Genomic DNA, 60948 nt, shown 5'->3' on the forward strand with positions numbered 1-60948 from the left:
ATGGAAGTTCATTATTACTAAAAGTCAAGACGTAAAAAATGTAATAATAGAACTAATGTTGTAATATCTTGAATTAGTAATCAAAGTTACTTTTATCTAAATATCTTATTCAATATATATATATATATAGAGTGAGAGAGGGGCAGTGGCGGACCCATGAATTTTTTCATGGGGGTGTGAAAATTTTTTTAAAATTTTAGGCGTCTAGATATATACATAAAAAAACCGGTTCGGGTCGGGTCATGTAAAAAAAGAACATCAAACTTAAATTTATATAATCATCAAAAAACACGTCAAATATTGTTACAAACATATTTAAAAAGTCACCCTACGGGTTTTCATTTTTTGAAATTTATCCAAAACATCATCTAGAGGTACTTTCTTAAGCAAGTCTTTCTCTATATAACATATACAACTATCACTTAAATTCTCGTCGCCAATCCGATTACGCAAGTCGGTCTTCACATTCTTCATTGCCGAAAAACATCTTTCAACGGTTGCGGTTGCGACGGGTAATACGAAAACAAGCTTCAATAAACGATATACCAATGTAAAAGTTACGTGAATATTTGTTGAAACCATTAACCTTACAAGACTTGACAAACCATCCAAGTTGGCAAATTGTTTATCTTTTTTCACAAAATCAATGTAGTTTCCGAGTTGAACCGGAAGCCTTCGTTTTTCGGCTTCATCGAAATCATATGGATACTTTTCGGCTAACTTTAGTATATTTGGAATGTCAAACGCACTAAAATTATCACACGGACTCAAACAACTGATACAAAGAAGTAGTTCCGATGTTACCTCGTTAAAACGGTTCCCAAATTCTTGAATTTGCAAATCTAGAACCGCATTGAAGCAATCATACTCGTAATAGTGCCGATTTGAGATGTTCGTTTTTCTTCTTGGCCATCTTGGGTTAATATATTCATCGTCTAAATTTTTCACCTCAAGTTCATACATGTCACAAAAAGAGTTAACCTTCTCCAAGAACTCATTAAATCCTTCCAACCTAAACTTTTCAAGTTGGTTTTTTGTGGAAGAAACCAATTTAACTGCATTCATCAAATCTTGTTCTTTTCTTTGTAGACATTGGGACAATGTGTGTGTGATGTTTAGAATATGCTCCATCAAGTGTATGTAAAATACAAAGTCGTATTTTTTCATATCCTCTAGAAGTCTGTCCGCTTGTCTACTACAAGGAAGAGTTTGACCCGTTTCTACTATACATCCAAGAACTTCCATAATGTTTGGATATAAAGTAATCAAACGCGAAAGCGTTTTATAGTGGGAATTCCAACGTGTATCTCCGGGTCTTGAAAGTGTCATTTCTTGATTCAACCCACTTCCGGTACAAAGCACGTCTTCCATTTTTTCCAATTGTCTTCTTTGGCTTTCACGAAGCATGTCTTGTCGCTTAGAAGATGCACAAACGGCATTTGTTTAAGTACCTCTTGAGCATAACAATGTTTAATGTCCGCTTGAATTTTAGGACTAGTCATTTGGTTATCCGTCGGTGCATTCTCTAAGATAACCTTACCAAGCTCTTCATTCATTTCACCCATTAGTTCTAAAAGCTCTAAGAAATTTCCTTTATTTAATGAATCTTTTGACTCATCATGACCACGAAACGCCAAACCGCCATTCAACAACCTTTTTCCAAGCAAAGTAGAAGCACTTAATCACGTTTCTCCTTAGGGGTCCTTTTGTCCCATTGTGTGTTTACCGCTTGCTTTTCGTTAAGTAAATCGGCACACTTTTGGAAACATTTGTTGTGGGCACTATTAACTAACCCAACATGTTTTGTAAGTACCTCATGTACTTTTTTCCAATTGTTATACCCGTTCAAAACAAATGTGTCTCTATGATCACCAAATTCGGACCTAAACAAGTAACAACATAAGCAAAACACACGATCCGATTTTATACTATACTCTAACCATCCCTTGTATTCCTTTCGGTCATACCATTCTTGTTTGAATTTTCTCAACTCTTTACCTTGAAACGTTGATGTTGGATAATTAATACCCGTTGGTTGACATGGTCCTCTTAGTATGTATGCTCTTCTAACATCATCTCGTTGATTCACGTTATATGATGCTATCGCCTTGCGATCATGAGGATCCGAGGGAAGATCATTCACATCAACAAAATCGGAAGATGATCCAATTTCATCCGCTTTCCTCTTGTTGAGAAATTGCGCCATAACATCTTTACTCATTGTGCCTATTAATCACATACAAAATAAACAATTTAATATTTTATCAACAATCGGATCGTGTGTTTTGATATTCATTGTTTATCAACAGCAATTTAATATTTTATCAACAGCAAAATAAACAATTTACTCATTGTGCCAATAGAAACATTTTATTATTAAATACTAAATTTAACATTTAATAATGAAATCAATGAAAAGTTGTGGCTATAAATCAACAGCAAGTAACTTTACAACAGAAACATTTAATAAACCATTTGCTGGTTGCCGACTTGCCGTAACTTTACAACAACAACTTTAATACTTTATCAATTATCAACATTCAACAACACAACAACCCTATCATTCTATCAAAAACCTTATCAAAATTCAAAACTATTGAAGAATAAAATCGAGTGTACCTGGTCGATCGAAGCCTGTGTTGATCGGATCAACTTGATCCTTCTTCTTTCTTGGTCGCTGCAGCAGAGAGGGGAGGGCGGGAGAGATGAAAGGTCGCCGATTGGGTTTATTTGGGTAATTGGGTTATGTTTTGTTAATTGATTTTGTTATTTGGGTTGGGTTTTACCATAAACTTATTCCATTGGGCTTGATGTTGGGCTATAGGAATACAAATTTTATTTAAAGAGATTTGTTTACATAACTGGATCGGGTTTAAATCCGTGTTCACAAATTTTTTTTATATAAATTTCTAACACTTTTTTTCTAAGGGGTGCGGTCAGAATTTTCCAAGGGGTGCGGTCGAAATTTTCCAAGGGGTGCGGTCGGGATTTTTCGCGGAAAATAACACTAAAATTTTTTTTTTCAAGGGGTGCGGCCGCCCACCCACGGGCCTTAGTAGGTCCGCCCCTGGAGAGAGGACAAAGATCATTTAGGAACCACCTTTTATTGCGAGAACTAATGTGAACATAACCAAAAATGCCTAAAATAGCTGAAAACACACAAAAAAATAATATTTTTTATAAAAAAATCGCTACTATTAGTAGCAAAAAAAAAATTAATTCATTTTTAAAAAAAAAATTTTGCTACTAAAAGTAGCGATTTTAACATAAAAAATATTAAAAAAAATTAGATTTTTTTTAGATTTTTTTTAGGTTTTTTGGGGGTTTAGTTTTTAGCATTTTAGCTTGGGGGGTGGGTTAGGTTTTTTGGTGGTTTTAGTTTTTAGCTTGGGGGGGGGGTGGGGTTAGGTTTTTTTAGGGTTTTTTTTAGGTTTTTTTAGCTATTTTAGGTTGTGTTCAAATTGGTTCTCGCAGTTCTCGCAATAAAGGTGGTTCTCGCATGAACCTTACCCTATATATATATATATATAGGGTAGGGTTCCAGAGTGAACAATGCTTAACTTGTGAACAAAGAGAACAGATCTTGACCCTCCATCTCTTAGATGATGATATTTAATGGTAATGGAATGATGGTAATTTTTTGATTAGTTATGACTTTTAATTTGATGAATAAGGGTATTTGGGTAAATACACAATTTATTAAATTAATAACTAGAAACTGAATAGTTTCCATATCTTCTCGATTCCTTCAATCCCTGTTCTCTAGCAGATTTAGTTGCAAAAAAAACCTTAACATCCAACTTATATTTAAAACACACATTCTTAATCTTTGAACACAAGTTGCCATCATTGTTTATATACACACGACGCACGTCAAATTGAGAAGTAGCAGGTCGATTGATACGATTTTCTGGGCAAAGGTAAACAATCGCCGACTTCAAATGTTAAAATGATTCGTCACATCGTTGTACATTGTGTGTGTTTTATACTTCTCCTCGTAAATGCAAATCGGAAGTTAGGGTTTGTTTAATCTGGTAAAGTCGTTATATAATGAAGTTTTTGAGCCGATTGTTTGTTCTGATCAGTGATTGTTATAGTACATCAGTAATTTTCATGAAAAAGTTGGGTTAATTGTAGAGGAAAGTTGATTGTACTCTGTTTTTTAGGCATTATTTGTGACATTTTGCTGTTAAGCTTTTGAGTTGTGTTAGATGATTTATGTTGTTCTGAAGTACACATGCATATGTCGTTCATTATAGTTTCGAGTTTAGTATTGTACAGATAGTTTGTGTGGTTGTTTTTGGGATACTGATGAAACGTGTCTTTTCCGTTTATGTTACTTTTTTTAGTATACACTTTGTGAATAGCGTTCAAATGATTATACAGTTGTGTATTATGCTTCGAAAGATGATTTGTGTAAAACTTATCCGCCCCGTGTTTATTTGATTTGTAAAACTTATGCTTCGAAAGATGATTTGTCTTCATGAAGCAAAGAGAAGAAGGTCTGGTGGATGTCGTCTCCGAATACAAGACAAAAAAATGAAGTATAACAAAACAAAGAGATGCGCAAGGCTGTCACACCCAACCCGTGACGGATTATCGATCGGGGTATGATGATTGTCCAAAGCTTATAGCACTATTAAATATTTCATAACTAAACATGTCATTTAATTTTAATTGTCACGCCATACAAATAAGTTCAAATGATCCAACAATATTCAAAAGAAAATGATACTGGAAAACTTCTTTATTAAACTTCTAAGGCAAGTCCCTACTTGATCCAAACATTCTTCAGTTCTCATTTCCTGTGTTGTGTGTAAAAGTATTTTGGGTCAATTACAAAGAGCTGGTGAGTAAATCTAAGTTACATAAAAATTAGTTTATTTTTAAAAGTAAACATGCAATTCATGTGTTAATCAAATATACCAAAAAATGAACATCCAACAACAAATAAAATAAGGGGTATTGGATTTTAATAATCCCAAGTTTCACTAATTGGCCGGTAATAATTCCAACTTCAAAAATTGCCTACAACAGTCCCAACTTGTAAGATTTTGGCCACCAATGATCCTTGTCTAACTGGGTTATAACCCAGTTAGTTTTTTGAAGTTTTGAGCGGAGGAAAAGGTCACTAGAGGTTGGAGATGACAAGTGGTGGTCTCCTTTGGTGGTTTCAGGGGTAAAATAAACAATTAATCCAAATAACATATAAACTACACAATGATATTGCATGCTTGATAATTGAATAAAAATGAATATGTAATTGAGTGACACGATGATACACCCAAAAAATGTTTAATGTAAAAAGGGAGAAAATATCTACTCACTGTTTGCGAAACGTTCCACGAATGATAATGATACCACACGAGAATGAATAACTCAAACGACCAAAATCACCCTAAAATATATATAATAAAATATCCTAAATAAACGAAACAGTGTATATAACAAAAACTAATGATTTTGGTTCTTGATTTGGGGACTTTGGTGTAAAAGCAATATTATATATAACATTTCATAATCCAAAAATGTGTGTATGTATGTGTATATATATATATATATAGGGGACCGCTAAAATGAAAACCACCTCCAGTTGTAAGAAACATGAGAACTACACCGTATGGGGCGAGTTGGACCAAAAAATTTTTTCATAAACGTAGATGCGTGTATTATAAACACATTTGTAAAAAAATTCAAAAAAAATGTCGTGTGTATAGTTTTAAGCCCCACAAGTTTGTGTTTACGGGTACCGTAAATTTTATTTAAAATTTACGGTTACGGTACCCGTAAACACAAACTTGTGGTGCTCAAAACTACACACACGACCTTTTTTTATTTTTTTTTTTAAAATGTGTTTATAATACACGCATCTACGTTTATAAAAACAATTTTTGGTCCAACTCGCCCCGGATCAAAAAGTTCTCATGGTTCTTACAACTGGAGGTGGTTTTCATTTTAGCGGTCCCCTATATATATATATATATATATATATATATATAGGGTAGGGATCCTAAGAGAAGTCCACCCTATTTGAGAAACTTGAGAAGCAATCTGGACCATACATTTTCTTTAAGCAAAAAATGCAAAAAAAGGTGAAAAAATGCAATTTTTTTTTTGAACAATCGTAGCTTTTTCTTTAAGGATTAAATTTTTTTTTTTTTGGGATTTATACACATGTGTATATTGTTAATCTTTTAACTATACATATATGTATATTAACTATACATATATGTTCTGATCAGTGATTGTTATAGTACATCAGTAATTTTCATGAAAAAGTTGGGTTAATTGTAGAGGAAAGTTGATTGTACTCTGTTTTTTAGGCATTATTTGTGACATTTTGCTGTTAAGCTTTTGAGTTGTGTTAGATGATTTATGTTGTTCTGAAGTACACATGTGTATGTCGTTCATTATAGTTTCGAGTTCAGTAGTGTACAAATAGTTTGTGTGGTTGTTTTTGGGATACTGATGAAACGTGTCTTTTCCGTTTCTGTTACTTTTTTTAGTATACACTTTGTGAATAGCGTTCAATTGATTATACAGTTGTGTATTATGCTTCGAAAGATGATTTGTGTAAAACTTATCCGCCCCGTGTTTATTTGATTTGTTGCCGTCGTTGTTGGATTCGTCAATATAGGGATTGACTCAAAATTCGTATTTTTTTTGTTTTCCTGATCTACTCTGTTTTTAGGCGATGTTATGATGTTTGTTTGGTTGATTTGTTGTAAAATCGTTGATATATGATGTTTGGTGTGCAATTTTGTTGTAAAATCGTTGATGTATAATGTTCGGTTGGTTGATTTTTTGTAGACATTTGTACAGGGGTTTTTACTCTGTTTTTAGGCGATGGTATACTGCGATGTACACATGTGTATATTGTCTGCAACCTGGGTTGTACACTATGTACACATGTGTATAAGCAGTCGATACACAAGTGTACAAAAGGTTGGTTATATGTCTGCAACCTGGAATAGTGTAGACTTATGTAATGCACAGTTGTTCACATGTATACAGACTGTCGTACACAGGTGAACATACCAGTGTACACCGAAGAACAAACTGTATTATCCATAAGGATTATTGTGAAAATACAAGTGTCTAATTTTATGGAGCATGTGCAGGCAAATGGTATTTGAAACCAAAGGTGGAATAGGGCTAATGCATTTTCAAATGGTACAGTTATTGGCAACGAAACAGGAAAATGGAGTAATCTCTACAGCCCTAAATTCTAGAAAGAGAAAAACAAATGCAGATCTTCAAGCTCCCCAAATGGATTCATCAGACAAGACTATTCGTAGATGTGGTCGTGTTCGGGCTAAACAATCGTGACATTTTTCCTAATATTTGTTAAACAATTTGTCAAGTTGTGATCTTTCATGGAGGGTTTAATGACCAGACTCACCAAAAAGAAGCATTTCAAATATTCATATGGCGGTGACATTCGAAGGATGGAGTCCGTTGGTAGATGTCATCTAATCGGTTGATTTTAGGCCTAAAGTTCCGTTTTTGCCAGTGTTGTAGCAGTTTTAGTTGCTTGTCACAACCATGTGCTACATTTGTTTAATTCTACGTTAGTTTTCCTTAGAACTTATTTTTGTTGTCACAAAGTAGACATTTTACTCGAGATATGTTTCTAGAACAATGAGTTTTCTCAATGTGCCTTCTATCAATTTCAAAATGATTTTACTAAAAGTTTGTAAGACCATGTGTTGTTGCTTACGTTGGTAGGTTTTGTGAACCATATATAGTTTGAGCGAAATCATGTTACATATATACCTGTTACAAAAACTTGATCTATACTACTACCCAGGTTTGTAAGACCATGTGTTAATGTGTATCGACTGCGTATACACATGTGTACATAGTGTACAACCCAGGTTGCAGACAATATACACATGTATACATTGCAGTATACACATGTGTACACAGTGTATTAGTAAATCTTCATAACCCAGTGTATTTAATAAAGAAACCTCTTTACAAATGTCTACAATAAATCAACCAAGCAAAAATCATACCATCGCCTAAAAACAAAGTAAAAACCCCTGTATGTTACATAATGAAAAAACCAAACAAACATTAATCTGTACAATGCAAACCATAATAGTTTTAGTTTTTCTTGTTTGACCCGTTAGATATAATACATAACTTGACACATTGTATAAGTATATGGGTCAAAACAGACACCTCTAAGACAAGTAATTTGCGAGAATCTGTAACGAATTGAACCATAACACCGCGATGTGAACAACCCTGATAACACTCGCAGTACTTTTTCTGGCACATTGACTTTTTATAGTTGCAGCCCTTTCTGTGCTTTCCAGCAACTGTACAAAACCCTGCTAGTTGTGCGTAACTCTCATACATTGCAATAGCGGCTTCCATTGAACTAAATCTCGCCTTTAGAACCGGTTTGCAACCGGGCGGAACAACTGGCGTCCAATACCTACTGCCATTAGGTGTCTTGTATACGTTACTAGCTACCGACTCTGAACATTAAGAGAACAAACGACTATAATTAGAGTACATTGATGTACACATAATTTGTCTAGCCTTGACTTGGGATACCGCAAAAACTTGTGTGTTACTTATGATCTATTCATATTTGTACATGCAACTGTTATATTAACATAAAACATTCATTAACCTATGTGTATGTTTGAAAAAAAAACTTCTGGCACTAAACTAAATAAGATACAAAAAACCTTGCAAACTGTGTGTTGCTTATGATATTTACGTATGTGTAAAAAAATAGAACACACTGGGAATACATAAACAAGGCATGATTCTATAGAACCAACACAAAATACAACGTTTTGTGGACCTATAATCAAAATCATCAACAAAAATATATGCTTCAAAACTGAAAAAAAATAGTTGATATGCACATGAATACACGTTACCCATCCAAACATAAATCAACCGCCGGATTGAAATAAAAAATGTAATGAACTTAAAACTGATCACATAAACTGATCAAATAAAACCTGGACGATTCGTTAACCTAGCTAAACAAAACATTTAAAAATACTAAACCTGGGCCATGGTATTATACGAAACAATATCTAGATTCACACCCATCTTCCCAGTCAACTCTCTGAAAATCCCATCAACCTTATCAAGCTTCTTGGCACTAACACAAGCACCAAGAAACGCATTAAAAAAAACTTAACAGTCTGGCCACATTTTCTCTCAGGTATTTCGTCGAACACCTTGGATGCATGATGAAACATGGCAACTTTCCCATACAAATAAGCTCAAAGATCCATTGTTGTAACGAAAACAATAACAATAACATTTGGATAACACAATAACATGAAAAAACCTGCAGCAAAAAACGACAGGAATAGAATAGATACAACATTCGTATACGTATACGTATATTCATCTTAAAGATCATAAAAAACACACCTGGGCGATCCATTGTTGTAACGAAAACATTATCGGATACGAACACACTAGATACTCGTACCTTTGCTTGGATTCCTGTTAATAAAATCACCGATATTGACGAACATCTGATGTGAATCATGTCGTTATGTGAATCGAAATAACAGGGAAGAAATCAAAAGAATAAAGAACAAGACGATTAATCGTTGTAAAGAACACGCTATTGATTTCTGGACTACGTATTGTCTCTTGGATATCTGTGACTAGATGATCAAATACAAAAGAAGATGACTGGAACTTTGATGAACAAGATGATCAGATTCAAAAAGAAGATAAAGGTCAATGAAATTGAATCTGGAAAAAAGGTTAACTTGTGGATCTTATTTTTGGAGGAATTTTGAAATCGAAATTTTAATTAAACGTTGATTCAATTGAATCACAAGAAAATAGGGATAAGTTATATAATATTGTAACTGATATTGATGAATCAATATTAACAAGTTTATAATTAAATAAAAAATCAAGTTTAAATTGCTAATGACAATCCTACCCTTATTATCTTAAAAATAAATCAAGGGCCAAGATGAGTTCACACAATCACAAATGAGGGGGGTGTTCACTCTTGAACCTAACCCTATATATATATATATATATATATATATATATATATATATATATATATATAGGGTAGGGTTCCAGCGTGAACAACCTCCCAAGAGTGAACTGCGTGAACATATAGGGACCCTTGATTTCCTTTTTAGTTGTTAAGGGTAGGATTGTAATTATATAAAAAATTAGATTTAAATCATTATTTTAATAACTGAATTAAGTTACATCTTTCCTAATTTAAATTCATTATCCACATTATGTTTATTTATTAATAAGATATTATCAAAACAAACAACAAATCACCATATTTCAATTTTAATTTTTATTTCAGATTTGATCACTAGAATTCAAATTTTGATTTTTAAAATCCATGTAACCTTCATATTTCAACGGTATACACATGTGTACTTGGATATAAATAGAACAGTACACATGTGTACTCAGCATCGTACATATGTGTACAGTAATTCACAGGTGTACATCAACATCCACTACAAAAAAAAAATTTCTGAGATATCACAAAAACAGACGATATACACATGTGTACATCACATTAAAAAGAGGGCAAAATCAGAATACACATGTGTACATCGTATTTAAAAAATAATTATTTTAATAATTGAATTAAGTTACATCTTTCCTAATCCTTGATTTGATTTGTGAGAGATTTATGCAATCAATTTAAGATGATAATTGATTACTTGATTTGTGAGAGATTTATGCAATCAATTTAAGATTAAAATTACACATATACCCTTTTTGTATTTAATTAAATGGAAAAAATTCACCAAATAATTACCATCATGCCACTCACTTTAATCTCAAGATTATAAAAATCAAGGGCCCAGATCAGTTCACGCAGTTCACTCTTGGGATTTTGTTCACGTTTGAACCTAATCCTATATATATATATATATATATATATATATATATATATATATATATAGGATAAGGATCATGTGAGAAGTAGTAGGCTATTTGAGAAACTTGAGAAGCATTCTGGACCACACATTTTCCTTAAGCAAAAAAATGCAAAAAAAAATGTAAAAAAAATGCAATTTTTTTTTTTGGAAAAATCGCAGCTTTTTCTTTGAGGATTAAATTTTTTATTTTTTTTTTAAATTTAGGATTTATACACATGTGTATATTGTTAATCTTTTAACTATACATATATGTATATTGACAATTATACATATATGTATATACATGTTTAAAATTGAAAAAATATGTGTTATAAATCCTAAACCTTATACCATAAACACTAAAGCTAAACCTTAATGCTAAACCCTAAACCTTAAAGCTAAACCCTAATTCTAAACCCTAATGCTAAACCCTAAAGCTAAAACTAAACCCTAAAGCTAAACCCTTAATGCTAAACCCTAAAAATAAATCTAAACCCAAAAAGTTAAAGCTAAACCCTAATGCGAAACCCAAAAGCTAAACCCTAATGCTAAACCCTAAATACTATTACTAAACCCTAATGCTAAACCATAATGCTAAACCCTAAACCATAAAGCTAAACCCTAAACCCTAATGCTAAACCCTAAATAGTAATGCTAAACCCTAAATAACACTTATTTTTCAATTTTAAATATGTATATACATATATGTATAATTGACAATATACATATATGTATAGTTAAAAAGATTAACAATATACACATGTGTATAAATCCCAAAAAAAAAATTAAATAAAAAATTAAATTATTAAAGAAAAACCTGTGATTTTTCCAAAAAAAAAAATTTGCATTTTTTTACTTTTTTTTTTTTTTTTTGCATTTTTTTGCATTTTTTTGCTTAAGGAAAATGTGTGGTCCAGAATACTTCTCAAGTTTCTCAAATAGCCTACTACTTCTCACATGATCCTTATCATATATATATATATATATATATAGGGTTAGGTTCAAGAGTGAACACCCCCCCCCCCCTCATTTGTGAATTGTGTGAACTCATCTTGGCCTTTGATTTATTTTTAAGATAATAAAGGTAGGATTGTCATTAGCAATTTAAACTTGATTTTTTATTTAATTATAAACTTGTTAATATTGATTCATCAATATCAGTTACTATATTATACAACTTATCCCTATTTTCTTGTGATTCAATTGAATCAACGTTTAATTAAAATTTCGATTTCAAAATTCCTCCAAAAATAAGATCCACAAGTTAACCTTTTTTCCAGATTCAATTTCATTGACCTTCATCTTCTTTTTGAATCTGATCATCTTGTTCATCAAAGTTCCAGTCATCTTCTTTTGTATTTGATCATCTAGTCACAGATATCCAAGAGACAATACGTAGCCCAGAAATCAATAGCGTGTTCTTTACAACGATTAATCGTCTTGTTCTTTATTCTTTTGATTTCTTCCCTGTTATTTCGATTCACATAACGACATGATTCACATCAGATGTTCGTCAATATCGGTGATTCTATTAACAGGAATCCAAGCAAAGGTATGAGTATCTAGTGTGTTCGTATCCGATAATGTTTTCATTACAACAATGGATCGCCCAGGTGTGTTTTTTATGATCTTTAAGATGAATATACGTATACGAATGTTGTATCTATTCTATTCCTATCGTTTTTTGCTGCAAGTTTTTTCATGTTATTGTGTTATCCAAATGTTATTGTTATTGTTTTCGTTACAACAATGGATCTTTGAGCTTATTTGTATGGGAAAGTTGCCATGTTTCATCATGCATCCAAGGTGTTTGACGAAATGCCTGAGAGAAAATGTGGCCAGACTGTTAAGTTTTTTTTAATGCGTTTCTTGGTGCTTGTGTTAGTGCCAAGAAGCTTGATAAAGTTGATGGGATTTTTAGAGAGTTGACTGGGAAGATGGGTGTGAATCCAGATATTGTTTCGTATAATACCATGGCCCAGGTTTAGTATTTTTAAATGTTTTGTTTAGCTAGGTTAACGAATCGTCCAGGTTTTATTTGATCAGTTTATGTGATCAGTTTTTAGTTAATTACATTTTTTATTTCAATCCGGCGGTTGATTTATGTTTGGATGGGTAACGTGTATTCATGTGCATATCAACTATTTTTTTCAGTTTTGAAGCATATATTTTTGCTGATGATTTTGATTATAGGTCCACAAAACGTTGTGTTTTGTGTTGGTTCTATAGAATCATGCCTTGTTTATGTATTCCCAGTGTGTTCTATTTTTTTACACATACGTAAATATCATAAGCAACACACAGTTTGCAAGGTTTTTTGTATCTTATTTAGTTTAGTGCCAAAAGTTTTTTTTTCAAACATACACATAGGTTAATAAATGTTTTACGTTAGTAACACACAAGTTTTTGCGGTATCCCAAGTCAAGGCTAGACAAATTATGTGTACATCAATGTACTCTAATTATAGTCGTTTGTTCTCTTAATGTTCAGAGTCAGTAGCTAGTAACGTATACGAGACACCTAATGGCAGTAGGTATTGGACGCCAGTTGTTCCGCCCGGTTGCAAACCGGTTCTAAAGGCGAGATTTAATTCAATGGAAGCCGCTATTGCAATGTATGAGAGTTACGCACAACTAGCAGGGTTTTGTACAGTTGCTGGAAAGCACAGAAAGGGCTGCAACTGTAAAAAGTTAATGTGCCAGAAAAAGTACTACGAGTGTTATCAGGGTTGTTCACATCGCGGTGTTATGGTTCAATTCGTTTCAGATTCTCGCAAATTACTTGTCTTAGAGGTGTCTGTTTTGACTCGTATACTTATACCCGTAAACACAAACTTGTGGGGCTCAAAACTACACACACGACATTTTTTTTTTTTGAATTTTTTTTTACAAATGTGTTTATAATACACGCATCTACGTTTATGAAAAAAAATGGTCCAACTCGCCCCATACGGTGTAGTTCTCATGTTTCTTACAACTGGAGGTGGTTTTCATTTTAGCGGTCCCCTATATATATATATATATACACACACACACATTTTTGGATTATGAATTGTTATATATAATATTGCTTTTACACCAAAGTCCCCAAATCAAGAACCAAAATCATTAGTTTTTGTTATATACATTGTTTCGTTTATTTAGGATATTTTATTATATATACTTTAGGGTGATTTTGGTCGTTTGAGTTATTCATTCTCGTGTGGTATCATTATCTTTAGTGGAACGTTTCGCAAACAGTGAGTAGATATTTTCTTCCTTTTTACATTAAACTTTTTGGGGTGTATCATCGTGTCACTCAATTACATATTCATTTTTATTCAATTATCAAGCATGCAATATCATTGTGTAGTTTATATGTTATTTGGATTAATTGTTTATTTTACTGATGTGCAATGGTTATTCAATTCAAGTATGCAAGAAATCACTTTGTGGAAGGCTAACCTTTCATCATGACTATGGGATGTGGGTATCGCCTTATTCATAGATTGGCCCTTTCTTCATGATAATGGGATGTTGGTATCGCCATCATTTAGTCATGCCCTTTGGGGTTCGAGATTCAAGTATTGGTTATTTTATTTGTTGTTGGATGTTCATTTTTTGGTATATTTGATTAACACATGAATTGCATGTTTACTTTTAAAAATAAACTAATTTTTATGTAACTTAGATTTACTCACCAGCTCTTTGTAGTTGACTAAAAATACTTTTAAACACAACACAGGAAATGAGAACTGAAGAATGTTTGGATCAAGTAGGATGTTCATTTTTTGGTATATTTGATTAACACATGAATTGCATGTTTACTTTTAAAAATAAACTAATTTTTATGTAACTTAGATTTACTCACTAGCTCTTTGTAGTTGACCAAAAATACTTTTACACACAACACAGGAAATGAGAACTGAAGAATGTTTGGATCAAGTAGGGACTTGCCTTAGAAGTTTAATAAAGAAGTTTTCCAGTATCATTTTCTTTTGAATATTGTTGGATCATTTGAACTTATTTGTATGGCGTGACAATTAAAATTAAATGACATGTTTAGTTATGAAATATTTAATAGTGCTATAAGCTTTGGACAATCATCATACCCTGATCGATAATCCGTCACGGGTTGGGTGTGACAGCCTTGCGCATCTCTTTATTTTGTTATACTTCGTTTTTTTGTCTTGTATTCGGGGACGGCATCCACCAAACCTTCTTCTCTTTGCTTCATGAAGACTTGACACTTTTACCCTGTTGCAGCTTTGTGGGTGTAGTATCCTCATTGGGCTGTCATTTAAATTGATGTAGGGAATGTTGCTTGATAAGCCATCCGTTGAGCTTGTGTGATTTCTCAACTCGGATGCGTTTGCTCGTTTTTTTGGCACTACCACCTGTTGCGCCTTGAAGATCCATCAACAGAATTGGCACCCATTTGAAATAGGATCTCACAATTTCCCATGTCGGTAAGTGGAGGAAAGTTTTCCTCTCGTACGCTTTTGTATAATCTTTTAAGGCGACCCTCATGAGGAAATCCCCATCTATTCCCTTGGCCAATTGCAGGTTTATATAATTTAAATTAAATAATTACTAGTTTGCATTTTGATAAAAATATAACGACTTAAATTAAAAATAAAAAATACCTTTTGAATGTAACATGTGTTTAACTAGCTCATTTTTCTATTTAAATCATTCCACTTCGAAGTGAGTTGTTCAATGTTTCGGTTAGTTCCACACTTCCACCAAGTAGCTTTCCAAAATGGTCGAAAATCCACTGCCAAAATGCAATTTTACTTTTTTGATTTCCAACCCTACGGTTTTAGACATATATATAAGTAAGACTTGCTTAAGTATACCTCCTCTTCCTCCAACCAACTTGATGACCCGCTCTGTTTGAGAATTTTTTAGGCCGTTTTCCACGAGCTTTTTTTTTCTTCAAACTCTTCTTTCTTCTTTGAGCTCTTCTTCTTCTTCCGAGTCGGGAGGTAAATCACGCGTTGGGTTACGGTATGGTCGTTTTTGGTAGGGGTTTGGATCACAATACGCAAAACACTCAATCGATTGTTTGTCCAGTGTAAAAGTGAAATGACTAGGTGCAACTTGAGTTGGCATGTTGGATTGGGTGTAGTATTGAGGATATTGCTTTGGAAACGGTTGGGTTGGTAACGGTTCGTATTGTAAACGAAAACTATTTGGTTTGTCTTGGCTAGACTGAATCTTCAGCTTATACAACTTTGTTTTTGAAGCCGACCCTTTTTTGCTTGAAACCTCAATTTGTGTTTTTTTAAGAAAGAATGTTGTATAGTAGGAGAAGAGTTGTGTGTGAAAAAAAATTAAGGTTTGGTTTATTTATAGGAAAGAGTTGTGTGTGAAAAAGGAATAATAAAGATTTGGTTTATTTATATCATAAGAAATGAAAATGATGTGTGCAAAATGCAACATATAAATTACATTAAATGAGGCATAAAACTAACCCTTTTTTAGTACTAATGTTGGAAAAAGCACGTTTCTTTCTTCCTTTTGAATTTACAGGGCTAAACGAGCTTAAAAGAAAAAAAAAAGGAAGAAATAAGCAGCCAAAACCAACATAAATACAAGAAGAAGGAATAATGTCACATGACCAACCCCTCGGCAGCATCCCCAAAGCAACAACAAGAAGAACAGAACCTGACCACGGGGTCGTGCCCAGCCAGGCATGGGGCATGGTCAGGCCCTGCACAACAAGACAAACCTGGAGAAGCTTCTATGCCTACCACGGGGTCGTGCCCAGCTCACCATGGGGCGTGGTCAACTCTTAGATTTGCAGAATCTTGATAGTACAGCGAAGAGTTGACCACGGGGTCGTGTGGGGCCCTCAAATTAAATGAAGGAAGAGAAAAAGGATAGCCACGGGCCGTGCCCAGTGGACATAGGGTCGTGGCCAGGACTCTGTTCTGGCTATAAATAGGAGTGCTTGGTTCACTTCAAAGGCATCCCTTGGCAAACCACTTCTCTCCCACTTTGCCACCATTCCACCACCACTACAACACCAACACCCACAACCATCATCCATCTATCATCTTTAGAGTGTGTAGTAGCCTCGGGATCCAAAATTGATCGTAAGAGTTCTTGTCAATCAAAGGCCATGTTTGGCTAATCTCTCACGTCACTTGGTGAAGACAAGTCTTTAATGTATTTGATGTGTGTCGTGTGTTATAGGTTTTTATATATATTTTAAGCCCTTTTACACTTTTTAGCCAAGTTTTAAATTTATAAAACACGATATTTACTAACACTAAACACACATATGGGCAAGTGCACCCATCGTGGACGTAGTATAGCGTTGGTAAGATACCGAGGTCATCCAAGGACACAAGAGCTTTTAGTACCGGTTTATCTTCAACGTCTAATCAAATCAAAAGTTAGAAAAAAGGTTTTTAAACTAGAAAAATAAAACTAACTAAAAAGCTGAAAAATAAAATAAAAGTAAAAACAGATAGACAAGATGAATCACTTGGATCCGACTCGTATGTAGTGTAACCTTTGATTATTTCCGCACTTTTGCACTTTTTAAGAGATTATCTTAGTTATTGTAGTAGGCCCCTCTTTTGAAGGTGACGTTACCCTCAACCCAGTAGTTTGAGTCAGCAAGGATACAATCCTAAAGGGTCGGATTATTGAAAGATAATTAATTAAGTTATTAATACATAATGTGGTAGGCCCCTCTTTTGAAGGTGACGTTACCCTCGGCTAAGTAGTTTGAGTCAGCAGGGATACAGTCCTAAGTAGCCGGGTTAAAGTTTTAATAGTAGCTTACTTATGAGGGGATCAAAGAGTTTGGAACCTCGCCATCCAATACCGGTGGGTATTGAAGAAGGTCCTACTAAATTTGACCCAGGTCCTTTGCAGGATCTATACACTGAACAATGGCAAGACTCTTACCAAACTGTTCCCTTAACCCCCGACCAGGTAGCCAACATATCTCCATATAGACCGTGGAGATATGAATGGTGAAATCTTTTATTTTATATAGACAGGAAAATAATGCCAAGACACCACAGACAAACGATAAGGAAGAATCACCTTCAACATAAGAAACTAGTTATTAAAGTCATTAATACATAACCAAATTAAAAGTGCGAAAAGATTAAAAATAAAAAGTATTACACTAAACACTTGCCTTCACCAAGTGATGTAAGAGACTTAGGCAAACATGGCCTTTGATTGTCAAGAACTCTTACGATCAATCTTGGATCCCGAGACGACTCACACACTCTATGATGGATGATGGATGATGGATGATGGATGATGGTGGTGGATGATGGTGTTGTGATGGTGGTGGTGGGTGGGTGAAGTGTGAGAGAGGTGGTGTGCCAAGGGATGGTTTGCAAATGAACCAAGCACCCCTATTTATAGCCTGAACAGCAGCTCGGGCACAGCCCCGTGTCCATTAGGCACGGCTCCGTGTCCATCCTCCTTCTCTTTCTTCATTAATTGCAGTTTGTCTTCATTATTTGACCACGCCCCCGTGTCCGCTGAGCACGACCCCGTGTGCAGAAGCGTATCTGTACTATCAAGATTTCCCTAGATTCTGCGAATCTTATAGTTGACCACGGCCCCGTGTCCAGTGGGCACGACCCCGTGGTGGGCGATAGAAGCTTCTACAACTTTGTCTTTTCTGCTGACACTTGGGCACGCCCCCGTGCTCATTGAGCACGGGGCGTGTTCAGTCTTCTGTTCTCTTGTTTTTGCTTGGGAAGATGTTGTCGGGGGGTCGGGAATGCCACGTTTGTTCCTTTTCTTGTATTTATGTTAGATTCAGCCGCCTTTTTGCTTCTTTTGTTAAGTGAGCTCGTTTAATCCTGAAAATACAAAAGGAAGACAAAAACACACTTTTTTCAACATTAGTACTAAAAAAGGGTTAGTTTTATGCCACAATTAGTGTAATTATATGTTGCATTTTGTGCACATCAGTATTGCTTTTGATTTTTAATCTTTCGGCACTTTTTATTTGGGTTTGTATTAATGACTTTAATAACTAGTTTCTTATGTTGAAAGTGAATTTTCTTTGCCATTTCTTCATGATGTTATTGATTTGCTCAATCGTGTTTTTACGGTCTATATAAAGCGCATTAACTACCTGTAAGGGGGTTAGGAGGGTGGTTTGCTAAAGTTCTTGTCTCGTTTAGTGTATAGATCCTGCGAGGACTTGGTTCAAGCTTACTAGGGCCTCCTTCAATTCCCAACGGTATTGGATGGCGGGGGTGCGAATAGCTTGAACCCCTTATATGTAAACTACTATTAATACTTTAAAGCGGCTTCTTGGGATTGTATCGTTGCTGACTCAAACCACTTAGCCGAGGGTAATGTCACCTTCAAAAGAGGGGCCTACCACTTTTCACATTAATAACTTACTTAATTGTCTTTCAATATTCCAACCCTTTGGGATTGTATCCCTGCTGACTCAAACCACTGGGTTGAGGGTAACGTCACCTTCAAAAGAGGGCCTACTACTATAACTAAGATAATCTCTTAAAAAGTCCGAAAGTGCGAAAATCATCAAAGGATACATTAAAGATGAGTTGGATCCAAGTGATTCTATCTTGTCTATTTGTTTTTCATTTTATTTATCTTTTCATTTTTAGTTTTATTTTCATGATTTAAAAACTCTTTTCTCAAAAATGTAAATTGATTAGACGTTGACGATAAACCGGTATTAAAAGCTCTTGTGTCCTTGGACGACCTCGGTATCTTACCAACATTATACTACGCTCACGATGGGTGCACTTGCCAAAGTGTGTGTTTAGTGTTAGTATAATATTGTGTTTTATAAATTTAAAACTTGACTAATGCGTAAAATGGGCTCAAAATATTAATAAAATCATATCACGCTTAACGCACACCAGAAAACTGTTATATTTTTAAACCCCCAACGGTCAAAAGACTGTTTGACAAATGGTCACCAAATGCCACATCTCACTGTGATCGTGAACCAGTAAAACCACCATCACGTCGTGATCACCGTAATTACGAGGGGTGGATCATGCCTTCACTTGAACCTGGGTACTTATTTTGAAAACTATTATATTTTTAAAGGTTTGGTTTATTTATACCCTGAGAAATGAAAACGATTATTATTTTTTTAAAACACCAACGGTTAAAAGACCGTTTGACAAATGATCATCAAATGCCACATCTCACTATGGTCGTGAACCAGTAAAACCTCCAGCACGTCGTGATCACCACAGTTACGAGGGGTGGATCATGCCTTCACTTTAACCTCGGTACTTATTATAAGAGTGTCTCGGGTGCCCTTACAAGGTGTAGATATAGAACTATTTAAGTGTGGGTTAGTTTTTATTGGAAAAAAATTCAAATATCTGTTTATTTGTCTATTAATTTATTAGAAAAGGACAATGTTGCTTTTCTCTTTCGGGTAGAATTAAAATTTAAAAGACATAATGAATGTAGAAGTCAAATCATGAATGAATTATACAGCAAAAGCCAAAAGGATGTGGCAACAGTAAAAGTAGCAGAGATTTTGTAGGTCTGTTTTGACGTGTTTTAGAAGCAAAGGGGGTGCAGTTGTAAATTGCCAGGCTTTGTTCTTTTGGCTTTAACTTTCTTTTTACACTGGAGCCCACCCAAATAATGCGTTTTGCTCTTTTAGTCCCTATTTCTTAACTTCTTCTTATTCAGTCCCTCAAGTCCAGCCCACACTCAAAATAAGGTAGATTTTGTATTGTGAGTCATCATCGTACGTACTTGTTTAGGATAATTCTAAGATACAAGATTTGAAACTTATCAATGGTCTAAGAAAATATATTAACCCGTTGCCTTCTTTCGTGAGGTTTCTCAAGTATTTTAAGAACACTTAAGAGTAAATTACTATTTTAGTCTCTGAGTTTTTTTCAAATTGCCATTTTAGTTTAAAAAGTTTTTTTTCTTCTCTGGTCCCTGACTTTTCCTTTTTCTTGCCATTTTGATCACATTGCCTAACTTAGTCTAAAAACCAGGTTATAATCAGGGGTATTTTTGGCATTAAATTATTATGAGGTTTATAAATTGTGTTGTAAACTACCCATGGTTATCACTACACAACAGTTATGCCAAAAATACCCTTGGTTATAACCAGATTTTTAGACTGAGTTAGGCAATGTGATCAAAATGGCAAGAAAATGGAAAAGTCAGGGACCCAGAGCAGAAAAAAAAAACTATTTGGACTAAAATGACAATTTGAACCAAACCTCAGGAACTAAAATGGCAATTTACTCAACATTTAATTTCTAATAATGTTATATATGGTAACATATGGTGGAACTTTAACGAAAAATTGGATGAGGGAGGAGTCTCAAAATCCAAATCAGAGGAGCGAAGCTTTTAAAATCCAATATTCTACACTAAAAAAATAATCAAAAATCTTCGGTCAAATTAACACTACGAGACAAAAAAAAAGTAGAAAAGGTAGTAGTTACTAAATCCTTAAAAAAATTACAAAGTTCGATAGATATTAAAGTGGGGAACCCACTTAAATTCCGAATGAATGCGTCCACTCGACCTTCGCGATCTCCACTCGATCGTTGTGGGTCAAGTCACCTGCATGGATACGGTCGAAACAAACTTTAAACCAATCCAACTTCGGTTTGAGTTCACGCCACTTGTGTTGGCACGCGTTTAAATTGTGACGCACGTTCCCAACGTGTTGTTGGTATTGCTGGAACGTCCATCCCCAATACGCGGTTTGATCGCGTTGTGGCGTACGTTGTGCATCGACAATCGATGTCTCAAGTGCGATCTCCTCCTCTGTCCAATGCACCATGTTCGGTTTTTTGGTGTGAGTTTGGTTGAAGAAGATTTGTTATTTGGTGTGGGTTTGGTTGAAGAAGATTTGTAAATAGTTGTAGAAAAATAAAGTTTGTGATGGGTATTTATAGGTGAAAAATTGTAATTTTTTTTAAAAAATTTTATTTTGTACTTCAAAACCAAATTTTATTTTGTACTTCAAAACCATCATCCCCGACGGCTAGAACAAACGGCTACCCCAAACGGTCATCTTCCACCAGCCAAGCCAGCCACCTCAGACCTCCATCCCCCCCCCCCCCCCCCGCGCCCAATGCAAGACTTCAAAGCCACACCAGCGAGGCAACGTCGTGGCCAACGCTGGCTCGGTGTGGGTTAGCCAGCGTTGTCTGGCATCCCCAGCCCCAACCAACACCCCACACCCACTAGTCTAACTGTATATATATATATATAATAACAACATTTTTTTACTTCTAAATATTACCTAATTAACTATACTAGTTTTTTTATATCGCGCGTTGCGGCGAAACCGAGCAAATGATAATGTAAAACAAACGTGATTTGAAAATAAAGCATGTTGTTTAGCAAGTCAAACCATCAGAACGATTTAGTTTATCATCGTACCGTTTTATGATACCAAATAAATACTTTATTTTGAGTACAACCTCGTTTTAACAAAACTTTTTACGGAATGTCAGGGAAAGAAATCAAGCACTACTACGCACTTAAGTTTTTAGAAAAAAATATAAACGTAACTTATTAAAGAAGTATCAAATTAATCGATAAATTAATTTACGTTAAAAACACAATTATTAAGAAAAAGATAAAGGAAATAGATGTTTAAAAAAAGAAAAATATGTTATTAAAAGTAAATATAATATTAAACTATTATAATATATTAAATAATAAAATAATGAAAAACTATATATTATTATAAAAATAAAGTTATTATATATCGCCCCTTGAAATCAATATATATAATATATATAGGGGGCTACTAAATGTACCCCCTCTTGTTACTTTTTATACCCTCTTTTCATAAAATAGCATTTAAACTTGTCATATTTACCCCTAAACGAGTCATATTTTTTTAAAAGTATTCTTTTTTGTTACAAGACAACTTCAAAAGTGTAAAAATATATTATAGAAGTTTTTTTTAAATTGTTTGTTTTTTATGTTTATTTAAAAAACTATATTTTTTAAAAAAGTTTCCAAGTATTGTTTACACTTTCTCAAATAGTATTTTGATTATGTTTTCTTTTATTGAACATATTTACAAATTACTAATAACGTTTTTCATATAACAACAATAATAAAAAAAAAATTTGAATTTTATTTTTGAAAAAAGTCTACATTATATTTTTTTCTCGTCTAGTTTGTATTTTAAATGCCTTATATTTATTATTTTTAATATTTTAAAATGTTTTTTTTTTAATTTTGGAACGACTTGAAGTGGGTATCTAATGCGTGGTCGAAAATCGATGATTATTCGTAATTAAGTTTATGCTTTTATGTTACTTTTGGTTTCGAATGACCTACTTTTGATTAGAATTGTGTTTTACAAGTCTAACGAAGTTTAAGGAGCTATTCGGAAGCTTTACGGAGCATCGGGGAGCGAATGAGATCAAACGGGAACACGAAACGATGAGATCAGAAAAACAGGTTTTAGAGAACTAGTCGTTGACGCCCTAGTTGGCCGTCGGTGACGCCCTCCAGAAAGCCTCATCAGAAGAAAATGCTCGTAGACAGTTGTTTAGTGTGTCGGGACTAATTTGAATAACCGCAGGCCGTCGCTGACGCCCTCCACTGATGCAAAGCGCTGAAACTTGAATTTGAATGTTTGGGACGGGTTATATCACTAGTTTTTGGGCATTTGCAAGGAGTTATGCAATTTTGAATATTATCCTTCAGTTTTGAAGCCATAATCATCCTCTACCTTACCACTAATCCGGTTTTGAACACCCCTAATGCTAACAATTCGAAATAGAATGCATCAAAACTAATGATATATCGAAATAGATTCCATTGTTTTAGTTTTCATGTATCGAAATAGGCTTTAGTAATAGCCTATTTCGATGTATTGAATATGTATTTCGATGTCCATGTCTTTTTCGTTGTATAGGTCATGTTTCGATGGCAGTTGTCACTATGTTTAGTGAGCGTGAATGAGCTAGAGCGAGAGTGTAGAGAGAGAGAGAGTTCCGATGTGCATTGTATTTGTCTAGTATTGTACCGAAACTATGTCGAATTGAATACACGGAATCCTTAAACGGTGAATCTAATTGTGTATTACATTCTCTCACTTGGTTTGTGTCATAGCTTGGATTCCGCACTCGCTACAACATCTGAAACAAGAAATCATGTTCGTCCAATGATCCGTATAGGGACCTACACAATCATCCACCATCATCACCTTCGATCACAACCCTTACTACCACTAACACATTGTTAAGGGTAATTTCGATATATAAATTTTATATTTGATCGGGAGGTGACACTCTGATCAGTATCTCATTGAGTCTGTATAAACAATAGTACAAATAATCCACATACATTTTTTAAATCAACCAGTTTAATATATTTTTAAATGAAGAAGAGAAAAATATTTGTGAATCAACCCTATCCATTTGTTTTGCTTTAGAAAAGTGTTCCCTTCGATCGAAGTCTTAAACTGGTTTTACTTGTTTATAACATACTCTTTACACTAATTAAATTCAAATTTATATGGGTTGTTAATTTATAGTTTGATAAAATAATTTTAGTACCTATTGTTTATTTGTTCACTTACATAGATGGTTTGAATGATTAATATGTACTAGGGCTGTAAACGCTATTTTAAAAGAAAAACTATTTACTTTTTTGATAAATAAAAATTGTTAACTATTTTATAAACACATCTAAAGTATTAAAAATTATAAAAGTAAGACCTTTAAAATACAAACTAGACGAGAAAAAAAAACATAATATAGACTTTTCAAAAAGAAAGTTCAAAACTTTTTTTTTATTTTTATAAGAATAATGTTATTATTTATTTGTAAAGATGTTCAATAAAAAAACATAATCAAAATACTATTTGAGAAGGTGTCTTTAGAAACAATATATGAAAACTTTTTTAAAAAAAATATGATTTAAATAAAAATTAAAAAATAAATATTAAAAAAACGTCTGTAATCTTTTTTTACACTTTTGAATTTGTTTTGTAACAAAAAGAATATTTTTTAAAATGATGATTTGTATAGGGGTAAATATTACAAGTTTTAATGTGATTGTATGGAAATGGGGTATAAAAAGTAATAAGAGAGGGTACATTTAGACTACCTCTATATATATATATATATATATATATATATATATATATATATATATATATATATATATATATATATATATATATATATAATTTGTAAAAGTTTAAACTTTGTGAATGTACAATCATCAATCCAACTTAGGCCATTGACATTTTAAGTAAAAAAATATATAACCATAAATAGTGTAATAGATATCAACTTTTTACTTATCATTTAAAATTTAAAAGATTTTGAACTTATAAACTTTTCTTACTCAACATATTGATAGGTTTTTCTTAACTATAATAATAGTAATAAATATATACATTTAGCAAAGATGTCACCTAAGACTACACGGTGTTCTGATCAAAGGCTGGACTGTCACGTAGGCACCACATAGACTTTAGAGCTTTACCCTCTAAAACACAAAATGGAAGGAGTGATGAAAGGCAATAAAGGACAAGAGCAAGGGAATACAAGTCAAGGATGGAAGAGGGGCAACACCAAACGAACGTTATCGACTGCCTCCCGCCGCGTAGCGCGAGAGAATTATACTAGTTGTATAGTAATAATATGACTCATGGCTCAGTTATGTTGGTAATAAGAAGCTCTCTATTATTATTTAGTAATACTAACAAAAAGCTACTCTAATTGTTATGATTTTACTTGTAGGAACAAAAAGAAACAGTTTTTCTTTTTTCTTTTCCTATATCCAACCTCCTTAAGTTTTTCTTTTTTATAATATTGAAGAAAAATTTGGTTAGAAGAGAAATTTTTAAAACAAACCAAGAAGACGCACCTAAAAACAACTATCCACACGTCAGAAGTAAATTTATAATCACATTTTTCATTTGTTTCTCTTCCATAATTTTACAATTAACAATTATATTTTTTACGCACAATGTGCTTGTTCTTGTAGATTTGAATATCAAAATCCTGGTCAAATGAAATTTAATAAAATTTATTCTTTATGTGAAACTAGTTGATGTCCCGCCTGTGTTGCGGGGCGATGGCCGAATAACGATCCAGTGTTAGTCAGCTCATTGACACGAAAAACAATTAAATCGAGTCAACCAACTAAAACAAAACACTTTTACAGTTTTGATTAAAAAAAAAAAAACTAAAACAATGGCAATATTGTAATTTTTAACTAAGGAAAAGTTGTATTTTTGGACTGGGGTAAAATTGTAATTTGACAAAAGCTAAAGTAACGGCAGTACTGTAAATTTAAACCTGTGGCAAAATTGTAAATTTTTACAGGGGCAAATTCGTAATTTTTAACTTGGGGTAACAACGTAATATAAATTTGAACTAAGGGCACAATCATAATTTTAAGCTTGAGACAAGCACAATTTTATTTTGAACCGAGGGCAAAATCGTAATTTTGAGTTGGGGGCAAAAACATAATTTTATTTTGAACAGGGGGAAAACGTAATTTTGAATTGAGGGCGAAATCACAATTTTTAAACGGGGAAAATCACATTTTTGAACAGAGGGCAAAATCGTAATTTTTAAATGGGGGCAAAAAAAATTTTATTTTGAACTGGGGGCGAAAAGGTAACTCTAAGCTGAGGGCAAAACCACAATTTTATTTTGAATGGAGGGAAAAATCGTAATTTTTATCTGGGGACAAAAGCGTAATTTTATTTTGAGCTGGGGGAAAACCGTAATTTTAAAGAGGGACAAAAACGTGATTTTAGAATGGATATAAAATAATAAACTTGTTAGTCGAATGTGAGAGTGCCAGGCAAAGTCGTAATTTTGAAGTGAGGGCAAGATCGTAATTTTGAGATGGGGACAAAAAGCGTAATTGTATTTTGAGCTAGGGGTAAAAACGTAATTTTAAAATGGATGTAAAACAGTAAACGTGTTGGTCAAATGGGGGAGTGTCAGGCAGCACTATTCCCCCATTTGGGCTGCCTGGCACTATTCCCCCATTTGGGTTTTGTATATGTAGGAAATGCAAAAACACATAGTAACTTGATACTAGTGCAAAAACATATAGCAGCGAACATTTTAATCGAAATTAAGCTATTATTTGTCGAAATTTAACTTGCAATCTATGTACATGCTCTTAACTTATTGTTCGAGTTATATAAATTGATTGCAAGTTGCCTGTTTATGGCTGTTTATGGTTGTTTTCAGCTTCAATCCGAATTGTACATTTTGTACATCTTAATCTGCAGCGGTACATATTGCACTGTACATACATCTCTTACTTGTTAACTGAAAAGGTGAATCATCGACTCTGTCAAATAAAAGATAAAAGACATAACTCATCGAGTCGCATTTAAGCTCAGATGAGAGATTACGAGCCTGAGCCGGCCGGACCGCTGGCTCGCTGAACAAGCTACTTTTTGACCGACAGTTTTATAAAGTGAAGTGATTACATTAGAACATCAGATTTATTTAACCATAAGGATGCTAAATAGAAACAAGCCAGTACAAATATACATTCTAGAAGGATCTTTTATTATGGAAAAAAAATCTGCAACATCTATTGACCCTGTGCATGCAGTTCATATTCACCTATATGTTCTTATATGAAAAATATTGAAGACAGAGCAGCACAGTATAAAAACAACATACATAATTTAAGTTGAGAGATAAAACACTAGCCTTTGTCTACACGGAGATCGGCTCCGGCAATGCCTCTGGCGGGGCACCGCTGCTACCATTGAGGACGGTCACATTGCCATCGGAATCAACATCAACAATTACGGAATCGCCCTCCTTGATGTCGCGTGCGAGCATCTTTTCCGCCATGCTGTCTTCCAACAGCCTCATGATTGCGCGTCTTAAAGGCCTTGCACCGTAGCTAGGGTTGTAACCTTCCTCCACCACGCGGTCCCTAAACCTCTCGGTCACTTGAAGTTCAATTTCTTTACCCTTTAGCCTCTCGAAAACTTCCTTCAACATTATGTCAGCAATCTCTTTGACTTCCAGTTTGGTCAACTGTCGGAACACGATCATCTCGTCTAATCTGTTCAAGAATTCGGGCCGGAAATATTGTTTTAGTTCTTCGGTCACCAGGCTCTTGATTCTGTTGTAGCTGCTGTCTTTCTCGTCGTAGTCGAGGTCAAACCCGATTCTCCGGCCACCTTTTTCGATTACACTGCTACCCACGTTCGAAGTCATGATTAGAAGCGTGTTCTTGAAGTCAACAGTCCGTCCTTTGCTGTCAGTCAACCTTCCATCTTCAAGGATTTGAAGCATCATGTTGAACACATCGGGGTGAGCTTTTTCAATTTCGTCAAATAGGACGACGGTGTAAGGGCGGCGGCGAACAGCCTCGGTCAGCTGACCGCCTTCTGTGTAGCCGACGTAACCAGGAGGTGAACCAATGAGCTTCGAAACGGTGTGTCGCTCCATAAATTCACTCATGTCCAGCCGGATCATGGCTTCTTCCGAGCCGAAGTAGTAAGCGGCTAAAGCTTTCGCGAGTTCGGATTTACCAACACCAGTGGGTCCCGAAAAGATGAAACTGGCGATGGGGCGGTTTGGGTTTTTGAGTCCTACACGAGCACGGCGGATGGCACGGCTAATGGCTTTAACTGCTTCGTCTTGACCGATGATACGTGTGTGGAGTGTTTCTTCCATTTTGAGAAGACGGTCCGATTCGTCTGTTGAGACTTTTTCGACCGGTATGCCAGTCCATGATGAGACAATGTGCTGAATGTCCGCTTCAGTTACGGTGGGGCCCTCTTCTCCCGCCTCGGTCTCGGCTTTGCTCATCTCTTTGTTCTTGTCCACAAGAGCGGATATTTGAGTTTTAAGATCCATTTCCCGATCACGCAACTCCCCAGCCTGTCAAGAGCATAATATTAGCATCTCATGTGTATAGAAAAAAATACATGTGACACCATGTGTGGATTGGCTAACGGGCCAAAACAAGTTTTGAGTTAAAACTTGGTTGACCCGTCCACATTTTTTGGCATTTGAGCCGTTCCATTTTAAGTTAATATTTTTTAAAGTTTACCTAACCTGTTATAAATAAAACATAAACCCTAAATCAACTCATTCAAAAGTAAATGGGTCAAGTTGTCCCACCATAAAATTCACAAGAACAAGCACAGTACCTTTTCGAAATCTTGGCCACGAACAGCTTCGTTCTTTTCTTTTGTTATCTGCCTGAGTTCTTTCTCGAGCTCTCTAGCTTCTTCTGGGAGCTGAAGGGCATAGATTGTAAATTAATAGCTGATCAAAGTAAAGCAAACAAAATATACACAGAAATATACGTACTTGTGCATGACGAAGTCTAACACGAGAACCGGCTTCATCGATTAAATCAATAGCCTTATCAGGCAGAAAACGGTCACTGTGGGCATAGATTAATCATCAGATGCGTAACAGAAAACAAAAAAAAAAGACGTACTTTTACCACCATTATAAAAATATAACCCAGCATAATCTGCAAGAAATTAAAGATAATTAGGCATTGTATTCTAATACCTTATGTACTGATATGACAGCTGGGCAGCAGCTACCAGAGCATCATCGGTGTAACGGAGTTTATGGTGAATTTCATATCGTTCTCGAAGCCCCTTTAAAATCTGTATGGTTTCATCAACTGTGGGCTCGGGAACCTTTACGGGCTGGAAACGTCTCTCCAGTGCTGGGTCCTTCTCAATATGCTTCCGGTACTCATCAAGTGTTGTGGCCCCAATACACTGCACCAATAAATAATTGACACATAATGAGTTCAGCATTTTTACTCATGATTAATTGATGATGACAACCAACTATATGCACGCATCTCCAAGTATTAAGATTTCACTTACCTGTAATTCACCTCGAGCAAGGGCGGGTTTCAAGATGTTAGCAGCATCAATAGCTCCCTCGGCTGCACCTGCTCCAATTAACGTATGGACCTCATCAATAAACAGAATAATTTCATCACTTTGCTTGATTTCCTCCATCAGCTTCTTTAGTCTCTCTTCAAACTCCCCACGGTACTTTGTGCCAGCAACAAGCAGACCCATATCCAGAGTTATCACCTGTACATCAACAGCATACATCACAAACAACCTTCTATTTAAAACAAAATACAGCGAAAAACCAAACATATGTGTTTGCAACCCACTTTCTTCCCCTCAATTGTTTCCGGAACATCGCCATTAGCAATTCTTTGTGCAAGACCTTCTGCAATAGCAGTTTTTCCGACACCGGGTTCTCCGATCAAACAAGGATTGTTTTTGGTACGGCGTCCAAGAATTTGAGTAACTCTTTCGATTTGCGGCTGCCTTCCAACAACTGGATCCAGCTTACCCTACATAATGGAAGAAACTAATTGTAAAAAAAACAAAAAAAAATGCTTAACGAAGATACACAACACTATAACAGGACAATAACTACCTCTTCTGCTAGCTTTGTTAAGTTGGTACCGTATTCCTCCAGTGTTGGCATCTTGTTACCGGAGGTCCCACCACCAACTCCAGCACCCACAGCTTCTGCACTCTCGCCAACCATTCGAATCACCTACTCAAAGATTGGAAAAACATAAAGCACGAATTTTGATAAATGAAGTTAAAATCTATGCAGTTAATATCGCCGAGATATCGTCGCAAAATATAGGTCAGAATACCGGTACCGACATTATTGGCGATATTGACCGACATATCACCGAATTTCCCGATATCAGTACCTTTCTTCTTAGTTTTACCATTCGTCTGTCTTCTTATTGCTGCTATTAGTGTTTAAGTCTTAATTGTTAATTGTCAGTGTTAAATGTTAGTGTTTTAAGTCTTAATCAGTTCATACTTGCTACAATTGTTAGTGTTTGCAAGTGCAAAAGGTTAATTTGTTAACGGTAGGAGAGTATACTGAACTGTTAGTGTTAAATTGCTATATATATAAATTCCGCGTGGTATTAAAATTACCGATATCCCACCGCGATTACCGATATCTCAAATATCGGTCCTTGACCGATATCCGATTTTTTATTAAAGTAGAGATGAATATATAATGAAGATAGCTTGCCTGTGTGCGAATGTTATTTGGGTCTGCACCCAAATTTTCAAGAACACGGGCCGCTACACCTTCACCCTCTCTAAGCAAACCAAGAAGCAAATGCTCGGATCCAATATAATTATGACCTGAAACATTAATCAATGGTGGAAATATGTTATCACATTTTTAAATTTATGATGATTCAACAGCATATCAGCATATGTATTGTTTGGATGCGGAGATTACCGAGTTGTCGGGCCTCCTCTAGCGAGAGTTCCAGTACACGTTTGGCACGGGGAGTAAATGGAATCTCGACAGCAACAAATCCACTACCCCTACCAATAATTTTCTCCACCTCAACACGTGCATCTTTCAAATTAATTCCCATTGACTTCAGGACCTTTGCAGCAATGCCGGTTCCCTCACCAATAAGACCTAATAAAATTTGCTCTGTGCCCACAAAATTGTGGCCAAGTCTTCTCGCTTCCTCTTGTGCAAGCATAATTACTTTAATAGCCTTCTCGGTGAAGCGTTCAAACATGGCCTTTGGTACAATTCTAGAAGGCTTTGCTTTTCGAACTGAGGTGGCAGCTGCAACTTTTGAGTGGAAATCCTGGCCTCTTTGGACCAAGTTGTCTAACGCATTAGCGCCCCGCAAACCAGAGAAAGTCCTCACCCTCATTGGAGGAGCTTGTAAGCCACACATCATCTTCACTGCTCGTTTTGTATTGCCAGATCGCTTTGAACGGACTTTGCTTTCACTTGAAACTGCAGAAGGAAAGCTGGTAGATTGCACTAAAGCCCCTGCCATGATTGCAACCAGATAATTCTGCAAAAAAAACAGATTTTATCTGGAGTTAAAACACCATATTTTCTATAATATTCGAACCGATCGATATTAGGGCTAAACATACGTAAAGAAAAAGTCTAGTTTCTGTAGCATGAAAAGGCTTGCAACAGTACTAATTTTGCACAAAACTCTGACAATGCGTAGCGCACAAGCATCAAAACTATAAATTTCCTTTAGTAACTTAAACAAGCTTCCAACTATAGCAATATATTTCCCTTCATATAAAGTATTCAATAACGCATAAGATAGCGCACGTTAGCACATATTATCACCTTCCAATCACAAACAACTTTAAACAAGCTTCCAACTATAGCAATATATTTCCCTTCATATAAAGTATTCAATAACGCATAAGATAGCGCACGTTAGCACATATTATCACCTTCCAATCACAAACAACTTTAAACAAGCTTCCAACTATAGCAATATATTTCCCTTCATATAAAGTATTCAATAACGCACCGATGCACACGTTAGCACATATTATCACCTTCCAATCACAAACCAGAAGACCATAGCAAATCTCACCAAAACTTGAGCCATAAAAAAACAAACAAAATCCAAAACTAAATGTTCCTTTAACACAAACCTTTCTTCTTTCAAAAAGCTTTCAAACACCTAGTTTCAAAGGCCTGCATTAACACCTTACAAATTTACCTCTAATATCCTCATCTAAAGCAACAACTTCAGCTAACCAAAACAACTCATCACTTCACTATAACATCAACATAATCCTTCAGCCTCATCAACAAAATCACACACAACTTGTAAACACTAAAATTTTACATCAAACATCGAGATTATCAACGATACATCTTCTTCTTCTTCTAACAGAACAATCAGATTCATACACACACCGCTCAAAATTCACCAAAACAAACAACGTCAACACAAACTTCATACAGACCGTAATCGAAACCCTAACATATGAGCGAACATACATAATCATACACATAAATCACAATTAACAAACAAATTAGGTATAATTCGGTACCTAACACAATCAACAAGACGATAGAAGAACCGTTAAGACCGTACGGAAGCGAATATTCCGGTGAATCGGCAGGATTGAAGAGATGTGGATGATGATGATGATAATGATAAATGAATCTATATCTTGTTTAAAGTAACACACGCATTGAATATTATTTGTACACGCAATTTCATCCGGTTCAGGGAGGATAAAATGGCTCGGATTGCTAAGGTGACGTGGGTGTTGTGGATGTGGTGCATCACGGACCGTTGGATTGGTTAGGATTAGATGCTTGGGCCAAAAATATCAAAGATATTCAATGGTGTGGTTAAAATGAGATGAAGGAAATTAGAAAAAGAGAAAAAAAAGATGTGGTTTTTGTATTCGTGGTGTTGGATTTCATTTTGACTTTTGGTTTTTAGGATTGCAAAATTAAAATGGATCATCAAGAAATTTATCTTGTTAGTTAACTAAAAAAGTATACCAACTTTTCTAGTACCTTTAACATTAATAAAAGTATAAAGTTGTAAAATTAAGAAGATGAAAATTGAAATGATTCAAAATATGGAAAATAAAACAAAAATTGAAAATAAACCTTTATTAAATCGAAGTAGTACGATTTGAAAATTGGAACAAAAAAAAAAACCCAGTTAATATTATAACGGCTATATCCTTCTATTTTTTTTTTCTATCTAAGAGCGTTATCAATGTGAGTAAGGTAAGAACGGCATCTAATGAGTAGTCTCCACGTTGCAGCTTATCTTTGCATTCAAGAATGCTAGACACGGTCCAACCCAATAATAAACCACGCTAGACTAGCGGGATTTGTTGCAGCAACTTTTATCTCAAAAACAAAAAATAATTTGTAAACTCAAGATGAGTTTACCCGATATGAATATATTTCTGCAACATTTTCAACTAGTCGTGAGGTTCGGTTTTTGCAATCTGACTATAGTGTGGGAGTAAGTATTTTGACTATACTAAGCAGTAGTAAATGCTTTCAAAATATATGACTAAATGTGTTGCTTGGTTACTGAAGCTTTATATTGTTCTTATTAGAGAGTTATTAAGGTTTACCGTATGATTTCCATCAACTTTGTTGTCTACATGTCTTTTCTCCTTTAATATAACATTATGACCATTACAACATGGTTAGCTAGAAGGGTTGATTACCTACCAACATTTAGGCCCTCTTTGGTTCGTAGAATTCTAAGGAATTAGAATTGGAATTAGAATTAATTCCGCCTTAATATCATGTTTGGTTAGGCGTTGGAATGGAATGAATTCCGTCAAATTCCTTAGAGGAATTCAAGAATCCTTTAACCTACCCAAGGAAAGTTTTAATTTTGACTAATGACAATAATGTCCTTCAAAAACAAAATTATCTCGATTTACAATTTTTTCTTGATCAAAACAGATGCTTGCTATAACAAATTCATAATCGAATGAAATTATTTTTTTATCAAGTAAATGCTTCTATCACTTCCTACCATTGATTCTCGATTAGGAACAAAAGTCAAAAAACTTTTTTCAACAATCGGTCACAAACAAAAAAATAAAAACAAAAATCATTGATTAACTAAACCAAGATGGGATTATTTCATCGTAAAATGGCACCACACATGAACTTGGAATCAAACAATGGATAGATTAGTTCCAAACCAAATAGAAATCACGTAAATAGGAGTGTTGATATTGTAGCCATGGTGATAATGGCAAAATCTATAGGTAAATTTGGATGAAGATGTCACAAATTTATCTTTGGTGGGGTGGGTGTAATTATGTCTATCAAGTTTTTTAACATTTTGATTCCATTAACAAATTTACCAACCAAACAAGTTTATAATTTTTAGGGCAATTGGATTTTAACACCTCAAACTTTGAAGAATTGGCCGATAACACCCGCAACTAACACTTTGATCTGTGACACCCCAAACTTTTAATTTTGTTTGTCATTTCACCACTCAGTTAAAAAATGATTAACTGAGTTAGTCTTCCATCTTAGCTGGCATCATTAATCCTACATGGCACCCATGACGTGGCAAACACATGTTATAAGAAGCAAATGGCAAGATGAGGTGTCATTATGAGGTATGAGGTGGCCATTACACACAAATCAAAAACTCTGCTCAATATAAAAAAATCAAATCATCATCATCATCTTCATCGTTCTTCATCTTCGCCTCAAAATCAAATCATCATCTTCATCTTCAACGGTTCATCATCATCTTCAACGGTTCACCATACAAAATCGAATCATCATCATCTTCATCGGTTTATCATTATACACAACCACCAATTTACAGCCACCACCCTCGAATCATCATCATCTTCATCGGTTCACCAACAACCACCACCCTCCAAACCCACAGCCACCGATTTACAGCCTCACAAATAAAACCTAAATAAACCTCCGATTCAAGCCTTCAAACAGATCTGCAAATCGGAAAAAAAAACCCACTGCTCGTTTCGTGATTTAGGGTTTCGTGTTTTATTGTTGTTCGCCGGAGATGATGGTGGTTAGTGGGTCTATTTCGATGGCGGAAGGTGGGGCAGTGGTGGGCGGTGGTAGTTGGTGGAGTGGTTTTTGATGGTTGACGGTGGTGGTGTAGAGGGGTAGAGAGAGATGTAGAGAAAGGGGCGGTGGTGGTTGGTGGAGACAATGGTGGTTCTTGATGGTTGAAGGTGTCGGTTCTTGGTGGTGGTGGAGAGGGGTTTAGAGAGAGATGTAGAGAGGGGGTTGTGGTGGTGGTGGCTGGTTGTATATGAAAGTGTCTGTACATATACAGACACCTTGATGAGGGCGGTGGTGGTGGGTTTTGAAGAGGAAAAAGGGTGGCGGGGGTGGTGGATTTTGAACAGGAAAGAGGGTGGCAGTGGTGATGGATTTCGAAAATGATATATAATTTGAAAGTTGCGTTTTGCAGATTATATAGAAATTAGTTTTGGGATGAAGACGATAGAGAATTTGTATGTTGGATTTTGTAGAATGATATAAAAATTAAATTTAGGTTTTGTTTTTTTTTATTTGTTCTTGTTCATGAACTTGTAGATAAACTTTGAATGTAATGATATGAACATTTTGAATGTTTGAAGATGTTCTTGCTATTAAAATGATGAAACTGATATGAACATAGTCCCAGATCTTCAAATGATGAAATTAGAATTTAGGATTTGTTATTGGTTTTTTTTAATATTGTCAAAAATAGTCCACGTAGGATGCCAGCTAGGATGGAAGACTAACTCAGTTACTCGTTTTTTAACTGAGTGGTGAAATGACAAACAAAATTAAAAGTTTGGGGTGTCACAGATTAAAGTGTTAGTTGCGGGTGTTATCGGCCAATTCTTCAAAGTTTGAGGTGTTAAAATCCAATTGCCCTAATTTTTAAAGGATTCCATTTCAATTACCAATTCCATCACAAAAAAAATTGCGAACCAAACGCCCCATTACTATGATTAACGATGGTATGGAAAAGGGTTTACACACCACTCCACCTTTAATGTGAGTAAAATGCTTACCGGTTATGTCACATTTTTGCTAGCTTACCTGCGTTTTCATGGTCCATGCCTTTATTCATTTCATGTTTGGTCCGGATATAACATGTTCGGACTACGGACCACCAAGGGTCCGTGTAACAAGGTCACCAAGGGAAATTGTAACAAGGTCTCGTAGTGTAACAAGGTGTGAACCACTCATAACAAGGTATGGTATAACAAGGTTCGGACCACCAAGGTCTAGTATGTGTAATAAGGTTTGGACCATCAAGGTCTAATTACAATAGTCTTTTGATTTCTCTTGTTATCTGTGTTTATTCGATGCTCGATATCCGATGTACATGCTTTATCAAATATAATCATTTTATGGAATATTCTTAAGGATTAACATTAGATTACTTAAGAAACTCTTTTGAAGTTATTTTATACACTTAAATGAATATATAACATAAACTTATATTTGAGAAATTAATTCTAAAAAACAAAACAAACATACCTACTAAAGTTTCACTCATGAGTAGAGCCCTAGGAGGGTGGGATACGGAGATGAGAGCTCGACCTTTCCTATAGTCCACATAAATCATAGTTAATGATTAATGATAATAAAAACCTAAACTAACTAATTTAAACTAAGCTAAGGACAAAATACTATAACCTTGTTTTCTTTCTCAACTTGCAAAAGTATTATATGATTACATATATAGACCATAAACAAATATAAACTATCCCATACTGGAATAACCGAATACTCTTATCATGTCCGCTCAAACCAAATGTCACCAACTAATAGAAAAAGGAATAAATCCCTATTCGGTTTTAGAGGGTCCACTAAACATATTGCGCTCGGGTAAAGGCCCATAAGAAAACATAAGTTCTTTCATTATGATCTATCCATGAGTTCTAAAAGTTGCTTGTGGAGTCAGTTCATGTGGGTCAATTAAGTTTAAACAATAAAATCATGATCGCATACACCGGACCCAATGATCTCTTCTCTTTACTCTTGGTACCGTTTAAGGAGGAACTTGCTAACACCGCCGTATCACGTTGGCCAACTCCCTAATTTGTTAATAATAGTCAAGAAGCCCAACCTCCTATAGATGACAAATCTTATTAGAGAAACATGAGTTTGACCTTGAACTTACCATTACGTCTCATATGTTGAGATTTGTTGTTTGTAGCTTTCTTCAAAGATTCTCTTTTTTTTCATTCCCTTTTGTTTTACATTTTCTATTTTTTTCTTTTTTCCTTTAGTTGGTCTTTCTTTTTAAAAAATTATGTTTCATCTTCATTCTTCTACATTTTCTTTTCCTTGATTCGGTTTTTAAAATTCAAGATTGGTGTCTGATTTAATCACACCCACTACTAGAATAACTTAGCACTATTCACAAGTGATGACTAATGTTAATATTTACCGGTATAGTTAGATTACAACAATAATGTTTAGACTATTTGAAAATGTCCTTTGTTTTTAAATAGTTACTTTTTTTTCTATAAAGTAGGGACTTTTTTCTATGTTAGAAAATATTGAGAATTAAAGTTTTAGTTGAAATTCAAACTCAAACTAAACTGAGAAGTATTCATTGTACAAAGAGTAAATTACGTTTTTGGCCCCTGTGGTTATGCCAGTTTTACTATATTAGCCTAAAATAAGAATTTTTAACGTATCTGCCCCCATGGTCCCTATATCTAACCATTTTGGCCCCTAATTCTAACCAAACCCCAACTCTGGTTAACTTCTTGGTCACATAGGTTGCACATGATGGGTAAAATTGTAATTTCCCCTCCCCTTTAAATCTTGTTCTCTCTTCTTCTACCCTAGAAAACCCTAAACAAAAAACACAAACAAAACTTAAACAACTCCTCAATTCCTTCACATCTCAAACACACCTACACATGACACACTCTCCTGCTCACCCTCTTCCTTCTCGATGAAGGCCAGCAGCCGACAACACCCACACCTCCCCCGTACCCCCGTTTTCCGGCGATAAAGATCGAAGAGAGAGAGAGGGGGCGACAAGATGATTAGGCGCCGTCGCTCACGGCGGCGGCAATGGAAGCGACGGCGGTGGATTGAGGGTCCTCCGACGAGCGATGTCAGACCAGGTGTTGGTTGTGTGTGATTCTTTTTGAATGATTCTTTTGTCGTTTGAAGATTTGGTAGAAGTAAATCTGGGTTATTTATACCGATTTGGGGGATTTGTGGTAGTTGCAGCAGAAAGAGAGGGTGAAATCATGAAGAAAAGACGGTCGTAAAGATCTGGAAATTGATTTGTGAAGAAAAGATGTTATTGAATTTGGGTTTTGGTTGTTTTTTATTTGTTCTTGTTCATGAAGATCTGGAAACTGAAATGTGGGTTTTGGTTAGGGGATGATGATTATGGTTAAAGATGATTAGGGGATGATGATGATGGTTGAAGGTGGTCAGGTGCTTGTGTTTTGTTAGGGTTTGATTAAGTATGTTTTTGATTTCTTGTAGATAGTGATACTTGTTATAATGATATTCTTGTTCTGGGTTATGCACCTTGGGATATTAGACTTTATTTTGTAAGATTTGTATTTTGTTATGTGGATTTTCATCTTCAGGTTTGTATTTTGTTATGTTTTTTTTTTTTTTTTTTTTTTTTTTTTTTTTTTTTGACAATTTTGTGTTAGGAATTTAGGGGGTGTTTGGATGTTGTTTATGTGGGGATGATGATGATGGTTGAAAATGATGATCTTGTTACCCAGATCTTCAAGAACATCTTCAAACCACTTTCAAACCCAGATCTTCAAGAACAACTTCGTCTTCTTACCCAGATCTTCAAGAACATATCATCATCAAACGGAGATCTTCAAATACATAACCATCATCATCATTCGCTGAGTTTACGTGGGGCCACCGCTGTGCACCACCGTGCGCCGCCACCTGCGGCTGCCATAGAGATGAAGATGATGATGTTTGGTTGAAGATGATGATGTTTGGTTCAAGATCTGGGATTTTTTTGATTGAAGATCTGGGATTTTTTTACAAAGTTATTAAAAGGGGGAGGTGAAATTACCATATTACCCATCATGTGCAACCCATGTGATCAAGAAGTTAACCAGAGTTGGGGTTTGGTTAGAATTAGGGGCCAAAATGGTTAGATATAGGGACCATGGGGGCAGATACGTTAAAAATTCTTATTTTGGGCTAATATAGTAAAACTGACATAACCACAGGGGCCAAAAACGTAATTTACTCTTGTACAAACAAACCTACATCATGAAGACTCATCAAAGTTTGAGTTCATTCTAGGACCCTTAACCAAACTCTAGTTCGGGCTCATTTAAGCTCGTTTGTGGTGCTAATATTACCTGTATTGATCAGGCCCAAGCTCGAGCCGATCTGAGATGTAGGTTTGATCAATTCTACCAATCTATATATATATATATATAAACATGATAAATAAGGGCTTATGTGTCATGTTATGAGGGCTTGGAAAATGAGGTGGCATCACCTCATGCATTCTTGAAATTGGTTTTGGCTCCAAAAATTCGGGTCTTTTTTTTTTCCTTTAAACGGGCAGACACGGGATCCATATTATGACCCGTGTATTTAATAGTTCTAAAACCCTAAATCTGCCACCGTCGCTTCTCTTCGTCTTCGTGCCCTGAAACCTTCCTTTATTTTGTTGAAACTTGAATCAGTTACCCTAGGTTTATCTCTTAATTCATCCATTTCTTCATGTATCTTGCTATTTTCTCCATGTTTTTGGATTTATCGTTTAGATTTGTGTGTTAGATAAATGTCACAAGATTTCAGTTTTGATTTTATTGTTTGATTAAATTGTTTGAATTTGTTATAGGATCGAAGAGTGAAGATCCGGCTTTGTTTTTCCATTAATCGCCGGTTCCATTTGAATCCTAAAACTGATTGTTTTTTTTTTTTTTTTTTAGGATTGATGTAAGATCTCCAAATTTTGTTTCTCTCTCTTTCCTTGCCGATTCAAGAAGATTAGATGTGGGCTTGAATCCATGGGGTATATGATTAACCCCTGTTTGTATAAACCCTAAGTCTCAAAATTGATCAACAAATCATACTTCTTTGCTTCGATAATTTACGATTTCGGAGTGTTGTGATGAAATCTTTCTTCTCTGATTGAATCATCTACCATGTCACTCGAGGGGTGTTTAGATGTGCGATTAATTTGAAATCGAATAATCAGTTTTGTGTCAGCATAAAGTAATTATGATTTTCTGATTATCTATAGTTAAAATAATCATATTTGGTGAAAAGTGTAAGGAAACTTTTGCAAGAAAATTGGTTCAAGATGATAAAGAGGATAGGGATGGCGATACTTGGCTTTATTTCCACACAATACTCCATTGTTCCCACTTTCCTTCAATCTTTCTCTTTCTTTATCTCAAAATCAAAGGTAAACCTATTCTTAGCTCTCCAACTTCTTCAGCTATTACTTTTGTGTTTATTGTCTAAAATTTAGAACCAAATCTTTTGTTTTCAACCTATATGTTATAAATTTGTACTCATTTCCATTGATTTAGTATTTGTAATTTGCAAAGTTATTATCATTTTTTTAGTATTTGATTCAATCTTGAATTGTTATAGTTGGTGTTGCCCAGTTAAAATCACGGACTGTTATTACTCGACCCATTTGACAAGGATTGATGTCTGTAATTTCTTTTGGTAGTTCTGTAATGCAAGTGCAATTTGAGATGTAAAATTACGAGCCATGGAATGTTAGTATTCAAAAACTCTTCAAATATTTTTCGTCTTGTAGGCAATCAACGAGTTTATTTCAGCGAATGAAAATATTACCAAGAGGGTACAACATCTCATCGAAGGTGAATGGCAAATGATCTGGAGTTCACAAGTTGGTTTTCACATGCCCTTTTGAATAATGATAAGATTACTTATTTGCTCATGTAATATTCTTCTTTTATATCATTGCTAATAGGTAATTGAGACGTTTGCGAGTTGACACAAAATTCGTAAAAAAAATTTCTCAGATGGAAAAAGATAGATGGATAAAGAATGCACCCACTTATGTACTCTCAGATGAGATTTGCTCAAAAGTTCTCGACTTATATATTTAACATGGTTTTGGACCCATAATATTATCATCAGATACCATATAAAAACAAACTGAAATATCTAATGATGTAACTTCTGATGATATTGAGCCATGGGTGCTGCCGGGATTTTATTCCTCTCCTATATGACGTATGCACATAATGCTTTAGTTCTAAATGAATTTCTTGACAAAAGATGGAGTGTTGTACGTTAACTTTTGATGACATTCTTCAATTTAATAGAAAGCAATGATTTTACTTATAGAAATACATGTAGAACTCCACGATTGACTGTTTGATAAGATTATCATTGCACCTCAATCAACTAAAGTCTCCTTTATGCAACCCAATATCGATCGGCGAATTAATGCATCAATAGTTGGGAAAGCCCTTCTCCAATCAAGAAGTTCTTTTTTACAGAGGAGCACGGGTTCTCAATATACGGAAAACATGGAACGCTTTGATATTTAATCATAATCAACAAAATCCAAATAGTCTGGTGAATGAAATCAAAGCAACGGGGTATCTTTGGTTAAAAAATAGATCAAAGTCATTTGAGTTATCTTGGTTGATGAGTTGCATTATTTGGTTGCAGATCTTTCACACTCCTGGGAAAAATATGAATGTGAACAAGGCCATAATTACTATAGAATATGTTGGTGTAGGAATCAAAATGGCGGCTGAAAATTGTCAGATGGGTGTTTCAAACAAGACTCCTGAGTTTCTTAAGATGAACCCCATTGGAAAGGTATTGCCTTTTGGTTTTAATCTAACCCTCACAATTCCAATAAAATTACAAAACTTCATTAAATTTATTAGAGTGTTACGATTTTGCATTGATGTCGATTCCTATTCTTGAGACTCCCGAGGGTCCTCTATTTGAGAGTAATGCAATTGCTCGCTATGGTAAGCGATAGTTTTATTTTAACTTGTAATGTTGGTTTCATATAGTGGCTTTTATATTTTCATATTGGTTGCTGCAGTTGCTCATGGAAGTTCTCTGTTCGGGTCTTCCAAAATAGAATATGTTAGTTTTGCTCTCTTTTTATGTTATTTTTTGTGATACATAGATATCTGTTACATATATATATGAAGCTTATATATTTAAGATAAATGCACAATCTCAAATCGAGCAATGTATTGACTTCTCTTCATTTGAGATTGATGCACATATCAGAGGATGGTTATATCCAAGAATGCGATTTGGCACCTATATTAAACGTGTTACTTGTTTTTTTTTTCTCTGTATCCTTTATTCTTTTTTTATTTTTTATATGTCCTTTAAATGATATATTTGAGTGCATGTTTTAAAGGCTGAGAGCTCTATTGCTGGCTTGAAGAGAGGTTTCGATGCTTTGAACAACTATCTAGCATCACACACTTTCTTGGTCGGTGATGGTGTCACCTTGGTTGAAGAAGAAGAGGCACCGAAGTCTAAGCCGAAAAACTCTCTTGATTTATTACCTCCGAGTAATATGGTTTTGGATGACCGGAAGAGGCTTTACTCTAACACTATGTCTAACTTCTGTGAGGTTGCACACAAAGGTATATATTTACAGAAAAAAGGGTGTTAAAATGTATGTAGTTTTTGGGTGGAAGCTTCATTTGTGATGCTTATTATACTGCCGCATCCACAAGGTACTAAGCATTACATCTATTGTACACTACTTATATATAATTGGTCATGCTATAAGCATTACATCTATTCAGCAAATGTTTATGATTTGTGTGACTTGCTGCTGTTGTTTGATGACGATTTTTAATAAAAAAAAAGGCGAATTGTAGGTTCTCCATTTATCAAAGTCGATATTCTTCTTTTTATATATCCATTAAACAAGTAGTCACTATTTCAATATTGATGATGCTGTATTTAAGCTAGATGGGTCATAATTGTTTTAAGCTACATGAGAAACTGGGACCGTTATATTTTCAGTACTGAATTAATACCGACTTTTGACGCTTTTCGGTACCGATACCGGTACCTATTTTTGGAGATTTTCGATACCGGTATTTTCGGTTGGTACCGAAATCACCCCTATGTCAAATGAAGTAACCTTCAATACTTCGAAGGTTTATTTGAGGTCTTTTACTTTATTTATTTATTAGAAAAGGCAAACATATTAGAAGTTATCGGAAATATGTAACGTTTTATTTACCCAAATAAATAATAGTTATACAAATAAAAATCCATTTAATTACATGGTTTCTTTTTCATATAGACTCTTTTTTCGGTTTTTGTATTGAAACTCTATCGTTTATTTTTGGTTTCCATCTTTTGCTTTCTATAGTATTCGTTTCTACCTTCCGCTTTCTATAGTATGTGTTGATATCATTACGAATCAGACACACACTAATGGAATTCCTATCGTGTCCCTATGGCAACACACTTCTCTCTTTCAGTTGCTATAACAATTGGCGGTATCGTAATGTAACGTATTATTTGATTCTTTGCTTCATGTATTAATTAAATTAAATTTGATATAGTTATTTCATTTTATTTGCTATTTTTGATGTTTTAAGTTTATAAAGAGGCTGGTTTTTAAAGTTCACACATGTTTTTATTGTTAGCGATTGTTGATCAAGTTAAATACATATACCTGCATAATATATATTATGCCTCACAGTTCAATTTGTCAATTGTTTGTATGATTTAATTATGTATTAATCATATATAGTTTTTAATATAAGTAACTTTCTCTAGCCCGGGAAACAATCCCGGGTGATAACCTAGTACTATCTATGCATAAAAATCAATAGAACCGAATCTTAGTAATATTTTAAGACAAATAAATATTATTATCATTTCATATCTGTTTCGGATATATAGCTACCTCAAAAGGAATATTCTCAAGATGTTTAAATTCAATTTCTCAAATTATTCATCTTATTTAATCCTCATGGGCCAATTATGTTGTCACCTTCAGCCCTAACATGGGCCCATATATGTATGATCTCAACATTCTTATGATTGTAGGAGGAATTCCTATTGATGATGGAGACATATAGCCGGCCATGCATATAATATACAAAATATATATTCATTATATATACATATATGTGTGTGTTATATGTATTATATGTGTGTATGTATATGTTAGGAATTTCTTTTTGTCATCCTGCCAAGAGTCCAAGAAGTTCAAATAAAAAACTTTAATGAAGATGTTGACTTTGACATCATAAAGTCATTTTCTGATAAGTTACTCAATGAGTAAAAGTTGTTAGCATGATGCTTTGATGATCATACTTGGAACATATTTCAACAGATAAAAGTCAATGATGCATTTACTTAATTCAAAGTTTGGCTTATGTGCAAGTTGCTAAAATTATCACCGCGCATCTAGTGGAAAAAACGATTATATAACAGCCAGGATGCAAACTCGGTTTCGATAAAACTATTCTAAGAGACCACAACATTCGGGCCGATGTACAGGCAACATAAATAAACTTTGCCGTTTTGGCTTACCACTCCGAATTGTAACTAACAATGGCACAAACTTTGCCTCGGAAGACCTCCATAACTGGATGCAAGAGTTGCACACTTTCTCCTCCGTTGCGCATCTTCAAGGCAATGGCCAGGTAGAAAGTGTCAACAAGGTCCATTCCGAACGAACACTTGCTCGGGTTGAGCTTCATGTTAACGTTGCGCAATGAGTTGAAGGTTTTTTCAATGTCTTTCAACATCTGATCCTCTTCTGGGCTCATGACTACTAAACCATCGATGTACACTTCGATATGCTTCCAAATATCGTCGCTGAAAGTTTGGTCCATCAAGCGCTGGTAGGTTGCGCCAGCATTGCGTAGGCCGAAAGGCATCTTGGTATAACAGAAAATACCCATCTCTATGCGAAATCTCGTCTTGTCTTCATCTTTGAGGGCCATTTGCACTTGATGGTAACCCTTCAACTACATATCATACCATGGTTTCTTAAAAAATTTGCAACATACACCAATATATGTGTATGAACCCATACTAAAACTTGACCCATTTCTCATTGGTTGGTGTATTTAACTAAAAAGATCCATTTTGTTACCTCTTTTTAACTAGATGACAAATATGCAAGTACAAACTCTAGCCAAGCATACTTATATACCACTTTGCATATCCAACAATTGCATTACTTGTTGAAAGATGCTCATGGCCTCATCAACTCACTTTCTTTATCTTACTTTCTTCATTGCTTCTTTCACACAAGTTTTCCCCCTCAATGAGGTCATGAAATCATCTCTTATGTACCCATTAACTTGTTCTGATTACACACATACATGTGATTCATATCTATACCACATCTCCAAAGGCCATAAACTCGACGAAATCGCCTCTTTCTACTCAGTTAACACTTCAAGAATCACACCAGTTAATCACCAGTCTAATCTTGATTATCTAGTTTCCGTTCGATGTGCTTGTGAGAAAGACAATAACGGTAATGGATATTATTTGTATGATTCGGTTTATAAACGGAAGCCAGGAGAGGGAGTTAGATACATATCGGATGAGTATTACAGTGGGCAAGTGTGGTATGTTAGTGGAGAAGATGAAGAACAACTTACTTTACATCTTGTTTGTGGTTGTTTGGATGATGAATCTCGAAAAGTTGTCACGTATACTATTCAAGCTCAAGACACTTTGCTTGGAATATCGCAACTTCTTTCGGCAAAAGAGAATGAGGTTGAGAATCTAAACAAGGCCTTGACTCAAGATCCTAATTATATGGATATCGGGTGGGTATTATTTGTGCCTCAAGAGAATAACAGGATTCGAACATCAAAGAAATGTGAGTATCCATTTTACTTAGCATCGTATATGTTTTATCTCTAACAGGTCGAATTAAAGAGTTGATCCAATAAGGAAACAGTTCATATCAGGAAAACGGGTCCAAAGCGTATATTGAATGCATACTATTTTCTTAACTAAAAAATCTAGATTATTACAAATAGTTTTTCTGGCCAACCCGACCCATGTAGTTTGACCCGTTACCCCCCCCCCCCCCCCAAACCCATTATCGCGACTATTTTGTGTATCAGTTATAAGTTTATGCTTTTGTATACCAGCAAGGATGAAGACTTGGAAGCTAATCATCTTTATAGTCGTAGCTTTGGTTTTGGTCACGTCGGCTTTCGTGGTCTTGTTTCTTCATAGAAAAAGACGGGCTCGAAAGATAAAAGCCAACGAATCAAAAACAATCAGAAATGAAGTAACTGGTGGGAAGACTACACTTGAAAATCATTTTTTTAACGTAGACATGGAAGGTTAGTTTAATGTTAGCAGCTTCTAAAAAATATTAAGAAAAAAGGTCTAATTATATATCGGAACCATGCAGAGGCCGCATCAAACATCGAGTCGGAAAAACCAGTTATAATCAGTTTGGAGGAGATTGAGCAGGCTACAAATAGTTTTGATGAAGCCAGAAAAATAGGAGAAGGTGGATATGGTAGTGTGTACTTTGGCATAATAAGACAAAGGGTATGAGTTATAATAATAGCATGTCTAATAATATATATTAGTTTAATTTTTTTATAGATTAATCTAACATTATTTCTGAATTATATGTTTGACAGGAAGCTGCAATAAAGAAGATGAGATCTAACAAGTCAAAGGAGTTCTTTGCAGAACTTAAGGTTCTTTGTAGGATACATCATAATAATGTGGTAAGAACTTTATATTAAAAACAAGGATTAATGTTAGGAAAAGTTAATGAGTGTAACGATTTAAAATTAAAATAAATAAATAAAAGTCATCCTCGACACAGTCGTTGCCCCTAGCCGTTATAAAAAATACCGTCAGAACCCATTATGACCCACTTTCAAACATTTTTTCCTAAAACAACCCGGTTCAACCCGAGCCCGTTATGGTCAGATGCCATTTTGACCTGAAAAAATATTGATACTTTTCACTAGGGCTGCAAACGAACCGAACGAACACGAACAAGACCTTGTTCGTGTTCGTTTGTTAAGAAATATATATGTTCGCGAACCGTTCACGAACACTTATCGAACAAGATTTTATGTTCGTGTTCGTTTGTTAAGGAAATGAACTTGTTCGTGTTCGTTTGTGTTTGTTTGTTAATTTTAGGCAGCGAACATTGATGAACACAAATGAGCACAAACTAACGTTCATGAACACAAATAGAAACAAACGAACACAAACAATCGTTCATGAACAGAATATATAATACACCGACACTTATTAGATATTTAATTTTTCGGAATTTTGAAGTATTTAATTAAATATAAAAACTAAAAAGACTAATGAAGTATCGAACACAAACGAACATGTTACCAAACGTTCACGAACATAAACGAACGAACATGACCTCTGTTCATGTTTGTTCATTTAACTAAACGAACGAAATTTCTTGTTTGTGTTCGTTTGTTTAGTAAACGAACGAACACAAACGAACTTCCCACCGAACAGTTCACAAACTGTTAGCCGAACGTTTGGTTTGTTTGCAGCCCTACTTTTCACAAAACGATCCGTTTCGACCCAAACCCTGTTTGACCCGTTAGCCAACCCAACCCGTTTTGCCAGGAGTAGTTTAATCCAACATTAACCCTGGAAACAAACCAGAAAAAAAATATATATATATGATTAGATTTTTCTCTTTGCTTTCTAGGTACAACTTTTGGGATATGCAAGTGGTGACAACCATCTTTATTTGGTATATGAGTATGTCCCAAATGGAACACTTAGTGACCATCTTCAAGACCCTTTGCTAAAAGGTAAATCTTGTGACCCAAAAACTAGCTAAACGGGCCAACAATTATTAAAAATCACCCATTTTGACCCGAACCCAGTTTGACATGTTACTCAACCCAACTTTTTGGTTATCAGGCCACCAACCGCTTACATGGACAGCAAGAGCAAATATTGCACTTGATGCTGCTCGGGGAATCGAATACATTCATGATCATACAAAGGCCCGTTATGTTCATCGAGATATTAAGACAAGTAATATACTTCTTGACTTGGGACTCAAAGCAAAGGTACATGTAAAAGAATATTACTATATTAGCATCAGTTGAACATATACTTGCTTTATGTATGTATGTTTGTTTATTTATTTATTTAAGAGTTAATTGCCTGGATGGACAAGTCCCTATGGTTTTACGTTTTTTCACGTTTAGTCCCCAACTTTTGAAAATAGCAGCTGTGCTCCCTGTGGTTTGTTGTTTTGTTACTCGGATAGTCCCTGGGCCTAACAGACATTTGTTTTAAACGTTAAGTCCCCTAACGTGGTATTACGTTTTTGTTACTCGAAATGACAAAAATACCCTCACGTGAGGGACACATGAGGGGACTTAACATTTAAAACAAACGACTGTTAGGCCCAGGGACTATCCGAGTAACAAAACAACAAACCACAGGGAACACAGCTGCTATTTCCAAAAGTTTGGGACTAAACGTGAAAAAACGTAAAACCACAGGGACTATCTGGGCAATTAACTCTTTATTTAAATTGAAATTTCATCATTTGGAAGATGAATTTTCGGCGGTTGTGTAGGTTGCAGATTTTGGACTTACTAAATTCATTGAACGCGCAAATGAAGACGAATTAGTAGCCACGAGAGTTGTGGGTACTCCTGGCTATCTTGCTCCAGAGTATGTGATCTTTTCTTAATAGTTTGTTGTTAGTAATTTAGTAAGAATTATATCTTGGGTATGATGACTTAATGGTCATTATCATGACTATTTTGCAATTTTGTTTATGCAAGGTCAATAAGTGAAATGCAAACCACGTCAAAAACCGATGTTTTTGCATTTGGGGTGGTTCTAGCAGAGTTGATAACGGGTCAGAAAGCACTTGCACGCGATAAGCAGGAACCAAACAAGCTCAAGACACTAGTTTCAGTGGTAAGTTTAAGCAGGATTTTCTTGACAACTTTTATATCGATTGTTCACATTAGTGTCGTGTAAATATTCTGATATAGTTTACCATTTTCTGTTTCGAATCGGACAGATACGTGTAATATTCCAAGATCAAGATTCATCAGCTGCATTGGAATCTCAAATTGACACCAATCTAAAAGGAAGCTACCCTATAGAAGAAATCCATAAGGTTAGTAATTTGTTGGATAAAGTACACGGATGGTCCCTATGGTTTGCACTTTGTAACGCATTTAATCCCCAGTTTTTTTCCAAAAGTACATGGATGGTCCCTGTAATTTGCACTTTGTAACGCATTTAGTCCCTAACTTGGACATGCTAAAACCTTTAGATTTGTCGATTGAGGACTAAAACTGTTATAAAGTGCAAACCACAGGGACCATCCGTGTACTTTTAGAAAGCTAGGAACCAAATCCAAAATTTTGGTAAACCACAATTTACTAACCTTGTGGATTTCTTCTATAAACTTACATGGGTATCATCAGATGGCTGAAACGGCTTTCCAATGCTTGAGCGAAGATCCAGCTAATAGGCCAGAAATGCGCAACGTGGTCACAATATTGGGTCAAATTGTTATGGCCTCTATAGAATGGGAAGCATCACTTGGTGGGTCAAGTCAAGTTTTTAGTGGGGTGTGTGATGGAAGATAAAACAGCTGCACAAAGCATTGTTTATAACCAAAACACTCATGAATCTATAGTTCAGCAGTATAGATGGACAACACAAGAAGTGTGAAGTGACACTGTTGTTGATTTATTATACCCTGAAATTGCAGCATAGAAATACCAAAAACATTCTTTTTGTACCTTAACAAACTGTTTTATAATGTTTGGTTTGATCAAACAGATTCGGTATGTTCAGTTGAGAGTCGTTTGGAGAGTCGGTTTGCCTCTTGGACACTTTTTGTCTTTTTTTTTAATTGAGACTATCACTATATTGTTTATCTGTATAACATTAAAATATACGAATAATTGAAATTGATACAAAACAATCTTCAATACGGTGAGGATTACTATCCGGCTAGATGCTATGAAGACGAACCAAGCAAAGGAAAATATACAAAAGAACACGAAGGTGTAATTTATAGCATCTTGTTTGTCCCATAGCTTGTAAACATGAAAAAAAATGTGCTAGTAATATTACACTTATTTCCTAACTATACCTATAATTGGCAAAATTCAGTTAATTTCAAGTTAATAGTAGTCCTGTCTTATAAAAGTTTATAAACTTTTAGGTTTCTTTTTGTACTAATCTTACCAAGGTTAGTTTTTTTGCGAAAATTGTAGTCAAAACTTCTAATAACTTCACTTTTATTTCTCAAAAAAAATAAAAAATTTCAAAGTTTCTTCACATTCTCAAATGATCGAATCCTGAACTAGACCAGCCCACGCCTAACCACCTCAGATCCATCACGTGACAGCCCATGAGGAACGAAAAAGTGAAATGACCAAATTGCCCTTTCTCTGCCACTGGGCACAAACAATCAAATACAATTAGATAGTTTCAAGCATGCAGATATACATTTGTTTTGAGAGTTTTATAACATTACCATTAACAAAATAAATAAATCACAAAAATCAACTCACACGATCTTTACCACACATCCAATGAACCTGATCAGTTGAGATTGTGTATATCCTCATAGAGATTCTTAATTACAAGCAAACAAGAGAGTTTGCCACCGATTACATTACGAACATAACAAGGAGCAAAAGTCAGATTGTAACGACATAACAGCAACCACCATCTTCACTTTTTTACCTGCCACATCAGCAGTCACATAAATAAATAGTTCAAATGTCATTACAGAAATTAATAGCTGTACCTTATAACGTGGGGATCGACGAAGAGATACCGCAGATCCAGGGGACTGAATTGACGATTGTACCCCTTGAACGTGTTTAGCTTTCCTGCCAACTCTATCTGCTTGCCTAAAGTTATTCTTCTTTGGGGACCCGCTTACACTGTCAGTGGAGACCGAAGACATTGGTGCTGACATGGATATCATAGTCGTTTCTTGAGGATGAGAAGCAATTTCATGTAAATTTCCTGCAAAAATTATATTATTAAAAGAGAATGAAACGAGTCAAAACTCAACCAAAGTGTAATGCATAAAACCCCCTAAATCATTTTATTAAGAGTAGAATGCCATTTTCATCCCTGAGGTTTGGCTGGTTTTGCGACTTTCATTCAAAGGTTTGTTTTTCTGCATCTGGATCCAAAAGGTTTGAAAGCTTGCCATTTTCATCCGGCTCGTTAACTCCATCTATTTTTCTCAGGTCAGGGGTATTTCCGTCTTTTTTTGTTGACTTAAAGGGCAATTTGGTCTTTTACATGGGTATTCAGTGTTTTTACATAAAGCAAAAAAGACCGAATTGCCCTTTAAACTAGCAAAATAAACAGAAACACCCCTGACCTAACAGAGAAAATGGATGGAGTTAACGATCCGGATGAAAATGGCAAGATTTCAAACCTTTTGGATCCAGATGCGGAAAAACAAACATTTGGACGAAAGTCGCAAAACTAGCCAAAACCTCATAGACGAAAATGACATTTTACTCTTTTATTAAAAATATATATTATTTTTAGATGTTTAGACCTTAGAGTCAAACCAGCCCGGCCCGTTTTGACTCGTGGCAAAAAGTGTATTTCTTGATCCGTTACCCGACCCACCCAACATGGTAAACGTAAATGCAAATAATCAAGACCGTACCGCCCGCTGAAACCTCTTGAAATTTCGTTCTCATAACTCTGACAAAATTATACAAGCCATTAGTAATATTAAGATCGTTGACTAATTTGTTGACCTCAGTCACATGCGGATGGCATTCAAGCACTGAAAACGACAGAAGCAATAAATTAGAGCCATGTTAATCAAAGCTGAAAATAATGAGCTTGCATTACTTACAACAATAGCTATCATTCTCAAGGCGAATGGTGAAGAAATACTCCTCGTCCGGTTTCTTCATATTTATATGTGTGAATACAAATTTTATTCCTAAAAGGATAAAATCAAAAGTAAGATGGATTTTTCACAGTATCTTTTTTCTTAAAAAAGAAGTAAGGTATGTACCGCGCCCCCTTTCAATTCTGAAGCCAAGCACCTTATTGTACCATGAAATTGCCTCTTCTATTTCTTCTCTACGTTCTGCGTCTTGATTGTGTTTTTCTTCACATTCTTTCAAAGCTTTTAACAAAAAAGGAGCAAAAAAAAGTTAATAATATATATTTTATTCTTCAACTTTACATAATAGAACTGACTACTGAAAACAGATATTGATGATAAAACGAAAGCAAATATTATCATAGAGCGACTAGATCTTTCCAAAACAAAATCAACTACTATAAATAACTAGTAATATGCATACTTGATTTAATAGAGATTTAATAGTAGCTAGAAGGGTCATAGTGAGAGGCGGTGATTAGACATGTAAGCGAACCGAATGTTCAGTGAACCCTTCATGAACCATTGAGCGAGAGATTCGTTTATATAATAAATGAACAAACATGAACATTCTTTCCGTTCATTTAGTTAAACGAACGATCATGAACACATGTCTTGTTCATGAATGTTCGTTTACATTCACTCATTTAAATTTGTTTGTGTTCGTTAGTTTACATTTGTTTAAACTCATTATTTAACATTTGTTCATCTATGTACTGTTATGTTTGTGAACCGTTCGTTTATAGTTTTATACTATTAAAGAACGTACATAAACAAACACAAACACGAACACGAACACGAACAATGGAACAAGTGTTCTATATCATATGTGGGTCCCAAGCCTCTCATGCTTTCCTATCTCTTGCATCATGAAAGGCTAAATATCATCTTAAACAAAGTAGTTAATGTGGTAAAATATCGGATATCAGTCAAGGACCGATATTTGAGATATCGGTTATCGCGGTGGGATATCGGTAATTTTAATATCATGCTAAATTTATATATGTATCAATTTAAAACTAACAATTCAGTATACTCTCCTACCATTAACAAATTAACCTTTTGCAACTTGCAAAACACTAACAATTGTAGCAAGTAGGAACTGACTAAGACTTAAAACACTAACAACTAAACAATTAAGACTTAAAACACTAATAGCAGCAATAAGAAGAAAGATGAATAGTAGAAATAAGAAGAAAGGTACTGATATCAGGAAAATCGGTGATATAATGGTCAAATATCACTGATATTATCGGTACCGATATTATGACCGATATTTTGCACCGTTATATCGGTAGGGGACCGATAACCGATATATCACTGATATATCGGGATATTAACTACATAGATCTTAGACACTTATGAAGTAAATGAACAATATCCAAAATCAGCAATACAGAATGAAAAGAAATTAAGAAAATACCTTCAGATTGGCGTGATATGATTTGTGCATATTCCTCCTTTCTGGTCCTCTGGTCAACCACAATTTTGTGAAGTTCTTCATTTCTAGCTTTTACAGCCGAAATGGAGTCTGCAATAGCCATCTTTTTTGCCTCTTGTCTAGTCTTTACTACACATCCATTAGCAAAGAGAAACACATATACACTTATGTAAATTTGTTACTTCTCTTGTTGGTATAAAAAAAAAACATAATAGAAAGTAAGCATGTTCTCGTCTAGGTGGCTGTTAAAAAGGTAAAATAAAATATGCCTTGAAAGATTTGTAAACTGTAGAAGAATCCCAGTTCAAATCGTCATACTAATACACTAGCTAAACCTCCATCGATAAAAAGATAAAAACATAACAAGAACGATATGTTATCATAAGATAAAATGAAACCTTTCAAGCATAGTTGTTAATGGCGAATAGCAACAAATAGCGATAAGGTACCTATATGCTACATAGCAAATAATGATAAATAGTGAGCTGCTATTTTATAAATAGCGATACACTAGAAAAAAATTGTATGTATATTATATCAAAATACCCTGGTATATATGCTATTTTACATGTATGTTTACAAAAACCTAAAATCCAGCTATTTTATAGCTATATTTATATTAAAAAAAAATAAATAAATAAACGGTCGCTATTATCACTATCCATCGGTATAACCCTAATAGCGAGCCTAGACCTATACGCTACGTAGCGCGCTATAGCGATCACTACGCTCGCTATTGACAGCTATGCTTTCAAGGCAGAGAAAGATAATAAAAAATGCAGTTAAATTTTAAAATTCTAAGTAACCAAATTAACTCCCCTGTCAACTAAGCTCACACACGCCTACATGTGTAACTGGATTTAAACAATGTAGAACCGTTACAATACGATAAAAATGTACCAGCAATAGCCTTCACCAAGCCATCCTCAACCGCCCGCAGTTCAGCTTTAAGCATCCCTATCTTTCCTGACATAACCAAATCAAACACCAACATTATGTGCACTTCTTCACTTCACTGGAGTAAATTCAATCCAGAAAAACACACAATTTCGTTATGAAACTAGAAATCACTTAAACATTTACTCTATACAAAACCCTAGTTTTCACAACATATAAAATAGGCCAATTGAACAAAAAAAAAAGTCAAAATTTGTGCGAACTTATGGTTTCTAACATGCAATAATACCTTCATTTGAAACAGTTTCCTGTGCGATTGACTTGATAGACTGAAGTGATTTATGGATCGAAACGACGGCGTTTTCCGTCCTATGCTGCTGAATCTCGATTTCTTTGCCGCAAACCATTCTGAGTTCCGCCATTTTAGCCCTAACTTCACCATCTCCTCTTTGCATCGTCACCGGCATGATGATGATGTGTGAGAGAGAGAGAGAGAGAGAGAGAGAGAGAGATGAAGTTTGAAATGAAAATGGTGGGTTCTGAAAATTGGCTCTTTATTTGTTTTTTTGAAAATGGTATTCAAAACTGGCCCTCAAACTTTTTGGTGAAGTTTGGCTTTTAACCTTGAACCAATGGTTAGTTTTGTGAATAAAATATCAAACTTTTTTTAACGGTGAGAATCTATAACAGTTGAGAGAGATCTTACACCCTCCTAAATAGAAGGACCTAACATTACTCTGGCCAGACTATGTTGTCTTAACCGGGCTCATGCTGGCGTCAGAGTTTGGCTAACGGCATTCCCCGGGAAACCATACCACCTGCTGCCAATGGCAGAGGCTTGCGCTGCCACAAGAGAGAATCTCTCTGGCGTAAATAATGAAAATGATACAATTAATAATTTCGTGGATAATTCTTATGACTTAAAACTTGTAACATGAGACAACTAAACTTAAAGTTATCAGAGCCAGCCCTGAGGGTGAGCCGGGAGGACAACCGGCCAGGGTACATTCTATCCAGGGGTATATCCGGCGAGAAAATATTATGTTAGGTTTTTATGGCTATTTGGTTGTTTTTTTTTATTAGTTTGGCCCCTCGTTGTCTCACCCATAAAACTATTTTGAGTGAAGCGAACATGATTTTGAAAAAAAAAAAAAACTCTGGTGGTTTTGACGATAGCTGGCAGATTATGTGCAGAGAAGAGAAGAAGATGGAGAACAAGGAAAGAAGAATATGGTACACCGTGCTTCGTTAACTTTTTTTATATATAATAATTAAGGGGGTGTTTGGCAACATCTGAACCAGTTAAAGGTATGACTGGGTAAGAGGCTCTGAATCAGAAAGTTATGTTCGGCTAAAGCTCTGAATGAAATGTGTTTGATGGTTGGCTGGTGGTGATGGTGGTTGTTGGCGGTGGCAAGTAGTGGCGGCGCGGATGGTTGGATGTGTTGTTGGTGGGTGGTGGTACTTGGCGGTGACGAGTAGTGGTGGTGCCTGGCGGTGACGGGTGGTGGTGGTGCTTGACGATGTTAGGTGGTGGTGGGGGTTAACTATCGCAGCCCCTCGACCCCTGCCCTGGGAGCGGGTGCCGCGAGACTCGGAGCTGGTGGTATCGGTGTTTATTAATTTGGCAGCGGAAATGAGATATCAGGACCGTAGTTAGGAAATATTTTATTAGAGTTAAAACACCAAACTTTTATAATAAATAAATGGGATAAAACCCAAGTTTTCATTACAATACATTTATAGGGATAAACCCTAGTTTATTGAAAATAAAACTCCTTGTTATTTAGGTAACTTTTATAGGCACTTTTCCAAGCCTTCAGTGTTCTCCAGCTGCCTTTTATTAGCTTCACATTAAGTTACCTGAAACGCGTTTGAAAAAGGTTTTATCAACAAGAAATACTGACGAGTGCATCCCAGTTTAATCAAAACAGTTTTTATAACTTTACAGTATTGAGAGCGATTACAATGTTTATATCTATACAGTTACTCATTCAGTACTGTCAACACCTGACTTGTGGGTCATGTTACTCATTAGCTAACTCTTTGTCCAATAGTAATGAATTCAAATAATGTATACAAAACCCCAACATACCAGCAGTAATTGTAGAATACATAGACTCAATCACTGTTAAGTATAATTGAAAACATTTGAGGTTTTGGTAAAAAGGTGACAAAAAGCAAGATGTACTCACATTGTTTACTTAGGTAAAACTAAAGCTTCCTGGTGAATATCATGGTTATTATCTATTAAAAATTAAACAATGCACACGTGTTAGTAAAATAACCCAAATAACATTAACCGTACAACTCGAGACAGAACTCCAATGACTGAGTCAGGCAGAGCCTTGACATGCATTACGGAGTCCTAGATCAATCGGGTGTAACACGAGACAGAACTCCAATGACTGAGTCAGGCGGAGCCTTAACATGCATTACGGAGCCCTAGATCGATCGTGTAGGGTAACGAATAGGGTTATAATACTTACAACGAGGCAGAGCTTTGCTTTATAGGGGTATTATTTCCCGAGTATACTTGCCCACTATAGATCAGAGAAAAAGAAAAGAATTGAACGTTTGACAAATAAGGCATCAGCCTCTATTTATAGGCCTGACAAAGGGCGGCTCACGGCCCGCGAAGCCCAGCCCTGTCTCTTTCGCGGCCCGCAAGATAGGTAGACTAGAGCGTAGCTTGGGTGAGTCAAATGTATAGCCTTGAAACGTAACCGGACACGTGGCGCAATGCCTTGTCCGGCAAACAAAGGGGTTCGCGCCCCGCGACAGACATGGCTAAGGGGGTCGCGCCCCGCGAGCGACTCCCAGATTTTGTTTTATTTGTTTTTTATAAATATTAAGGTATTATAGGTCCGTTTCTCGTATACGGGGTATATTTTAGGACGTCTAGGGTTATGTTAAGGGGTTTTAGGAGGGTTGTTATAGTTAACAGTGGTGGTGGTGGTAGTAGTGGGTAGTGATTGTCGATGGTGATGGGTGGTGGTTGAAGTTTTAGGGTTAAGGAAGTTTATTAAGGCATGGGTATATATGTCTCTTAACCATTCAACATCATCTTCTCACTTAATCATTAAGAGATTAATTGAACCATTAAGAGGTGTTATTTTGTGAACCAAACACCCTTACCTCTTACTAATTCAGAGATAGCCGACATGGTGCGGTGTGCTTATAAAAAGGTGGTTATTTTTAGTCGTTTTATACACTAGTTCAAGTTTAGTATTTATATATAAAAACATAATATAATACTATCACACTACAACTCACGTTGGGAAAATGCATCGATCGTTAATGTATATAGTGATGGTAAGATACTGAGCTCGTCCAAGGATACAAGAGTTTTAGTATCGAGTCGTTGTTAACGTTTAGTCAAATCCAAAAGTTAAGGTTTAAAAATACTTCCCAAGTATTTATACTTGTATATCCTTCCCAAGGATGGGTGTATTTGTGTTCGTATTCTTATACTTGTATATTTTTGCCATGTATTGGGGTCGTATTCCGGTGTGTATTTATACGTATGAGAATACGTATTTTTATTGTATTTATTAAGTGTTCTTGTACTTAATTTCGTATTAATTTTTCCGGAATATTATCTTTAATAAAAGTCCACCGGTATATATTTCCAAAATATATATTGTAATAAATATTATTTAGAAAAATTATTTATAATTTTTCATTTGGCAAAAATATTTGTATTTTCTCATAAGTTCCAAAAATAATATATTTTCATGTCTAACTTAGAAAATATATATAAACTTATTTTTCTCCAAAAAATGATATATTTCATATTTGAGAAAATATATTTTCATCCCAAAATATTGTATTTCATGCTTGTTGAGAAAATATATATTTCTTTCAAAAATAATATATCTTCTAAGAGTTTCAAGAAAAATATATATTCATACATGCCAAAAATAATACATTTTCCCCTTGTCGAAAATATGATATATTCTTGTAGTAATTGTAAAAATCATATTTTCATTTTCTAGGTGTCCAAAATATTATTTATCAAAATATATTTTGTGAATAAATTTTCCGGAATATTTTGTAAGTCTTATTCCATAGTTCGGTTTTCACCAATATTATGTGTACAACTTGTATATTTATTCCTTGGAATTTTGGTAATATTTTGGATTTCAATTCTTGGTATTTTGATGTGTTATATTATTTCATGTCCTAAAATAATATAACTAATACATAAAATATACAAATAATCACACACATGGTGTCTTCTAAATATATATTTCCTAAATACATACTTAGTCACTTTTATTTATAAAACCAACCTCCAATGTTTATATTTTTGTAACCAAAAATTATGGCAAAGTTTTTGTAACAATTTATGATTTAAAACACACTTGTAAATACTTCTTTATAAATATTTTTCTAAGTGTTTAAATTTTTAGAAAATTTTTCCATAGTTTCCCCTAAAAATTGAGGTTTCCATGCTTTCAAGCATATCATTTTCTTTTATAAAAATCATCACAATCAATCCACAATCAACAATAAACAACCTTTACTTACCGATTTGCCATAAACAAGTAATAATCTACCACTTCATGAACTTGAATATTTGTAAAAAATTGTAGTAACTTACTAGCGTTATTAGTAAGCCTTGTTACCTTTTAAAGTGTGATTAGTTCTTTAAAAACTTCATTTTTAAATAATATGGATCTTTACAACTTGTGATCATCATTTCTAAAAATGTTTCTTTATGAATTCTTCTTGTTACACAAGTGTTTCTACACTTGTTGTAACAACTGTCACTAAAATCCATAATTAGGATGGTAATTAGCTATTAAGGAAACCCTAATTAAGAAACCCAAGTAATTCTGCACTAACCCTAAAATTTCCAAAACAATCAGAATCAGGATCAGGGCCCCTAAAACTCAGGGGGGGATAAACCCTAGCCAACGATTATCTTAATAACTATCTGTCAAAATCGAATTTTAAGAAACTGTCGACTCATCCAGCCTACATGCACGAAGGGCTACCCTATGAAGTAGGGTGACCCCTCGCGTAGCGCGACGCCCATGGGGGTACCCCTCGCGCTACGCGACGGGGGTCAAATTTCGTATATAAATAGGGGTGTCTGGGACTTGAATTTGAGAGTTGAAACGACGTAAAACGTCAAAATACACGCTGAGTTATCAGCTATATACTACACAAACACACACAGATCTCGAATCGCTGCCGCAATCAGGGTAATAACTCGATCGCTATTACGATTCAACATCCGATCGATTATAACTATCCAACGATAGTCCAGGTGCTGCTCAATTGAGCTTGTACTTTGATTATTCGTCGTGATTTCGACTTGAATATTAGAGTGCTGTTCGAATTCGAACTATGCTCTGTTATTCGTTGTGAATCCGATTGAATTATCGAGTATTGCACTGATTAATCGTTGTGAAGGTTTAATCTCGTGAATTGACGTAATTGCTGTATTAGTTACTAACCTGTGTGTGTGCATTATGTTAAATTAGGTTTAATCAAGGCTAATCAGTAGGCATTATCTATTTGCTCGTTAATCTGCAATGTGAGTCATTCTTCTTTTTAAACTATTTTCTCACAGTTTGTGAGTAAGTATTACAATACCTCAAATTATTTTCAAAAGTTATAATTACAGGGATTAAGTCTTTGTAATCACCAAATTACAGCTGGTATGTGGGGTATTGTGCACATTACTATTTTTATCACTCTATGTGAGTGAATATTACTCTATGTGAGTAATTATTACTCTGTGTGAGTAAACCGTCATTATTGGGGCGACGGGACCCAATAGTGGTATGACCACAATCACAGATCCGGTCGAGTGACAAATACCCATTCTTGATAATTGGTTGATAGAAACATTGTAATCGCTCTTAATACTGTGATTTATAACTAACGGGTCGTTTTAGAAAACATAATGATTCACTCAGTATTTCCCCGCTGACAAAACCTTTTTCAAACATGTTTCAGGTGATCTATGTGATCCAGGAAAAGTGCAGTAAAGCACTACAAGCTCAGAGAAGTGGCTCATTGTGAATAAATAAATAAAACATGTTTTGGAAAATAATGATTTCTGTGTGAAATCAACTGATTGTAAATGATGGGATTTTATCCCTAAAAACTTTGTGTAATATATTAAAACGAGCATATTTTTACGGTTAAAAGATCCTGTAATAAAAAACTTCCGCTGCCATTAGATACCACGGGTACCACACTGAAATCTGCTCGCGGACCCCGACTCCGTCCAGGGTGGGTCGGAGGTCGCGACAGAAGGTGGTATCAGAGCTAATAATTAAATTGAGCCACTGATCGAGCCACTGATTAAAGCCTATTACGGAATTAAGTATTGGACAAAATACTTAATTCTACTAGTTATCATTCTGTGATTATTTGTTTTATTAACTGATTATTTGATAGTTACAGTATGGGTAAACAAAAGCTGTCTGCCATCTACCACAAACTAGATGTTGCATCTTCTTCTAAAAACCCAGTAAATTTAGAAGAAGGAATCTTTGTC

General features: G+C 35.0%; 5 protein-coding genes across 15 annotated transcripts in view; 2 read left to right on the forward strand and 3 right to left on the reverse strand.

The window, feature by feature from the left end:
• The window catches only part of LOC110943844, a 5529-nt gene extending 4284 nt beyond the window's left edge, over positions 1–1245 (reverse strand). Inside the window, exon 1 of the mRNA XM_022185575.1 lies at positions 606–1245. Within this exon, the coding sequence (XP_022041267.1) occupies positions 606–1245 (640 nt within the window). The remainder of the gene's footprint in view (positions 1–605) is intronic.
• A 26089-nt stretch (positions 1246–27334) lies between these two features.
• LOC110941671 (ATP-dependent Clp protease ATP-binding subunit ClpA homolog CD4B, chloroplastic) lies at positions 27335–33036 on the reverse strand. 2 transcript variants are annotated; one of them, XM_022183336.2, is made up of 10 exons: positions 32742–33036; positions 31144–31726; positions 30928–31043; positions 30304–30426; positions 30032–30217; positions 29730–29945; positions 29401–29618; positions 29191–29266; positions 29028–29117; positions 27335–28755 (listed from the first exon to the last, which is right to left on the reverse strand). In XM_022183336.2, exons 2-10 carry the CDS (start codon positions 31706–31708, stop codon positions 27574–27576), a joined length of 2772 nt encoding a protein of 923 aa, XP_022039028.1. In that variant the 5' UTR covers positions 31709–31726; positions 32742–33036; the 3' UTR covers positions 27335–27573. The 2 variants fall into 2 exon arrangements, with proteins under 2 accessions (XP_022039028.1, XP_022039029.1); XM_022183337.2 differs by having other exon boundaries at positions 32786–32921.
• A 6743-nt stretch (positions 33037–39779) lies between these two features.
• LOC110941672 (probable elongation factor 1-gamma 2) lies at positions 39780–43061 on the forward strand. 9 transcript variants are annotated; one of them, XM_022183338.2, is made up of 8 exons: positions 39781–39890; positions 40040–40213; positions 40471–40609; positions 40973–41065; positions 41860–42012; positions 42125–42170; positions 42248–42291; positions 42578–43061. In XM_022183338.2, the coding sequence occupies exons 2-8, from the start codon at positions 40209–40211 to the stop codon at positions 42836–42838; spliced, it is 741 nt and encodes a 246-aa protein (XP_022039030.1). In that variant the 5' UTR covers positions 39781–39890; positions 40040–40208; the 3' UTR covers positions 42839–43061. The 9 variants fall into 9 exon arrangements, 4 of the variants coding, with proteins under 4 accessions (XP_022039030.1, XP_022039031.1, XP_022039033.1 ...); XM_022183339.2 differs by having other exon boundaries at positions 39789–39890; positions 40131–40213; positions 42578–42978; XR_004893485.1 differs by lacking the exon at positions 42125–42170 and adding an exon at positions 41150–41786 and having other exon boundaries at positions 39780–39890; positions 40040–40609.
• A 1593-nt stretch (positions 43062–44654) lies between these two features.
• LOC110941673 (lysM domain receptor-like kinase 3) lies at positions 44655–50025 on the forward strand. The gene is made up of 10 exons (XM_022183342.2): positions 44655–46036; positions 46314–46511; positions 46583–46725; positions 46821–46910; positions 47876–47981; positions 48094–48245; positions 48764–48861; positions 48975–49113; positions 49220–49318; positions 49632–50025. Exons 1-10 carry the CDS (start codon positions 45394–45396, stop codon positions 49794–49796), a joined length of 1833 nt encoding a protein of 610 aa, XP_022039034.1. The 5' UTR covers positions 44655–45393; the 3' UTR covers positions 49797–50025.
• A 619-nt stretch (positions 50026–50644) lies between these two features.
• LOC110941674 (kinetochore protein SPC25 homolog) lies at positions 50645–54964 on the reverse strand. Of its 2 annotated transcripts, XM_022183343.2 has the most exons (9): positions 54718–54964; positions 54432–54497; positions 53514–53660; positions 52220–52333; positions 52055–52144; positions 51860–51982; positions 51530–51533; positions 50972–51203; positions 50645–50907 (listed from the first exon to the last, which is right to left on the reverse strand). In XM_022183343.2, exons 1-9 carry the CDS (start codon positions 54893–54895, stop codon positions 50896–50898), a joined length of 966 nt encoding a protein of 321 aa, XP_022039035.1. In that variant the 5' UTR covers positions 54896–54964; the 3' UTR covers positions 50645–50895. The 2 variants fall into 2 exon arrangements, with proteins under 2 accessions (XP_022039035.1, XP_022039036.1); XM_022183344.2 differs by lacking the exon at positions 51530–51533 and having other exon boundaries at positions 50972–51195; positions 54718–54960.
• Between the last annotated feature and the right edge of the window lie 5984 nt (positions 54965–60948).

The sequence above is a fragment of the Helianthus annuus genome, chromosome 5 (genome assembly GCF_002127325.2).
Source record: "Helianthus annuus cultivar XRQ/B chromosome 5, HanXRQr2.0-SUNRISE, whole genome shotgun sequence".
Lineage (NCBI taxonomy): Eukaryota > Viridiplantae > Streptophyta > Magnoliopsida > Asterales > Asteraceae > Helianthus > Helianthus annuus.

What these genes read in the sequence shown, in the direction of transcription:
- LOC110941671 (XM_022183336.2), bottom strand. Translation starts at nt 31,708, where the DNA reads ATGGCAGGGGCTTTAGTGCAATCTACCAGCTTTCCTTCTGCAGTTTCA. An exon ending in TTGCTCGAGGTGAATTACAG is followed by an intron (nt 29,619 to 29,729) that starts GTAAGTGAAATC and finishes TTATTGGTGCAG; the next exon opens with TGTATTGGGGCCACAACACT. An exon ending in CTGTCATATCAGTACATAAG is followed by an intron (nt 29,267 to 29,400) that starts GTATTAGAATAC and finishes CTATGCCCACAG; the next exon opens with TGACCGTTTTCTGCCTGATA.
- LOC110941672 (XM_022183338.2), top strand. An exon ending in AGATGAACCCCATTGGAAAG is followed by an intron (nt 42,013 to 42,124) that starts GTATTGCCTTTT and finishes CCTATTCTTGAG; the next exon opens with ACTCCCGAGGGTCCTCTATT. An exon ending in GGTCTTCCAAAATAGAATAT is followed by an intron (nt 42,292 to 42,577) that starts GTTAGTTTTGCT and finishes CATGTTTTAAAG; the next exon opens with GCTGAGAGCTCTATTGCTGG.
- LOC110941673 (XM_022183342.2), top strand. Translation starts at nt 45,394, where the DNA reads ATGCTCATGGCCTCATCAACTCACTTTCTTTATCTTACTTTCTTCATT. An exon ending in GGATACATCATAATAATGTG is followed by an intron (nt 46,911 to 47,875) that starts GTAAGAACTTTA and finishes TTTGCTTTCTAG; the next exon opens with GTACAACTTTTGGGATATGC. An exon ending in CCTGGCTATCTTGCTCCAGA is followed by an intron (nt 48,862 to 48,974) that starts GTATGTGATCTT and finishes TGTTTATGCAAG; the next exon opens with GTCAATAAGTGAAATGCAAA.
- LOC110941674 (XM_022183343.2), bottom strand. Translation starts at nt 54,895, where the DNA reads ATGCCGGTGACGATGCAAAGAGGAGATGGTGAAGTTAGGGCTAAAATG. An exon ending in CTTGGTGAAGGCTATTGCTG is followed by an intron (nt 53,661 to 54,431) that starts GTACATTTTTAT and finishes ATGGATGTGTAG; the next exon opens with TAAAGACTAGACAAGAGGCA. An exon ending in CAGAATTGAAAGGGGGCGCG is followed by an intron (nt 52,145 to 52,219) that starts GTACATACCTTA and finishes TTATCCTTTTAG; the next exon opens with GAATAAAATTTGTATTCACA.